This window comes from Eschrichtius robustus, chromosome 16, assembly GCF_028021215.1.
Source record: "Eschrichtius robustus isolate mEscRob2 chromosome 16, mEscRob2.pri, whole genome shotgun sequence".
Lineage (NCBI taxonomy): Eukaryota > Metazoa > Chordata > Mammalia > Artiodactyla > Eschrichtiidae > Eschrichtius > Eschrichtius robustus.
In genome coordinates this window covers 28662749-28733690 of record NC_090839.1, presented here as the reverse complement: position 1 = coordinate 28733690, position 70942 = coordinate 28662749, and the positions used below count along the sequence as shown (strand labels likewise).

The 70942-nt window shown below is 48.7% G+C and overlaps 1 protein-coding gene across 2 annotated transcripts; it reads left to right on the top strand.

The window, feature by feature from the left end:
* The first annotated feature begins 25213 nt into the window (after positions 1-25213).
* On the top strand, positions 25214-64278 carry RSPO4 (R-spondin 4). Of its 2 annotated transcripts, XM_068524830.1 has the most exons (5): positions 25214-25292; positions 56876-57064; positions 57763-57903; positions 60544-60729; positions 64111-64278. In XM_068524830.1, the coding sequence occupies exons 1-5, from the start codon at positions 25214-25216 to the stop codon at positions 64212-64214; spliced, it is 699 nt and encodes a 232-aa protein (XP_068380931.1). In that variant the 3' UTR covers positions 64215-64278. The 2 variants fall into 2 exon arrangements, with proteins under 2 accessions (XP_068380931.1, XP_068380932.1); XM_068524831.1 differs by lacking the exon at positions 60544-60729.
* Positions 64279-70942: the final 6664 nt, after the last annotated feature.

Here is a 70942-nt window from a genome sequence, read left to right as displayed (position 1 = left end):
CTATGAATAATTTATTTCATTAGCAATTGTCTAGACTTTATGGCAGTTGGCATGCACCCCTGGGAATGCTTGCAAAGTGAAAAAAAGTAGAACCTACAAAGGGTTTTCAACTCCACCTTGAGATGTTGAATGAGCTGGAGTTTTGAGTAGGATTTTATGTGAGCAGAGATCTGTGGCTAAAATGCCTTGGAAACTTTCCTCTCCTGGGGCCACTCCTGGGCTTTCTCCTGGGTGGGAAACGTGGTATGGGACAGTCTGGAGTAGTAGGGGCAGTACTGGGAGCCTGAGGCCAGCACAACATTGGTGGGGGGGGCCGCCATTCTGGAGCAAGGTTCAGCATCCAGAGGATGCAATGGGTAGAGGGACTTTCCCTGGACTGGGGATCGGGGGATGGTTAGGGGGTGATAACTGTCGGACTAGGGCTGGCTCCCAGGGCAGGCTGTAATCTTGGCCAGGGCCACCTCTGACCTACAGCCTATGACAGCTGCAGTCCCTGGGAACAGCAGGAGGCATTTCTCTGCCCCTTCCTGCAGCAAAGATTGCCTCTGGCTGTCATTAGGAAGGGCAAGGCATGCCAGGCCCATCCCTTGGCCTGAGACCCAGATGAATTTTGGAGAGCAATCCTACTTAGATGTGCTAGAGAAATAAGGATTTTTTAAAAATTATTATTTTCATCATGGATCAAGAGCTATAGGGCTAAGCTCAAACCATGCAGGTTTTTAAAAATAAAATAGAATAAATAAAGTAAAATTTGAATTAAATAAAATCTAAATTTAAGAAAAGAAAATCATTATCAAAATTTAATAAAAAGGAAACCCAATGGTTCCTAAATACAGGAGCAAATGCTCCCCATCACTCCCAATGAAGAAATTTACATTTGAAATGTACAATGGATTTGACAAGGACAGCTATTTAATAAAGATATTAAAGTACATCCCTAAAAGTTAATTACAAAAGGAAAAGTAATACATTTATGGTGGAGAAACGACACCACCTTAACCCAGTGATCAAAGTTAACACTAATAAAGGGACAAATTGACACCATGTGTCTGCTGATGTAATACACGGGAAAGGATACAGCACCACTTCTAAGGCATTCTGCCAAAAAGGCATAACCTGAGTCTAATCATGAGGAACAGTGCACAAACCCAAAGCGAGGGATGTGACATTCTATAAAACAACATATTTATATTCTTCAAAAATGTCAAAGTCATAAAACACAAAGAAAGGTCAGAAACTCTTCCAGATTAAAGGAGACTAAAGAGGCACAACAATTAATACAATGGGTAATGACTACACCTTGCACCGAAAAAAAAAATTTATAAAGGACATTATCGGAACAGTTGACAAAGTTGGAATACAGACTGCAGATTAGATGAAAAGTACTGGGTGACAGACTGGCCAGTGGGGAACAGGAATTCTGCTACACTGGTTGGAGTGTCAGGCCATTTGGGAACATTTAGCAGGTTACAAACACATATCCCCTTTGCCATACTGATTCCAGTTCTAGGAGTTTATTCTGCACATACTCATAGTTACAAAATGATGTCTGCATAAGGACAGGCATTGCAGCCTTGTGGTAATAACAAAAGACAAGAAACAACTTAAACATTCATCCTATTAAATAAGTGATGGCACATCTAAACCATGGAATTCATGCAGCTGTGAAAACTAAAAGAGGCGGATCTCTAAGTACTGCTAAAGAATGCTGGCCAGGGTGTGTCGCAGCAAGTGAAGTGCAAAACACTGCAAAGTAAGGTACCACTTGGTAAAGAAAAAAGGGGAGGAGAGAATGTATGTGCATATGCTCACAAGTGCATAAACCACTTCTGAGTGGAAACACAAGAAAGAAGCTAAAAACAGTTGCCACTTCCTAGAAGGGGAACTGGGTGGCTGGGGGACAGGTGGGGGGCAGGTGTACACTTTCCCCAGTGTACGCTTTTGTACTGTGTTTGTACAGCATGTCTATTACCTATTCAGAAAAGAAGAAGAAAGAAGGAGAAAGAGGAAGAGGAAGAGAAGAAAGAAGAGGAGGAAGAAGGGAAAGGAGAAGGAAGAGAAAGGGAAGGAAGGAGGAAGGAAGGAAGGGAGGAAGGGAGGGGAATGGTTAATAAAAATTCTTAAAAAAATTTTTTTTCGGGCTTCCCTGGTGGTGCAGTGGTTGAGAATCTGCCTGCCAATGCAGAGGACACGGGTTCGAGCCCTGGTCTGGGAAGATCCCACATGCCGCGGAGCAACTAGGCCCGTGAGCCACAACTACTGAGCCTGCGCGTCTGGAGCCTGTGCTCCGCAACAAGAGAGGCCGCGAGAGTGAGAGGCCTGCGCACCGCGATGAAGAGTGGCCCCCGCTTGCCACAGCTAGAGAAAGCCCTCACACAGAAACGAAGACCCAACACAGCCAAAAATAAATAAATTTAAAAAAAAAAAAATTTTTTTTTTCAAATATTGTCCACTTAACACCTGCTGTCCGGATGCAACGTTGGAAATGCGTATAAGGAATCACAGACGATAGATGAAAGGAGACTATTCAATCTGTTTCCCACTGACCAAAAGTGGAGGCTTTGGCCCTTTCGCCCCCAGAGAGGCCGAGAAGGTCTCAGAGGAACACCCAGCTTACAGACGCCCTCCGCCCACCCGAGCTGCCACCACCCAGCGTGCAGGCTTTTCTTTTGCGTTTTGCATCAGGGTCCCTGAACTCCCAGCACCCCATTCTGTCCCGCACCACGCCCACCCAACCTCCCGCGGTGTGGATTTCTGTGCAGCCACGTGCCTCTTTGTTAGCACGTCTTCATCGTTTTCTTGGCTGCCTATTTCGCTACCAAAGTGTAAAATATTGGTTCAGAATGTGAAGCCAGGCAGACCTGGGTTCAGCCTGCACTGCACCAAGGTCCATCTCCTTTCTGGTTTGTACGAGCCTAAGCAGACCCTGCTGATGTTCAGCGAGGTGGGATCGCCACAGGGAAGCTGCGTTATCGTGGAGCTTGAGTACCGTCTGCCAAACCTCCAACTCCCATGAAAGCCTCAGCCATAGTCAAGGAAAGCCTACAAAACAGGTTCCAGGACCCCAGCTGCCTGCTCTGGGAGGAGGGGTCTGAAACAGCAGCCTGTGACCTGCTAGTTCTCTCTTTTTACCTTGGGTAACTCCCTGTTGTACACAGTGAAGGCAAATCGTTGGTGCTGGCACCCTGTCTGTGTTGATGCATTTTAATTAATAAATTATAATTATCCAACTCACATATGTAGAATACAGGTGAACATTCTCTTTGAAAATAGTTGAAATGCACACAAATATATCTATAAAAAAGTGAAAATAATGAAACACATAAACAGAATGTTGTATGCCCAAACACAAAGTTGTATCCACCTTATGATCCCATTTATATAAAGTTCAAAAATTGGCAAAACGAATCTAAGGTGGCAAAGGTGACAGAAGGATAGTGATAATCCTTGAGAGGATAAGGAGCAGGGCCCCTGGGGTGCTGGCAATATTCTTTTTCTTTATCCAAGCTCTGGTTAGAGGGGTGTGTAGAGTTTGTGAAATCTTACCAACTTTCATACCTATCTGTGCACATTTTAAATGTATTTTATACTTAAATAAAATTTTGAAGTAAAAATAGCCCTTTGCACACCTCCTTATTTTATTCTCTTCTCCAGAAGCTACCACTGTGAACAGTTTGGTGTTTCCTTCCTAGATATTTTTCTATTTGTTTATATTGATAGATTGATAGATGATAAATGGGGGGATGGAGGAATAGATATATAGATACATAGATAGAAGATAGATGATAGATAGATGATTGATGGATGATAGAGTCTTTGTTTTTCCCATAGATATTACATACTGTTGCTCTATGACTGGCTATTTTCTTTTAGTAATATGTCTTAGAGATCAGACTACATGAGTATCATAGATCTGTTCTTGTTCTTTGTAATAAGTACACATAGTATTCCATAGTGGGGATGTACCATAACTTACTTAATCAGTGCCTTGCTCTTGGGCATTTAGGTTATTTCCAACTTTTGCCATTTAAACAATGCCATAAGGAACATTCTTCTACCCATTCCTTTGAGAATTTGTATGTTTCTCTTGAGCAGATGGCTAAGGAAGGAATTTCTGAATCAGTGAGTGAGTCTTGAAAATTCGAGCGGATATTGCCAGATCACCTACCAAAGAACATTACACCAACTTACATGCTGTCCATTCACTCATGTCACTCGCTCATGCCCTTGCTAAATATTTATTGAGCACCTACTCTGTGCTGGGATATTGTTCTAGGTGCTGGGGATTTAACAGTGAAAAGGCGATAGTCCTTATTCTCATAGAACTCAGAGTCTGGTTGGGGAAACAGCCCTAAAGAAACACATAAATACATAAAATTTCAGATGATGAGAAGCGCTAAAAGAAAATAGAGGTGTCTGAGCAGGCCCATTTCCTCATACTTTCACCAACACTGGTGTTACCCATTCTTTTGATGTTTTTTGCTGATTTGGTAGCTATTTCTTCTGTTGTGAATTCTGTTGTGAATTGTGTCTTTATTCTCCTTTGCCCATTTTATGATGGTGTGCTTTGTCTTCTTACTGACTTGTAGGAGCTCTTGATTTATTATGGATTTTAATCCTCTAATTTATATATGTTGCAACTATTTTCTCCATCCTGTTACTTGTCTTTTATCTCTGATCATGGTGTTTCACAAAGTCCTTATAATGGGGACCACAGAAAATTTAGTCTAGACTTTCATCCCAGGAAAAGTTGGGCTTCTTCTCAGGAACTGGTTTGGGGTTTTTCCCCCCATGAAACCATGTAACCATGTTTCTCCCTCTTTGCTTTGGCTGCAGGAAAGCTCAGAACAAACTTTTTTGGTCACTTCTGACATCGGTTCAGAACCTCACGGCAGGCATTTAGGAACCAGACCTCATCCTTGAGTTCACATTCTTTCCCTTTCTTCTCACAATTTCATTATCCATTTCTTTTCCTATCCTCTGGTTTTATAATATCTGTAAGCTGCCTCAAATCATTTTTGCAACAAGGTGAAGCATAAATAAATGATTTTATTTCCTGCCCACAGCAGCCCGTTTCACAGATGAAGAAACTGAGGCCCAGAGAGGGGCAGTGACTTGAGCCAGGGCTGCAGTGAGTCAGCAGAGAACCTTAGACTTTCACTCAGCTTCTCCATGTCTGCTGTGCTCCATCCCTGCTCTGGCTGTTTCTAAAGAGGAGACCTGTCTCAATTTGCCTACTATATTAATCAGAATTGTTTCAGTTGCCTATGACAGAATCCCATTAAACAAACAAAGAGAATTGATTGATTCACATAAAGGTCAAATTCAATGGGCTGCAGGTGTAGTGGGATCCAGACACATGGGCAATATTGGCAGGCCTCCGGCCACACTTAGCTTTGCTTCTCTCTATATCTCTATTGGATAGCATCATCTTTTTCTGCTTTAGACAAGCTTCACTCCATGTAGCATAAATATGACACCACAGTCCCAAGATTGCATCCTGATAGCCTGAAGAGGGAGACCCTCCCCTACAGCCCCTAAAGAAAGAAAAGATTCTAACTGGCTCCAGTTCCATTCTAACTGGAAAGCCTTACTCTTGTAGCCAGAGTGACAGGCATCTTGATTGACAGTTCCATCCAGACTCCTGGAATTGGGGAGGAGTTCCCCCAGAGACAGAGGAAAGAGGGAAAGAAAGTATGATGGGCAAACTCTGCACTGACCAATGCCTATTGTCCCAGAGAAACAGAGATCTCCCCAGCATGGAGAAGAGAGATGTTCACCCCAAGAACGAATCAGCCAATGAATGCCTTTGATTTTTCTTTAAAAGGGGAAACTCATATTTTCCCCTTCTGCTCTTGAGCTCTTTCTCTTTGACGGTAATCTACCACCATCACCATCAGCGACAACATCATTCAGCTCAGTCCTGCCTCTACACACTTGCTTTTGCTGTTTGCACCTCCCAGATGCCCCCTTCTTACCCCCTAACCAAATCTTAGCAATTCTTTTCTAGGAATCCTTCCTTGAAGACTCCAACCCAGGAGATGTCTCCCTCTTCTGAACTTCCCACCCCATCCAAAGACATTTTTATAGCAATGACTATGTGCTTGGCTCTTTGGGGAGAGTTAAAGGTGTACCAGTGTAAGAAGGTGCATCCAGTTTGACCTGAAATGCCATTTCAGAGGGTTGGCTGAATGGTCTCTGGAAGGCTGTAGTCCATGCTGAAGAAAGCAAACAACACTCCTCCCGTGGTCCCCAAGATTGTTTAGGAGACTAAGAGAGAAGAGAAATGGGAAGACAAGACAGTGAAATTTTCATGTGTATCATCTAGTTTAGAGCTCCCCAAATCTCTGCCACTTAAATCTTAATTTACAGACAAAGGAACTGGTGCTCAGAGAGGTGAAGTGGCTCACCCAAGATCACACAGCCAGTGAGCGACTCACAGAGCTCGAATCTGACTTGTCCAACGGTCCTGTCCCCTTCCTACCCATTCCCTAATGCCCCCCATTATTAAGTGATGACTCACACTACAGAAACGTCTTCTAATTAAATTTGAAAATAGGAAAAGCATTTGGAATGTACTCTGAGGAGGCTAGCCTTAGCAGAATTACTTCCATACCAAGAATTTGTTCCCCAGCTATGTAGCAGCTGGAATTTTTTTTTTTTATTCCTTGATGAATGGAATGTAAGAAGCACAGAAGATGACCAGTTTCCACCCTTGGCTTTCTTCCTAAGCTGCCTCGAACCCTTTGTACAATAAGGACATAGAAATCAATTGATCAATCAATTAAGAAACCTATTGATGAATTAATTCCCGCTTTTACCAGATGTGCTTATTTGGGAGAGTTATTGACCCAGTATGGACACAGCAAAGTCCTAGGCTCTATTCCCCAAAGCACAGTGACAATCAGTGGGGAAAGCTGGTTCGTTTTACAGCCAACAGTCTGAGAACACATCTGCTGTCAAGCTCCAAGTCAAGTTACTAAAATTGTGGAGGAAAATATGGGCTCTTTCCCTTTCCTACCATGCAGAGATGTAGTAAAATAAGCTGAATGTTACTATCCCAGCTCCCTCCTCTCTATGATGTGTGACCTGCAGGATGTACCTTCACAGAGCCTCTTGTTTCCCCATCAAGAGAATGGTGGGTTGTGCCATGTGGTTGTGGAGCTCGCCTCCAGAATTGGCCATAAGCCTACAAGTGTCTCTCACGCTGAGTCCAGCACCCAGTAAGAACTCAAACTAATTTTTTGAAAGATTTAACTGAGTAGAGTTGAAAAGGTAGAATATGGGCGAGTTTGGTGCCACCTCCTGGCCATGTGACCTCAAGCAAGCTCATGACCTCTCTGAGCCTCGACTTCCTCTTCTGTAAAATGGATTCGATGATGCCAGCTTCGGAAAGTGGTGAAGATGGAACAGGTTAAGGGATGTGAACGGTGCTTAGGAATGGTTGGCCCCTCCCCTTCATTACCCAGCGAAGGACAGACTCGTCTCCTGTGGAAGCTGATGCACGGGTCTCAGCCTCGTAGGCCCCCATCTCCGGCACCAGCTCCAATGGCAGTTGTGAAAGGCACTGGCTGGTTGGTTGAGGGAGAGATCAGGAAGCAACGATGCCCACAGGTCTGTGGCCCCTCCCCTGGCAGATGAGGAATCACTCTGCTACTGGGGAGACTCTGTTGGCTAACTCACCTCACATAAAATGTATTTACCAGCATCCCCCTCTTTTTGAAAGTTTGCTTTACGCTACTCTGCTTTTATGAAACATCTACATTAGTACCTGTTTTCACTAACCAAAAGAAATTTGAAGAGGATTTACACTTTTATTAAAAAAGGTGAAAAGCGAAGACAGAAAATAGCATTCAGCATTTGTTTTGCAGCGAGCCCTCAGAGAGGCAGCGCACCCCCTGAGCAGTGAGAATGGCCCCACCCAGCTCATCCCCCCCCCACCCCGCCCCAGCCCAGAACTACACTCAGCATCTCGGCATCAAGCTGCCCTAGCTTTGAACTGTGGCTGTGAGCATCTGTGCTTCATCTCAATTTATTTCATGCATATCCATTAGCAAGATGTGTCCTAAGGCAATCTTTTTTTCACCCTACACCATTTTGACTTACAAAAGTTTTCATAGGAACCCTCTACTTTCAGATAGCAGGGGAAACCTGTGTTCATAGTGACCAACACCGGCTGATGTCATCTAGCCCAACTGGCCTCTTCACCTTCTCTCTCTCTGTCCCTTGTTCTGCTTCATCCACACCAGCCTCACTGATCTTCAGGCCCATCAAGCTTGTTCCCACCTCAGCGGCTTTGCCCAATTGTTCCCTCCGCCTGGAATGCTCTTCTCCAAAGTTGTCACAAGGGCTCGCTTCCTCACTTCCTTCAGACTTCCTCTGCTCAAGTGTCACCTTGTCAGAGAGGACTTCCCTGACCTCCATCTTGCCTTAGTTACTCCCAACATTGCTCCCCGGCTTTACTTTTCTTTGCAGCACTTATGCCTCATGTACAGTGTGTATTGATTTGTTTGTTGTCTGCCTCTCACCACCAGAATATGAGCTCCAAGGGGGCAGAACTTTGTCTAGCTCCAAGTCAACCTAGAACAGTGATTGCGGGATGGTAGGCTCTCAGGAACTATCAAATAAATAGGGATTATCGGGTGGATTGGTGGATGGGAGGAGGGATGGATGAGAGAATGGTAGTGTAGGAAGATGGGTGATTATAGTTTGGCGGATGGGAGGATGGGTTGATTGATTGATAGGTGGCTGGGGAAATGGATGGATGAGAGGATGGGAGGGTGGGTTGATGAGCTGATGGGTCAATAAGTAGATTGGAAAGAGCACTGGGTTTGGAATAAGACAGACCTGGGTTTTTGTTCCAATCCTCTCCCCACTCCTTATGTTACCTTAGCTGAGTTACTCATGCTCGCTGACCCTCTGTTTCCGTATCTGCAAAATACACAGAATGAATCCTACCTTATGGGGTCATCCTTTGCACCTCTATCTTCTAACAGAATGGGCAGAGGAGAGCTGAGGGTGGATCGGGTGGGTAAAAGCAAGGAACATCGGCAGAAAGTATTGCCTCTTCTGACTTTGTCTCCACGTGGGAGACCAGATGACCCACGATAAGAATGAAGTTGTGGGGCTGGAAAAGAGAAGAAGTATATGGCAAAAATATTGGGAAGGAAGGATGGGTAGGACCAGCAATTCACTTAACAGAGGGTCTGATAAAGCGTGGAGCCCACAATGGAACTGGAAACTGGAGGGAGAGTGGGACCATGCTCCCAGCAAGGGGAGATCTAAATCAAACCAAAATGATCCTGGATCCCCAGCCATGGACTATTTGTTGGAACTCTGTGATGATTCAGACAGGCAGCCCAGTAGTTAGGAGTAGCGCTTGGAGCCAGAGGGACCTGAAGTTGAGTCCTAGCTCTGTCCCTGACTTGAGCAAGTTGCTTCCTCTCTCTGAACTCTGGTTTCCTCATCTGAGAAATGTAGATAATAATCATTTTTGGCCCTTAAGGATGTTGTGGGGATTAAATGAGACTGTGTGTAAAGTGCTTAGCATGGAACCCTTCACTGGGGAAATCAGTTGCCATGTAGTGAGGAGACTCAAGCAGCCCTGCAGAGGGGCCCACGTGGAGAGGAACTGAGATGCCCAGCCGACAGCCAGCACGAGCTTGCTGGCCATGTGAGTGAGCCACCTTGGAGGCAGACCCTCTGGTCCCAGCCAAATCTTCAGGTGAGTGCTGTCCCAGCTGACATCTGGACAACAACCTCCTGAGAGACCCTGAGCCAGAACCACCCAGCCAAGCCATTTGCAAGTTCCTGGCCCTTAGGAACTGTGTGAAATAATAAATAATTATTGGTGTTTTAAGTCAGGGGTCAGTGAACTTTCTCCATAAAAGTCCAGATAGTAAATATTTCAGTCTTTGTGGGCCACGTGGTCACTGCCATAACTACTCTGTCATTCGAGAGCAAAATCAGCCATAGATAAATGTGGCTGTTTTCCAATAAAACTTTATTTATAATAACAAGTGGTGGGTCGGTTTCAGTCTCTGATCCATAGTTTGCCAACCCCTGCTTTAAGCCACTAAAATAAATGATTCATGCATTTCTCACGGTGTATAAAAATGGTCCCTTTCTTCTTAGAGATGATGGTCTTACCTGGAATGCCATCTCCTGTACATCCTCTCCACTGGATTGCTCAGACCTCAAGGGAGGGTCTGTGCTGATTCACTTCCATGTCTTGGCTCTCCCAGCTCTCAGAGAAAGTGCTAACCTAACTATTTGCCGGAGAAATAAACCACGTAAAACTCAAGACACTATTTGTGCCACAAGTAGGAAGCAGACACTTAGGGCTGTGGGAACACTCCAAGGATTAATGTAGTCTGCAAGGCTTCCTGGAGGAGGTGATTTGAGCTGCATCTTGAGGGTAGGTACAACTCACTAAGCAAAGGAGAATCATTTCAGACCAGAGGGAACAGCATGAGCAAAGCGTGGAAGGGCAGACACATGTGGTGGGGTCAGTGCATTGAGGGCCTTAAAGGCCAGGCTTGGATGTCATCCTGGAGACCAGGGCTTCTCAAATAGGGGCTTCACAGATGGGCTCTGGGGAGAGATGCTGTCACTTTCATAAAATTCTGTGACCCAGAGACAATGGGTCCACTGGGGTAAGCCACTGAAGCCACTGAAGATTTGTGTTTTATTTTTAAACAGAAGAGGGTGAGTTGTTTTGGGTTCCCCGTGAAGCAGACACGGAGATGAGGAACCAAGCAAATGGTTAATTTGGGAGGTGATTCCAGGAAACACTGTAAAGAGAGGGAAGTGAAGCCTGGAAGGAAAGGCAACCAAAATAATCAAGCAGGTTGCTGATGTGGGCTATGACAGCTCAACCCCAACTGGACCTCAGCCGGGGACCTCTGGGAGACAGTGAGAGACACGACAAAGAGGCATCCCAACTGAGGGCTGGGAGCTGGGTATTCACCCATCAAATCCTATTAGTCATTGGCCAAAGGTGCTGGGGGACCCTTGATTCCCCAGCACCTCTGGCCTCGGGCAGAGAGTTGCAGATGTTTTGGGAAGGCTCCTTGGGCATGGAAAGGTGAGCACCAAGGGGACACTGACACCAAAGGGACAATGACAGCATGTGATATGGGTAGGGTGACACACGCAAAGCAGTGTGTTAGAAAGAGTAACTGAGCAGCTGTGGAAGGCAGGCGGGCACTGACAGGAGGAAGTCAGAGACTGAGACCCAGGGAAGTGGCCGCAGCAAACACTGCAGCCCAACCCTGCCGGGGCTGGGGGTGGAGGAGGGGGTACCGAGGACCAGGCCTGGCCCCACAGACCCAGTGAAGACGTGGATGGGCCCTTCCCAGGGTCAGAAGCCAGGAGGGGAGGAGGCTGAGTCAGGTTCCAGACAACCCAGGTTTGACATGCCCACAGGGCTTCAAGTGGAGAGGACCAGCCAGGCGGATGGAGCCTCATGTCAGAGCTGGGGAAGGGGTTTGGGAGCCCCCCGGAGGTGGAGATAGGAGAACAGAGCTGAAAACTGACTCAGGAATGTAGCTAGGTGAGGAAAGAGCAAGAGGAGTTAGAAAAGAAGGAGAAAAGAGTACAGAAGGGCCATGGGAAGGGCAGCATTTCTGAGCTGATGCATGGCAAGAGCTTGGTCCCTGAGTAAACAGGGAGTGGAGAGGCCAGACCTCCAGAGAGGGTGAAGAGAGAAGGGGATGAGAAAGCAGCCACCACACAGGTGGGCAGAACTTCTAAGATGTTTCATGACAAGAGGGAGAAGTGAAGTGAAGATCAGAGCAAAGGGGGGTGGAGAGGACAGAGACCAGAGACAGGCAGATGGAGGGTGGGGACGGGGAGGGCCCAGCTGGAAACGCTGAGAAAGGACCAAGGGAAGGAGGGAACTATCAGAGGGGGTGGGATCCCAGAGGTGGGATTCAGGCTCATTCAGGACCATGAGCAGCCATCCTTCCCTCCTCCTCACACAAAGAAGGACCAAGAAACAGACATGCAGAAAACAGGCAAGCAAGGGCTGGTGGCTTCCTGCTGGTGCCTGAGGCAAGGACCACCAGGCAGCCCCCATACCCAATCTCCCTTTCTCTTGGAGAAAAATATTTCCCCTGATTTTTAGCTGAGCGCATGTCTGCCCTTCATGATACCACATTTGCCAGCCTCCCTTGTGACTGGACATAGCCATGTGGTTGTGGGCTGACCAGTCCCACCCGCTGGAGGATAGATGTGTTGGGGGCTATCTCGGGCAGCCCCCGGGGAGCCGAGCACCATGCAGACCCTGCACCAGGCTGCGCTGCTCACATCCAGGCTGCTGTGGGAGGAGTTACACTTGCACCTTATTTAAGTCATTCTTATCCCAGCTCTCTGTTCTTACACAGGATCTAGGCACCCACTGCTCCCCCAGCTGTCTACTTTCTCTCTCCAAGTTCTTTTCCTCTGTGGCATTTTCCACAACTGGTGCATCATCTGCCTTCCTCCCCCAGCCCCTGTCCAACCAGATTATCAACTCCAGGAGGGCAGGGACATCACCAGACTCACAGCTAAACAAGGAAGCTGGCCAAGGGCCTGGGGCAAGAAGCCCAATGTGTGCAGACAAGGTCCCTGCTTTGGGGGGCACAGTCAGCATGACTACAGATCAACAAGATCAGTTCAGATGGTGGGAAAGGCATACAGGGAACGAAGCAGGCTAAGGGGATGGAGCATGGTGATGGGGGACCGGGTGTATTTGCTTGCGTGGTCAGGGAAGGCCTCCCTGGCGAGGTGGCATTCAAGAGGAGCCAGGGAGGACCAGGATGAGCTCATCATTGGAGATTTGGGGAGTGTTCCAGGCAGAGGGAACAGCAAGAGCAAAGGCCCTGAGATGGTAATGAACAGGTGTGCTTGAAGAGCAGGAAGGCAACCAGTGTGGCCTGGGGCAGAGAGATAGAGAAGCGGTCAGTGGGGCTGGATCCTGTGGGCCTTGTGGGCCATGATAAGGGGAGAACCAGGGGCAGCCATGGTAGGTGTTAAGCAGGAGAAGAAGATGAGCTGGTTTTCTTTATATCAGATCCCTTTGGCTTCTTGGGGCAGGGTGGGAGTGGGGGTCGGGGTAGAGGGCAGGGGTAAAACCAGAAGACCACCTGGGAGGCCTTTACATGTATGCAGTCAGGGGTGCTGGATGCCTGGACTAAGCAGGCAGTCACAGAGGTGATGGACAGAAAGGGCTGGTTTGAGAGCTATTTCACAGGCAAAACTGACGAGTCATGGTGATTGTCTTAGCAGACCTGGAAATAAGAATTCAAGTGCAAATTGGTTACTTGGGAGTGGACTCCAGAAAGCAAGGAAGTGAAGGAAGACAGGGAAGGAAAGGAAGTGAATGTAAGGAGTGAAGATCAAGTTGGGCAACCTGGCTTCAATCCCACTGGGAAGTCTGGAGACAGAGTCATCCCCCCTAAGGGGCGAGGAAGCTGTGGGCTTATCCACAACTCCCAGTATCATCTTGGGGCGGGGCGAGGAGGAGGCGTGTTAACTTACCAGCACTCCCAGCCTGTCCGGTGGGTGGCTGGAGCCCTGGGTTCTGGACAGCAAGTACCTGAATGATGAACACCAAATGGTATGGGCAGGGCACCCACTGACAGAGCCGGAGAGATGGCAGGACGGAGAGACTTGCGACTGGATGCCTTTGCCAAGAATTCTCAGGAGCTGAACTGGTCAGAAGTCATGAGGGATTGGAGGGGGACCATTCAGGTCCAGGTAAGGACTGGGATTAAGGGGCTGAGGAAGAGCAGAAGGTTGGTGCCTATCATTTCCTCCTCAGCCCAATTTTGGCTGAGCTGGCTGAGAAGCAGGTGGCTGAGGACTCTGTAGGCTGGGGGAGGCTGTGGGTCCTGAGGATCCTTAGGGCTGGGAGTCAGACGCCAGAGAAGACAATGGGGAGCTCTGGGAACCAGGGCTCGGAAGCTAGAGGCAGCCAGATCTGTGTTCTCTCCGTGTGACTCTCTGGGGCCTCCATTTCCCCACCTGTGAAATGGGTCGTTATGAGAACTAAGGACAGAGTGTGGAAGGACCCAGAACTCCAGGCTTTCTAAGGCCAGTGTCTGACCTTGTCCCTCCCCAGTCCTCCTCAAGGGCGGCAGCTCCTACTTCCTCTCTTCCCACCCACCCCCAGCCACCCACCCCCTCCCCATCTCCTTGGGAATACACTGAGACAAGGCCACGCCTGCCCCAATCCCACCACCCTTGCCACTGCTCCGCTCCCCTTCCTGCACACCCCCTCGCTCCCTCCATCCTAGCCACTCTACCTCCCTTCACTGCCTTGACCCCAAGTTCATTCCCACCTCCGAGCCTTTGCATCTGCTGTTCCCTCTACCTGGAATGCTCTCTCCAGATCTCCACACAACTCGCTCCCTCACTTCATTCAGGTCTCCGGCCAGTGTCACCTCTCAGAGAAGCTCTCCCTGACCACCCCTTGTCACTCTCTGCCTCCTCACCCCACTTGTTTTCTTCACAGCACTCGCCCTCACCCCTGCTGGGCTGTAAGCCCCAGGAGGGCGGGATCTGGACCTGTCGTGTTGTTGGTTGAGTCCTCAGCGTGTGGACCAGTGCTCAGTAAATATTTGTTGAATAAATGAATGTTTAACTTCTGGGAGCCCTTTAAGACTCAGTTCAGATATCAGCTCTTGCAGGCCTCCTTCCAGCACCTTCCCCGGGGTCTCCACCACCCCTCCGACATGGCTGTATTTTAGAATTTATCCAACTTTGTTGTAATTGCCTGATTTCCCTCTCTGCTCCCCACCAGGCCGTGAGGACCTTGTGTCTTTAACTCTCACCGCTCCCTGGCACACAGTTGGTGCTAGGTAATGAATGAATGAATCAATCAATCTATTATCCGATTCCTAAAGGTTGGAATCAAGACAGGGGATATGGGTCAAGAAAACTTGGGGGCCCAGTGTCCCTCACTGCACTTCATGTGAAGTAATTTTTCTATCCCTGAAAGCGGCACATAATAGGGCTGCATGAAATATTTTTTGAACAAATAGTAATAGCTAACACTTATTAGGCACTTACAATGTGCCAGGCACAGTTCATTAACTCATTTAATCCTCACAATAACTTGATTACCATCCCCACTTTACAGATGAGGAAACTGAGGCACAGAGGAGTTCAGCAACTTGCCCAAGGTTACATAAGTAGTAAGTAATAGAACCAGGACTTGAACCCAGGCAGTTGGATGCCAGGCTCCATATATCACCAAGCTCTACTGCCTCTCAGCTGACAAACAATGGATATAAATAATAATTATGGCACCAACTGCTATAATTTGCACCTTCCCAGGGTCAGCACTTGTCTGGGTGCTCTGCAGTTATCTTTTGATCTCCAGAGTGCTCCTTGGGCATGTATTATCTCCATTTCATAGATGAGAAAAGTGAGGCTCAGATTTAAGGGTGCACAGAAAAGTAAGAGGCTCTGGCTCTCAGCTCCTTCCAGAGTGGGAAAGTTCAGAGGCCTGAACCTTGGCTTTTTCCTCCACCTTTCTGCACTCAGTTCTCCCCCATCTTCCCAGAGCCAAGGCTGGTCCCAGCACCCCTGCCCCCAGCCCACCAGAGACCTGCCGTCCCCAACTATGCAAAACTTCTCTTCATCCTTCCCTTCTCTCCCCCAGCCAATTACTGACAGATGAACTTGATTGTGAACATGTTTTAGAAATATTTTCACTATTGTTTGAAACATTTTCCCTTTGTTTGAAAAAGTGTTACAACTTCAACAGCAGGAACAAGAAAAACCCTATCCTAGCGGACAAGGGCTGTGAGTGTAAAACCAGGAACGACTGTATTAAATAATCAGAACTGAAAACCACCCAAACAATAGAACTCCTCAGAGTTCTGGCATCAGGAGGACTTGGGTCTTTGAGGCTGCCCCCAGGCGGGGTTATGGGGTTTGCAAACACAGGAGAGGATATGGGGGTCTTGCCTCCAGTAATAGGTTGTAAATCCTGCTCTAATGCCTGCACCTTCTCCAAAGGGTGCTGAGAGCAGTTTTCTTTTCCACCCTTTTCTGGGAGACGGACTGAAGCCTGGGGAAGATGGGAAATTGGATTCATACAGCAGATCCAGGATGAGGCTAGAGCTGGAGTCCCAGGTTAGAGACCCCACTGGGGACTCCGTCTGGGGCCAAAGCAGGGGCTCAGTATGAAACCAAGATCATAAGTCAGTATGGGGCCCAGGGTATGACTCAGTCTATAAGAAGGATCAGGGCTCAGTGTGTCACAGGATCAGGGCTCAGTCAGAGGCTGGAGTCAGGGTCTACTGTGAAACAACATTCAAGGTTCTGACCGAAAGCAAGATGGTAGCTTAGTCTGGGACTCAGTCCATGATCAAGAATGGGGTCAAAGCCCCACCTGGGACCAGGATTATGATTCAGTCTAAGATCAGGGTCAAGTGTCGGTGTGTGATGAAGGACCAAGGCTCAGTCTATGATGAGAGAATCAGGGTTCAATGTTACGACCAGGATCAGGATTCATCTTGGGTCCCTGAACCACCAAATAGGAGTCTATCACTTCCTGAGACCTTGGGTGAGTCAGTCCACCTATGAGGCCTCACTTTCCTCTTCTGTAAGCTGGGCTAACCATAATCCGTTTCCTGAATCCTTCCATAGTTAAATGTCAGGCCAGATGAAATAGCAGATGTCAGTAAGCTTTGCAGACTGTAGGGCACTGGGCAGATGTTTATATAAACACCCCAGAGGAAACCCCAAACAAGGCTTATTGTGGAAAAATCTAAATGTCACTAAGCCTCCTACTCCATCTTCTATCCCACTTTCTCTTCTGTCTGTAAAACTAATAATAGCTAACAGTTACACAGCATGGCCTTGTGCCAGGCACTGTTTTAAGAGCTTCATGTATTTTTAATCTAATCCTCAAACAACTCTATGAAGTAGGTATTAATATCATCCCTATTTTCAGAGGAGGAAACTGAGGCAGAAATAAGTAATTTGCTTAAAGTCACACTTAATACATAGGAAATCTCTGGTTCAAACCCAGGCAGTTTGGCTCCCAAGTCTATGCTGTGTATAGGAACTAGGGTGGGGGATGAGTCTGGGGAATTCTTCATGGAGCAGAGAGACAGGGGTAAGAGATGCAGGTCAGCAAAAGGCCTAAGGGTGACCCATGGCCCCCAGCAGCCTGCCTGTGCCCAGGAGGCTGAGTGTCTCAGCAGACCCCACTCCTACACAGGGACATAAAAGGCTGGGGGGAGGAGCTGGCGGGTGGCATTAAGTCATCTCTTTAAACCTGTTTGTTTATGGAAAGAAATTTCGGGCCAGCTGCTGAAAACCTGTATTTTATGGGTAATTTTTCAATTTATTTCACACTGGTATTAAAAACAACAACCCAACCTACCATGGAGGCTGTGATTCCACTGGGGTTGGTGAGGGAGGGGTGGCTGACTTGAAGCAGCTCCTTTGTTTGCCTGAGCATCCCAGGGCCAAGGCTGCTTGCCTTCCCTCGGCAAAAACCAGACAAAGTGAAGAATGAAGACAGGGGTTGCAGAGGTTGTGATTTAAGAGGAAAACAAGATGAAGTCCGGTGGAGGAAGGTGGGGGGGTTCAATGCCTCTCTTTTACAGATGATGAAACTGAGGTATAGACAATGGAAATTATTAGTGAAGATTTACCCTGGATTAGGCATTGGTTTTACCTGCACTACCTCAGAAGCAGTCAGGATAGAATTAGTAAAATACTGTCTTGGTTTGGGGTTGCTGAGAAGCAGACCCTGAGACACAGATTGGAGTTCAGGAAGTTCATCTGGGAATTGATCTTGAGAAACACAGGGCAGAGAATAAGGAGTGAAACAGGACCGAAAGGCAGCCCACGAAGGATGGGTCATCAAGATAGTTACCGCTGGGCACAATTGGAGCTCAACCGTGCTGGGGAGTTCTGGGAGACAGCATAGACCATGCCTCAGGCTCTCTCACTTACTGAAGGAGGGAGTGGGGGTATTTGTCCATCACTGGGTATCTCCACTCTGCTACTGAGTCTATTAGCAAAGTTTTTGTTTCAATTATTGTATTTTTCGGTTTTATAATTTCTTTTGGGTTCTTTTTTGTAACTTCTATTTCTTTGTTGAGATTTTCTGCTTCCATTTTTTTCAAAAGACTGTATAATTTCTTCTCAAAAGATTTTTTTTTTTGATGGCTGCTTTAAAATCCTTGTCAGATAATTCCAATATCAGAATCATCATGGTGTTAGCATTGGCTGATTGTCTTTTCTCATTCAAACTATGGTTTTCTGGTTCTTGGTATGACAGGTAATTTTCTATATATCCTGGACATTTGGGCTATTATATTAGAAAACTCCAGGTCCTATTTAAATGTTTCATTTTAGCATGCAGTCTCACTGTTTAGGTATAGCATATAGGTTCTCACCTACTTTGGGGGCTGTAGTTGCAATGACCATTTGGTTTCCAGAGCCCCTGCAATTCTCTTCTGGCCTGCTTTGTTCTTCTGGTGTTACTGGGGTAATATTATCCTAATACCAAAACCAGACAAAGACAGTACACAAAAATATATAGAGATCAATATCCTTCATGAATATAGCTGCAATAATCCTTAATAAAATATTGGTCAGTAGAATTCAGTAATATATAAAAAGAATCATAAACCATGGCCAAGTTGGGTTTATTCCAGGGTGGAAAAAGGCTGATTCAACATTCAAAAATCAATGAATGTACCGTATCAACAGGCTAAAGAAAAATCACATGATTATATCAATAGATGCAAAGAAAGCATTTGACAAAATCCAACACCAATTCATGATAAAAACTCCCAGAAAAAATAGCAATAGCAATAGCAGTAATAGAGAGGAACTGCCTCAACTTGATAAAGAGCATCTACAGAAAATCTACAGCTAACATCATACTTAATGGTGAAAGACTGAATACTTTCCCACTAAGATTGGGAACAAGGCAAGGATCACTCTTGTTCAGCCAGTGCTGGAAGTTCTAGCCAATGCAATAAGGCAGGAAAAGGAAATAAAAGGAACATAAATCAGAAAGAAAGAAATAATAACTTTTATCTTATTTGCAAGTGACATGATTGTCTATTTTGAAAAGCCCTAAAAATCTTTTTAAAAGTACCCTAGAATTAATAAGTGAGTTCAACAATGTGGCAGGATAAAAGAGCAACACATAAAAATCAGTTGTATTAACCCAATCAAAAATGGGCAGAAGACCTAAACAGACATTTCTCCAAAGAAGACATACAGATGGCCAATAGGCACATGAAAAGATGCTTAACATCGCTAATTATCAGAGACATGCAAATCAAAACTACAATGAGGTATCACCCCACACCAGTCAGAATGGCCATCATTAAAAAGTCTACAAACAATAAATGCTGGAGAGAGTGTGGAGAAAAGAGAACCTTCCTACACTGTTGATGGGAATGTAAGTTGGTGCAGCCACTATGGAAAACAGTATGGAGGTTCCTTAAAAAAGTGAAAATAGAGTTACCATATGACCCAGCAGTTCCACTCCTGGGCATATGTCCAGAGAAAACTCTAATTCGAAAAGATACATGCACCCCAATGTTCATAGCAGCACTATTTACAATATCCAAGACATGGAAACAACCTACATGTCCATCAACAGATGAATGGATAAAGAATATGTCATATATATATCTGAATTTGCCGTAAAAAAGAATGAAATAATGCCATTTGCAGCAACATGGATGGACCTAGATTTTATCATACTAAGTGAAGTAAGTCAGACAGAGAAAGAGAAACATCATATGATATCACTTATATGTGAAATCTAAAATATGGTACAAATGAACTTATTTACAAAACAGAAACAGACTCACAGACATAGAAAACAAAACTTATGGGTACCAAAGGGGAAATGGGGGTGGGAGGGATAAATTAGGAGTTTGGGATTAGCAGATAAAAACTACTATATATAAAACAGATAAACAACAAGGTCCTACTGTATAGCACAGGAAACTAAATTCAATATCTTGTAATAACCTATAATAAAAAAGAATATGAAAAAGAATACATATATATAACTGAATCACTTTGCTGTACATCAGAAACTAACACAACATTGTAAGTCAACTATACTTCAGTTTTTAAAAAATCAGTTGCATTTCTATATGCTAGGAATGAACACATGGGGCAGCAAAACTAAAAATACAGTACCAATCACAATTGCTTTTAAAAAAAGGAAAAGAAATACTTAGATGTAAATCTAATAAAACATATGCATATGCTGAAAATGACCAAACATTGATTTTTTAAAAAATCAAAGATCTTAATAAATGGAGAGACATATCATGTTCATGGATTGGAAGACGCAGCATAGTCAAGATGTCAATTCTCCCCAAATAGATATACATACTTAAGGCAATTCTGATCAAATTCCCAACAAGATTTTTTGAAGATATAGACAAAATTACTATAGAATTTATATTGAAAGGCAAAGGAACTAGAATAGCTAAAACAGTTTTGAAAAAGAATAAAATGGGTAGGATCAGTCTACCCAATTTCAAGATTTCTTATGAAACTACCAAAATCAAGACAATGTGGTATGGCAGCCAGAACAACACATAGTTCATGGAATAAAATGGATAACCTAGAAACAGATCCATACAAATATACCCAGTTAATTTTTAACAGAAGAGCAAAAGCAATTCAATAGAGGTAATACAGCCTTTTCAACAAATAATACTGGAGTAACTGGACATCCACAGGCAAAAAAGGAACCTTGACTTACACCTCACCCTTTATACAAAAATTAATTTGAAATAGATCATGGACTTAAATGTAAAACAATATAACTTCTAGAAAAAAATAGGAGAAAATATTTGAGACTTGGGACCAGGCAAATGTTCTTAGATGTAACACCAAAATCATGATCCATAAAAGGAAAAATTGATAAAGTAGGCCTCATCAAAAGTAAAACCTCTGCTCTATGAAAGACATTGGTAAGAGAATGAAAAGACAAATTATGGACTAGGAGAAAATATTAGCAAATAACATATAGAATAAAGAAGTCTTAAAATGCAACAATAAAAAAATCTAATTAAAAATGTGCAGAGGGCTTCCCTGGTGGCGCAGTCGTTGAGAATCTGCCTGCTAATGCAGGGGACGTGGGTTCGAGCCCTGGTCTGGGAGGATCCCACATGCCGCGGAGCAGCTAGGCCCGCGAGCCACAATTGCTGAGCCTGCGCGTCTGGAGCCTGTGCTCCGCAACAGGAGAGGCCACGATGGTGAGAGGCCCGCGCACCGCGATGAAGAGTGGCCCCCGCTTGCCGCAACTACAGAAAGCCCTCGCGCAGAAATGAAGACCCAACACAGCCAAAAATAAATAAATTAAAAAAAAAAAAATGTGCAGAAAGACATGCACAGACATTTTTGCCAAAGAGGATACACAGAAACTTGTATACAAATGTCCACAGTAGCTTTAGATTTAATAACCAAAAACTTGAAATTATTCAAATGTCTTTTGGTGGATGAATGGTTAAACAAACTATAATACATCCATATCATGGAATACTACTCAGCAATAAAAAGCAACTATTAATACATGCAATAACTTGGACAAATCTCAAGGAAATTATGCTAAGTGAAGAAAGACAGTCTCAAAAGGACACATACTGCATGATTCTATTATATAACATAAGTGTAACAACATAATTATAGAAATGGAGAACAGATTAGTGGTTGTTAGGGGTTAGGGTGGAAGGGAGGGAGTGGGTGGGATCCTAAAGGAAAGCATGAGAGAGCGAGTCTTGTGATGGTCCAGTTAGGCATCTTGATGTGGTAGTGGCTACGTGAAACTATACATGAGATAAAATTGTATCCCAGGAAACTCTTCAATCCCTGGCAAACCAGGAAAGTTGGTCACTCTAGCAGGGGTCATCCAGCAGCCCTTGTAGCTCTGAGGAGGAGTTTGGGCTTCACCTGGAAGAAAAGCCAGGTCCTCTGGCTGCTTAGGAAGAAGAGCTTGTAGGGGCCAGAACTGACACAGCCAGAAGCTACTACATCAATGCGGCCAGAGTGGCAGACTGGCCAGATGTTCACCAAATGTTTGTTTTCCCCCTGAGCACATGGCTAGACTACATTTCCCAGCCACCTTTGCAGACAGATGTGGCACGTGACTGAGTTCTGGCCAATGAGATGTGGGGGGACATGATCTTCGCCTCCAATATGTGGTCCTCCATGCCCTGCCCCTTCCTCAGTGAGCTTTAAGCCATGCACCAGAGAGCAGAGCACAAGCTGGAAGGAACCTCGGTCCTGGCTATCCCACAGAGAAGGATTTGCTGATCAGGAACACGCACTGCGAGCATAATGCATTGCAGCCATTATACCCATCTTCATTTATTTGTGACGGTGTCCAGTAGTTCCTTAACTGATGGCCCCTGGTGTGTACACCTCCTATTCTGCCATCAGCACCACTGGTCTTGATGTCCTCCCTGTGCACCTATGTTGGGGGAAGGCAACTGGATGGCAGGCTGGGATTCCCAGACAGCCCTCTACAGCTACAGAGAACCCAAGACCCTCTGAGCAGCTCAAGGTTGGGTGGGGGCCTGAGTTCTGGCTCTTAGAACCCTGGAAATACCAAATTCTGAAAGGATTGGAAGGGCTCTCGGAGGACACAAAATCCCATCTGTACCACCGAATGAATGGGGAAACTGAGGCCCTGAGAGAGAATAGGAGGTAGTTGACATCCCACAATGAATGAAGGGATGAGTGAACATTCATTCATTCTTTTATTCATTCCACAGATATTTATTTAGCACTTTATGTGTCAGGCACAAGGATAAAACAGAAGATTCCTGCCCTCATGGAATTCACAAACAAGCAAATTACAAACATGAACAGGCCTGGTGGTGCTCGGTACTACGGACAATAAAGCAGGACCAGGGGATAAAGGGCACAGGCATCTATTTTGTCTGGAGTGATCGGAGAGGGCCCCTCAGAGGAGGTAACCTTGAGTGGAGACAGGCCCTGAGGATATCTGAGGAAGAATTTTCCAAGCAGAGGTAACAGCAAAAAGCCCTGCTGGGGACACATGGCAGAGTTTGAGAAGCAGAAGAAGGCGGGGGGCGGGGGCACGGTGTAGGTGGAGCAGAGGGGGTTGGGGGAGAAGAGGCGAGAGGCTACAGGCTGCAGAGCTCTGTGGCTACTAAGTGGCCCCAGCCTCTGCCTGACTCCCATGCACCCTGCCCTTCCCCAGCCCTGCTCACCTGGGGGATGGCCTGCTCTGGACTCTGGAAACTTCAGGACCGGTGGTGGCTGGGTAGGGGCTGACTTTCAAACTTCTTAAAGTTTGAACTTCTAGGGTCACCTCATTTCTCCAAGTACCCAAATTCCATGTATAAGCTGGGAGACTCCTGCATCTGGAGAACTCATTCATTCATTCATTCTACAAACATGTTGCATACCTGCTCTGTGTCCAGCATGAGCTAGGTTCCAGGCATCCCAATATGACCTCATCTCTGTCCTTAAAGAGTTGACAGTTCAGAGGAAGGGACAGACACATCCATAGTTACCACCTGGTGTGATGCAAGCTGTAATAAAGAGATTGTGGGAGCCCAGAGGAGGCACTGGACCTGGCCTGAGAATCAGGGAAGGCTTCCTGGATGAGGGGCATATTCAGGACTGGGTCCTGAATGAGTCAGTGGGGATGGGGGATGGGATGTAGACCAACATTCCATGGAGAGGCCACTCATGAAAGGCTCAGAGGTGTGAGAGGCTTGGAGGTGTCTGTGAAATACTGCAAGGAGTTGAGATCTGGGATTAAAGGGGTGAAAGGTGGGGTAGAGGGGAAGACGGAGATCAAAGAAGTCAGAACAAGAGGGCTTTGTAGGGTCTGGTGGATGGGGACCAATCTGGGACACCTGGGTGCCCATCCCACCTCTGCCTTAGACTTGCTGGGCTTCCTGAGCTAGGCACCTCCAATCCCGAGGCCTCAGTGGCCCCATCTGTGGAATGGAGCCATTTTGGGGGGGTGGCTCTGACATCCCACCAAGACCCCTAGGATGTTGTTTGTCAGTGTTCGTGGAGCCCTACAGAAGAAGAACAGCCAGGGCAGAGTTGCCTCACTCTCTGTGTTTCCCTCCCCCGACATGCCCTCAAATGTCCTCATTATACTGGGGGCCTCACTAAGGATGAGGACAAGGGGCTGGAGAAGGAGATGCCGGCATTTACCTTCCTTTTTTTTTAATCAAACTACACACACAGGATAAAGGAAGGATAATTGGTCATCAAGAGACTGTCAAGGGTAAGTTCCTCTGTGCCCCAAGCAGTGGCTAAAAGGGTGGACACTGGACCCAGACAAACCACTGACCTGCTCTGTGGCCTTAGGCAAGTCACTTGGCCTCTCTGAGCTTTCCTTTCCTCCCCTGTAAAGTGGAGCTAATCAGAATAGAACCTCGCTGGGTTGTTTTGAAGATTATATTATGTGTAAAAGTGCTTAGAACAACGCCAAGCACATAGGCCTCAAAGTGATAGGCAGTATTATTCTTACTCTTACTGTTTTTAGTGGGCAAGGTGGCCGGAGGCAGGAGTGTACCGTTTGTTGGGGAGAAGGAGGGATTTGGCTCTGAAAGGGTTAAAATTGTACCAGCTGCTCCCATCCTGTAGACAAGGCTGGAGGAAACACAGTCCAGGTCGTGGGCCCCTTCACTGGCTAATTTATTAGGTGCTGGTCACTTTGGGGCTTAGGAGAAAGAGGAAACAGAGAAAGCGGAAAAAGAAAATCCGAGGCGGAGAGTGGGGTGGAGGGAGATGCTGAGAGGACGGGGTCACCTGCGTCCGCGCGTCTGTACCTCTGTGTGTGGCGTGGAGGACCGTACCTGTGTATGCCGCGGGACAGTGCCGGGCGCGGGAACGACGCCAGAGCGCGCACGGCGTGACAGACCGACCTGGCCGGGCGACCCCCTCCACCCCCACCGCGCGCCTTCCCCAAGCGGGTTAATGCACCGCCCCCGCCTCGCTGGCTCCTCCCTGCCCGCCCCTCCCAGCCCCGCCGACGCCCTCACTAGACCTGGAGGCCGGCCCCTGGGCGGACTGCGGGTCCCTGGCTGCGGGATCTACCCCGCACTCGCTGATGCGCCCGGCGCGCCCTGAGCTGCCCCCGCGCCCGCTGTGCCGCCGCCGCCGGTAGCCGCTGGGCCGTCGGGCCTCCCAGGGAGCCCCGCGCGCCCGCCCAGACCAGGCTGCCCAGATGCAGGCGCCACTCTGCCTGTTGCTGCTCGTCGCCCACGCCGTGGACATGCTCCCCCTGAACCGAAGGAAGAAGCAAGGTACGAGGGGCAGCCGGCAGGGTGGCCGGGAAGGCGCAGCAGGATAGTCAGGGGGGTCGCCCTTGGGGCATCTGCCTGCTGCCTGACGCCCTGGGCTGTTAACTCTTCCAGACTGCTGTCAATCCCACTTTACAGATGGGGAAACTGAGGCCCCAGGGCACCCGTGGGGCAAGCTGGACCAAGAGGCTCTCCAGGGAGGGAAGGAGCTGGCAGGGCTCTCTCATTGCCCCTGCTCCCTATAATCACAGAATTGCTGGGGGGAGGGAAGTGACTTTTGAAGAGACAGGAAGCCTCAGGTGGCAGGCTAGAGGTCGCAGGGCCTAGGGGACAGAGTTAGTGGCTCAGAAATCATCCCAAGCATCCATACTGAGCCAGGAGGTGACATAAAGAGCCCTGAGCTGGGAGTCCAGATGCCCCAGTCTCAGCCCCATTATAGACCCTGATCCCCCGCATCACTTTCAAGAAGCCAGTAATTTTTGGTGGGTTTCCCTCTGGTGAGGGCATGAGCTGCATGAGCTCAGAGAGACCTGAGTTTGAAGACATTTATTCTGGGATGACCTGGAAGATGTCCAGCCCCTCTAAGAGCCTCAGTTTTGCCATCCTGACCTCCTAGGGCCACTAAGAGGATGAACCAAGGTTCAGACCATAAATGTACCTGGGGCACAAAGCCAGGGGCCCCTTGCACTCTCACTTCGGGGTCCTGTGCCACAGCCCTTCCCTGAAGGAGTCAAAACATCCTCAGGAGGTGGGTTTGAGGCTGTCCCTGCAGAGCCAGGCTTGGCAGACCCTGGGGGGCTGAGGAAGGTGAGCGAGTCCCATACCCGAGCTGGCAGCCCTTTGGCCTCCGGATGGCAGTCTGAGAATCAACAACCAGCCACTGTGCCCAGGGTTTTCTAGTCAAGGAGGGAATCCCCACTACATCCTCGTGGCATAGGGCTTATCCCATTCTAAAAGCCAGGTGCCAAGGCTCAGACAGGCTAAGTAACTTTGCTCGGTTGACCAGCAGGTGAATGAAGACCCTGTGTCTTCTTTCTTTGCAGCTCTGGTGTGAGGTCTGAGCTTGGCTACATGGGAAAGAGAACGAGAGTCTGCCCTCTGGGGGTTTCTAGTCCACCTGAGTGAAAAAGCCCTAAATAGACACAGTCACTCCTCGAGTGAAACAGGAGGCAGAGAGAGGCTGTGGGAGAATTGGGGGTGGGATTGGGTGGGACAGAGAGACTGTGGCCTGAAGGACTCCAGCTCCAGGTGTGACTGGACAGAGGGATCCAGGGAGGGGAGAGGTGGGTGGGCTTCACATGAGCTGGGGGGCATCTGGGACCTCATGGGGACAACTGCTCTGTGAATGGCCCTTGTATAGTAGTTACGGTCATGGGCTCTGGAGTCAGCCTGCCTTGTTCAAATCCCTGCTTCCCCAGTTACCAGCTGAGTGACCTTGGGGAAGTCACTTTGCCTCTCTGAGCCTCAGTTTACCCATCTGACCGTCTTTTAGAAGCTCTCTAAGATCTTTCTCAGTTCTTAAAAAGACCAAAAAAATAGATAAATAAAAACTGTCTCCTCAGCGACTCCTCTTTAAAATAGGAATAATAATCCTCTGTATCCAACTCACAGGGCAGATGTGGGGAAGACTGAATGAGTTAGTGTGTACGTTACATGAGTAGCCAAGTACAATAGTCATTCTCCTTTCCTGTCCATTGCGTCCTTTGCCTCTCATAACAGCCTAGTGGGGCTGGGGGGATGCTTATTTTCTAGACGAGGAAACTGAGATTCAGAGAGGAAAACTGATTTGTCCAACGTTGCACAGAGGGTTAGTAGCAAAGCAGGCTTGAATCTCAATCCGTCTGACATGACGCTGAGAAGATATCTCCTGAGCTGTGTTGGTCTTCTCTTCTCAGAGCCTCACTTTCCCCATCTGAAGAGGAGCTGGTTTAGAAGATCTTTAAGATGCTTCTCAGTCAGTTCTAAAAGACACACACACACAAAGAATAAAGAAAAAGAAAACTTCCAGTCCCTCCCCCCATCCCCAGTTGCTCAGTGAGGAGGTCAGGCATGGCTGCGTCTTACATAGCCACCATCTGGTGAAGGGGCTATTGGCACCCCTCCCCACGGTAGGTGATCTCTTGCGTCTGGGACACGTGCATGTCCAGCGCAGCATCTTCAGAAAGAGGCTTGTGGCTCCATTCATCAGTCAGGTGCAATGGAGATAGCCTTGGATTTCAGTCCAACCGCCAACCCCTTTGGGTAAGTGGATTTCCCCACCACCACCACCTGCCTGCTGCCCACAGCCTTGGTTTCCCCATTGGCACTGGGGTGGAGGTGGGGGGGGGGTAGCAGAAGGCTTCCTGTAGCATCTTCTGCAAGGTGATCATAGGAGTCCTGGCCAAATAGGTATGTGAGATGCTGGCTTTAGCAAATTTCTTAACTGTGGGACTTATCAGAGCATTCATAGAGAAGAGGCTGAGGATAGAGAGCAGGACCTTTCCCAAACCAGTTACATATTAGAGACCATTTTTCGTAAGACAGCTGCTTGGAAAATTGCACATGAGATCCCTGAGGGTCTTACCAGCTTTGACATTCTGGTCTAACTTTGGCAGGAGAATGTGTCCTGAAGGCACCTAGGTATTGGCAGTGTCTTTTCTTTCCTTTCCTTTCCTTTTCTTTTTTCTCCCTCCCTTCCCCCTTCCTTCCTTCCTTCCTTCCTCCCTTCCTCCCTTCCTTTCTCTCTCTCTCTTCCCCTTGTTCATTCAACAAGCATTACAGGGCAGACCGTGCGCCGGGCTCTGTGCTGGGAACTTTGGGAGTGCCGAGGTGAACAGACCTGGGGCCCGCCCTTGAGGAGCTGCCGGTGTCGAGGGATGCCCTTCCCTGGCCCTCTCCTACCTCCCCTCCATGCCCGAGTGCTTGGCCCAGCCTTTGGCCTACTCTGCAAGGTCAAGAGGAACACTCGGTGGGCCCAGCAGCCGCCCAGGCTGAGCTGTCACCCTTGGGGCCTGGTTCCCACAGACCCATGCTTCCTCAAGCTCCAGCATCACTGTTTTTTGATGAAACCTAATTTTTCTGTTTCCAAGACAAAGACTAAAAGAAAAGGCTTGAGAACGGTTCTTGGATCTCAAGTGACTCTTACAAAACATGTTGATTAATTAAATATAAATGAATCAGAACCAGATGGGGATGTTTCTCTTGAAACATGCTGGGGTGTCCCGGCAATAGGACAGTCGGGCAGGGTGAGGGGGTCCTGGTCTGTACCCCTACCTCAATACGGAGCTTCATTTAGGCAATGAGGAGAGGACAGGCCATGACTGACTTTCCCCAGCGTCCAAGGCCTGCTGGGGAGGGGGCTTGGTGGAGGCAATTGTCACCCACATTCACATGGTGCCTTTAGATCCTTCTAGACCTGAGGCAGCAAAGGGCAGAGGGAGGAGCTCGGAAATTCAGGGCCCTCTCCTTCCCTGGATGTGTGATTTGGGGCAGGCCATGTACCTTCTGCATTGGTTCCACATCTGTGAAATGGGAACAGTTGTACCTACCTGTTTGGTGTTTGGGACGATTCACCACAGTCCCAGAGGGAAGGTGTCCAAAGGCATAGAGTAGGTGCTTCATGAGGACTCAACCACTTCCCCCTCCCATTTTACAGCAGAGCTGGATGCTCCCTGGGCTGGGGGAGGGGAGTTTCATGCAGGTTGAATCTCACCTCTGCCCTTCTCCCCTCTCTGAGCCTCTTTTTCTTTATCTGTAAAAGGACTGTGGCAGCGCCCACTCCAGAGGCCTGTTAGGTGGACTGAATATAATAATTCTCTGTAAACTGAAAAGCCCTATGTGGATGGCCAGGCTGGCAGCACTGTCCCCTGTACACAGACAGAGAAGCTGAGACACAGCAAGCAAGTACCCGAGGCAGGGGTGGCGATCGGGGAGGACCCAGGTTTCTAGTCTCCAGGTCAGGGCCATGGCTGGGCACAGAACAAGGTGTATCCCACCTCCCTCTCCCATGGATGGAGACCACCCCACCCCTGCCCAGCCACCAAAGGAGACCCTTGAGGCCATTTGGGGCCAGCCACGTGCCGGGAGCTCTGCACGTGGGTTTCGACATCTGACTGACTATGGCGCTGCCTGTGTTACACCTATTTCCTAGACAAGGGGTCTGAGGCTCCGAAAGGGGCAGGGACCTGCCCAGGAACTCCCAGCAGCTGAGCTGGTACGTGGACCCAGAGTTTTGGAGGCTCCAAAACCTGTGCATAGAAAAAGAAATGAATTCTGCTGGAGACGTGCCAAGGGCTGCAAGGAGGAGGCATCTGAGAAGAGCCCCATCAGAGGGCTGCAGAGGTGGCAGCAGCATAGGAGCTGGGGACTCTGGCAGGAGGAGGGGAGGGTCTGGCCGGATGGGAAGGGCCAAAGGGGCTGTGTGGCAGAGGGGGTGGAGGTCCGATGGCAGACAGGGCCAGAGCCCAGCATCTCCTAGGGATGTCAGGAATGGATCCATCAGAAAAAATGACATAGACAGGATCCCGCTGCTCCTCAGTGCAGCCTAGCGAGGCTGGTCGGCGGCAGTCCTAGTCTCAGCTGAGGAATCTGAGACTCAGAGGTGGGACGTTACTTGGCTGAGGTGTCACAGGACAAGGGGACCTTCTTCCCTTTGTTCCCCTGCCTCCTCTAGTCCATCTGTCAGTCCACTGTCTCTTCATCCATCTTTCCATCCTTTCATCCAGTGAAAAAACTGAAGCTCACGTTGATGCAGAGTTTCTCCGTCAGCAGATGAGGGAGATAAATTTAGTAAATGCAGCTAGCATTTAGAATGCCGAAATGGAGTAGAAAGGATAAAACAGAACAGAATAGTATAGAGTAGAATAAAATAGAGTGGGGTCGGCAAACTGTTTTTGCAAAAGGCCAGATAGTTACTATTCTAGACTTCATGGGACATATTCTTCCTGTTTTGTTTTGTTTTTTTACAAGCCTTTAAAAACATTAAACCATTCTTAACCTACAGGCCATACAAAAAGAGGCCATAGCCCAAAGTTAGCCCATGGGCCATAGTTTGCCAGCCCCCTTTTTAGAAAATATCAGAGTGCATTGCAAGTGTTAAGGTTAACTATCATTTTGAGAAATGGGTTTCGGCTTACATATGTATGTGAATGTGTGAGTGGGTGCATGTGTGTGCACATGGATGTGGGTGTGTGTGGGAGTGTGTGAATGAGTGTGTGTGTACTCTGTGTACTGTGTGTGTACTGATGTAAAAATGTAATTTTTACCATTCCCCAAAAAGTGTGGAGCTTTTGGCTGAGCCCAATGCAGTGCTCCTGACAGCTCTGAGAGGCGGGTTCTAGGGGATCCCAGTATTGCAGATGGGGAGACGAAGGCCCCATGGGTCACACAGCCGTAGGCGTGTGAGCCCAGAGAGTCTGGCTCTGGAGCCCCTAACAGGACACTGAACTGCCTTTATAAGTAGCAACTGCCCTCGACACATTTTGCAAACCTCTATTTCTTATGCTTGTTTCTAACGGCCCAGAATCTGGTGGCCACGTCCTTCCCAAGGGGTTTTCTTTTCCCAAGGTGGATTTTAGCCCTAGGACCCATTGGGGGCCTAAATATCCCTCCTGCATTAGACACCCTCAAGCAGCCAGTGAGCACCGGACATTGCATGTTCCTTTCTCATCGACCCTCCCCCAACCCTGCCAGGTGGATATGGTTGCCCCTCTTCCTTTACAGAAGAAGCAGGCTGGTTCAGAGAGAGAAACTGGCTTGTCCAAGGTCACATAGCCAATGTTCCTGATTCCAGAACCACAGGAGCAAATCCCGCCTACTATAGACCACTCCAGAAAGTCCATCTAATGCTGCCATTAACCACCCTGTCATTTATACAGCACTTTATTGTTTGCAGAGCAGTTCAACTTTCATTTTCTCTCTGGAGTTCTGGAGAAGGTAGAATAATGGAATGTTAGGACTGAAAAGGCCAGTTGAGACCTTTGAGACCCACGCTTGTAAAAATGGAGCCTCAAGTGAGGAAGTACCTCACCCAGGATCATCCAGCCAGGAGTGGAGGTGAGGATGCAGGAAAGCGAACGGGGGTGGTGAGGGTGGCCTTGGATAGGCAGAGGAAGGCAGCTTGCTCCAGGGCCTGAAATCTGGTTTAGAGCTTCTCAGAAACTGAGTCTCTCAGTTTCCCCTGTGTGACTTGGCAATGCTCAGTCTGCTTTGCCTTTCTCCCAGGCCTAGAAGAAATGTTTGTTAGATGAGAGGATGGAACCAAGAGGGCTTTCAGAGCTTGAAGGCTGTCTGCAGAGGTTTCTTAATAACCAGAGGCCAGCCTGGGGTCCAGGAGCCTTATAAGGGCCTCCGGAGTTACCTGAGTGCCACATGGGGTCTGTGGCCTGGCTGTGTGGTTCCATAAGAGGGACCTGGTGGAGGCCTGGGCCCCACACAGAACTACCATGGCCTGGAGGGCAGTCCTTCCATCAGAGCCCCAGGCTGTGGACACTGTCAGGACGTAGAACAGCCCCAGACTCTGTGGACACCCAGGAGCACACGCCTCACGTATATATCCACACACATATATGTTCCTAAAAACATTTATTTGTTTTTTTTAAAGTACTTAATTTTCACTGGCACCAAAGGTTTAGAAAAGTCTCTTTTTGATTTGGTTTTATGGTTGAGCATTTACTCTATGCCAGATGTTACCTGTGTTGTTTTATTTTATTTGTCAATGTCAGGTACTATGCATATAAACTGACTAAATTCTCCTAATAAACCTGTGATGTGGGTACTATTATTATCCCTATTTTACATATGAGAAAACCGAGGCACAGAGGGGTTAAGTGACTTTCCCCAGGACACACAGCCAAGTTCAAATCCTTCCTAGTCCCAGAGCCAAGCTCCAACTACTGAGCTCAGTTGCCTCCCACCCTTATTTAGTCCTCACATCAACTTGCGAAGGGACTGTTACTATCCACATTTTACAGAAGAGGAAACTGAATTAAGAAGAGAGGAGCATTAGTTGAAGTATGTGAAACTGCCATTTTTGTAGGTTGAAAACAGCCAAATATTAACGATTTCATATGTTCCAGTCCAATAGCTTGGCAAGTAAGTTTGGCAAAGCCAGGATCTAAACCCAGACAATTGATTCCAAAGGTTGGGTGCATAGCCATCCTGCCTGGCCTTCTCCCAATTCATCCAGATAATAGCCCACGAGGTGATTTGATCCTATTATTCTCCAGAGGCCCTCCAAGCACAGAGAGGGTGATCGACTTGCCAGGGTCACACAGCCAGGATGGGGAGAGGTAGGAATGTAACCCCCAGGTCTCCATAGCCAGAACCTCCTTTTCTCAGCCCTGTGCAGCAGTCAGCGCCACTCGGGACACATGAGCCCTCGGCCCCACCCCTGGGGATTCCTCCAGGGTCCTGAAGGGGATGGTCTGGTTCCCATTGCCTGGGTGAAGCTCACTTGTCTTGAGCACTGCTGCCTCAGGCTAGGCCATTACTGCCTGCCCCTGGGATGATTTCTTGTAATGCCGCGTGACTCATAGGGCCCCTGCTCTGTGGCCCGTGGTGGGGACTCCTCTGTGCTGCTGTGAGTGAGGGGTTCTGTTTCAGCAGCTGAGAAGAAAGGCATTCTCAAGCCTGGGGGACCCAGACTACATAGGGAAACCACTCCCTTTCCCTGCAGCCTGACTGCTGTACCCACATCCGCAGGGGTGGAGACACCCAGAAAGGAATGTCACAACTGCCCTTCTGTAGCCTGCTCTGGTGTTGGCAGGCAGGCACAGCTGTCTCTAGCAAGTGCCAGATGAGCAGTGGGAGACTGGCTGTCTGTCACGAAGGCCACGGGCTCTACTGCTCACCAGCTGAGTGACCTTGAGCAGGTCACCTCTCCCCTCTGGGCCTCAGTTGGCTAATTTGCAAAATGGGGCATGAAACGCATCCCTAGCACATAGTGAGTGCTCAGTTAGTGACTATGAAGAGTGTCCAGTGCCAGGCAGTGGGTGTGGGATTTGGGCTGTGACAGGCCTGGGCTCAGCTCCCAGCTCTGCTACTGCCGTGCTTGGGTGAAAATATTTCACTCCTGAATCTCATTGTTGTCTATCAATACAATGGGGACGATAATAGCATCTACATCATAGGATTGCCTTGAAGGTCAAAATTGTGCATGTAACCCACCTGGGAGACAGTAGGTGCTAATAAATGGTGGTCACAGTCATGCGTCATGGGAAGGTTGGCTCCTTCTAGCATCCAGGACATTCCAGCCTGATGTCAGACATGCCCCTGCCTGTGTTTGAAAGTCCTCTGTAGACCTAACTCTCCAAAAGAAAGTTATTTTGGGGAGCCCAGATTCAGAGGATAGGGAGGTCCTAGGTGCTCTGTGTCTATGGCACAGTGACTCACCCTCTCTGAGCCTCTGTTCACTCCTCTGTGAAAGGGAACCTCAGAGAACAGCAGTGAGGATGGAAGGATGTGTGTGTGTGTGCTGCTGGCACATTATAAATGTATAAATGATGTGATGGCTATTTGTGGATGAGGCCATGATGGGGCCTGACATCCTGCCCTCTGCCCATGGCAGGCTGGAAAAACCCAGTCAAATGCTGCCTTTCAGACCTGATTTTCCTTCCTCCTCCCCTCTTGCCCCACTTCTGACAGGCATTTGAGTCAATCAGACTTAATTCATAGCACATTATCGGCATCAGTCGACCTGATAGTACTCTTGTTTTGTATTATTTTATTTCTCTTTCCTTATTTTTTAAATGGTTACAAATTGCCAATTTTTAATTTTACTCAAAATTTATTTCACTTATTTAAAATTTTTTCATTTTTATTTTATTTAAACATTTTAATTTTATTTTTAAAGTTTTAATTTTTATTAATTTTAATTTATTTAAATTTACTTTAATAATGTATTTTAATTTTATTCTTACATTTTATTTTTCTAAGTTTTTTATTTTATCATTTAGTTTTAAAATGCCATTTTATTTTAAATTTTTTATTAATTTTAGTTATTTTTTATTTTAAATCTTTTAATTTTACTTTTTGGTTTTTTTCATTTTAAAATTTTTATTGTATTTTTATGTGCCCACTTTTTTATTAGGTTTCCTGAATTTTTCTTGTCAGTTTATAGTACTTCTTTGTATTACCTACATATTAATCCCCTGTTGGTTTTGACATGGAAGATATGTTTCTTCAATCTGATACCCAGCTACTAACTTTGTATGTCCTTTGGAGGAGAGAAATCGTTACTTATAATACTGTTCATGTGATCAATCCCTTGAAGGTTTTTTAGGTAGGAGGGCGTTGTTTCTGCCATATGTTCTGGGCTTTTTGATTTTACAAAAAGTCCTCATAAGGTGGTCTCATGAGAAGGGTGTGAGCCCCCGATTCTCTGTCCCTTGAGCGGATCACCCTTCCCGCAAGTGATTCTTCCCTGACAAGTGTTGACAGTCCTGATGCAGCAGCCCTCAGCCCTTCCTGAGTACATTCCTGGAACTCAAATTCAGGTGACGCTTCTCTGTCCACCCTCATTCCTGGATGTCCCCTGAGTCATCGCATTTCAGCCGGCACATGTCTGTTGAACACTTGCTGTCAGCTGGCGCCTGTCCTTGGGGGCCCCAGACTGATGAAGGTAGCAGGCCCAACAGAGTGAATAGGAGAGGTGTCAGCTGGAGACCCCCGCCCCTGGGACAGGGGACGTTGGCTTGACGTCCTCCCTGCGAGTGGAGCATCCCCACAATGGCTGACGTTCTCCCAGGGCTGCTTTGGCTGAATAGCTTCAGTTCGTAGACCATCTTATTCCCTTGCATCAATAACCCTCCCTCCAACCACCTCCCCCATTAAAAGAAAAAGAAAAAAACCAAGCACTCAGGACATTCCTGGATAACACAGACTTTATTGAAGGTCCGGGGATGCTGCTAAGGGCTCCATGGTTTCCGACTTAAGACCACTGGGTTGTTCCTGCAGCCTCCCCTCTTCTCCTCCTGTCTGACCCTGCACGCAGCTCAGGGCCCCTCTTTGGCCCTGAGAGACGTATGACTTTCAGTGGCACTTCTCTACCTTTGGAGAGCCACTGGGCATTAGTCAGCAGGGAGGGGCTGACAGGCCATCAGGGAGGCATGGCTCCCAGCAGTCAGGAGCTAGGATTCTGCTTTGCATCCCACCTGACTCTTCACTGTGGGTTCTTGGGTCAACCACTAACCCTAACCCTAACCCTAACATCTCTGAGCCTTAGTTTTCTCATCCATGAAAATGTGTAAATGTAGCCCAGCTTTGCAGGGCTGTGATGGGTTTGCAGTGATTTAACACAGGATCCTGCATGCTGCAGACGGCATCAGCCTGATTCTCTCCATCTGCAGACCTGGTCCCTCAGAGGATCTACAGGAGCTCACAGAGACCAGCACCTCTGGCTGTGGCTGCTCATCTTGGTTCCAGCCCTTAATCCTGGTTTTACCTGGGCAAGAAGGATTATGGTTCCCATTTTGCACATGAGGAAACTGGGACCCACTGACAGTGGTTGTAGAATTTCCAGGCCCTGCAAGCCTAGGTCCCTCCAACTGGCTGGGTTTCGGTGTGTTGGAGACAGTGCCCCAGGACCACGAGAGGTTTCCAAGGTAGAGCCCCACCATATACTGTGCCTGTGTCCCCTTCTTCCATTCAGCTCCTCCCTACTGGCATCACACCATTTCTTGAGCGCCTACTATGTGCCGGGTGATTTTTGTGTGCATTAGTTACCCACAACCCTAGAAGATAGGACCCATTTTACAGAAGAGGAAAGTAGAATCCAGATAGGTGAAGCCACTTGCCCAGGTTTCCACAGCCCCCATACAGTCTGGGTTGGAAGCCAGGGTGGGGCTCCGAAACCAGAGCTCTTTTTCACTGTGCCAGGAATTGGTGAGCAGAACCCAGGGCAGCTCATAAGGACAAAGTTGGCTCCCATGTGATGAGTCCTTGGCATATGAGCTGGGCACAGAGCCAGGGGCTCTGCAGGTTATTACCTCCCTTTATCCTCCGGGCACCCCTTCGATAGCATCATTCTCAATTTGCAGCTAAAGTGTGAGGCTCAGAGAGGTGAAAGGGACTTCCCAGAGTCAAGGTGGCAGAGCTGGGATTCATACCCAAATGTGTGTGACCTGGACTCCTGCCTGCCCAGCACTGCCTCCCTCCCATCTCCCATTTCCTGGGCAGTTGGTCTGGGGGCCTGGCCCGGGCAGATGTCACTGTGACTCACTACCTATTCTCACCTTCGAGAATGACTTAGGGAACCATCCAGACAGGGCCTCGGGTTTCAGTTCAGCTTGGGGGCGGCGATATACAGCTGGTTTAGGGAGCAACTGAACATCAGAACGGCTTAAAACAACCAGAGGGAAGCTTGAATGAGACCTTGTCCTGGTGGCCTGCGAAAGTCGAGAGGCCACAGCAGGTCAAAGAGGCACAACCCGAGCCAGTGACAAGGAGGAGCAGAAGCGATTCTGGCATCTCTGGAGGAGGCTGCGGGGCAGACAGTCATGGAATTCTTGGATTAGGTCCCTTTAGAGCTGAGGACGGGCAGCTGAGATCTGCTCACACCAGCTACCTGCTGCCCCATGGACTAGGCCACTTACCTTTTCATTCTCATAATAGCCCACAAGCAAGACTTGTCCATCTGCTGCTCACAGCCAGCAGCCTGGTCCAGACCCCCTAGATGACCACAGGCCTCCGGCCTGGGCTCCCAGCTCCCACTCCTGCGCCCTACTGTTCATTCTGCTCAGCCCCAGAGGGAGCTTTCAAGTTGGCAGACACTCCTTGGCCTGCACCACGCAGGGTCTTCCCATCTTGCTTCCAGGAAAACCCAGCGCCATCCACACTCCTGCTGAGCCTACCACCCAGGTCTGGGCTGATCCGCCATTCTGACCAGTCCCTGTGCTCTGGCCTCACTGCACTCTTGCATGCTAAACCCCTGGACCTTTGTACCTGCTGGTCCCTCTGCCAAGAATGCTTTCCTTATATGTCTCAGGGGGTCCTGTCTTGTGGCCGGGACCCTCCTCTCCTCTCCTCACTCTGTTTACTGTCATTCACTCACTGTCACTATCTCAAATGACCTCTCTCTCCTTTAGGATGCAAACTCCCTGAGGGGAAGGGCTGTCTTGTCCACTTCTGTATCCCCCGTGCCTACAACAGTTCTTGGCACATAGTAGGCCCTCGAGCACATTTGTGAAAGGAACAAGCTTTCCAGTGAGTGGGTGATTGCCTCTATCTTACATATGAGCAAACCGAGGTTCAATAACGGGCCCAGGGAGTGAAGTGTGGAGCTGGGATTTGAAGGGGGGGTTGTCTGATCCCAAGCCTTGGGTTCCCACCTCCACTCTTTATGCCTCACTGCTGAGCAAGACTGATTGGGAGCCTCATCTATTGTGGGGAAGGGGTGACAATAGATGTGTCACCTGGAACAGCAAGGGCCCAGCCTCCTCAGTCCCAAAGCAGGTGCAGCAGTGGGTATAGCAGGCCTGGCCTCCCCAGTTAGAGGCCAGGGGCCAGGCTGTTCACAAGGCCAGACAGGGAGAGCCAGCTGGCTGGAGATAAAAAGCCAAAGGCACCCATCCAGAGACCAGGGTTCCAGCCCTGCCTTCCAGTGACCCACTGTGTGGCTCTGAACAAGTGCCTGCCCCTCTCTGAGCCTCAGGGCACCATTTGTAAAATAATACTACAGAGTTCAAACTCTAATAGACACTGCCCAAATCCTTTTTTAAAGTGAGCACTGGATGTTGTCAGTCTTTTAGTTTGCCTTTCTGGTAGGTCACAAGTAATATTTTGTTCTTATTCTAAACATCATTTTGAAAATTATTAGTGCAATGTAATAGCTCTTCCTGAGGTTACTGGCCCATTTGTCTTTCTTTTTTGAATTACTTGTAATATTTTTGCCCATTTCACACCTTGGGTTGTTGCTGTTTTTCTTCTTCTTGATTTCTAAGAGCTCTTTTTATATTAAGGATGGTAATCCTTGGCCTTCTTTTGTGAGGCATAATGATCAGAGTGGACATGTAACAGAGGATCACAAACATGACATTTGCTTTTTTTCTCTCTCTCTCTAATTCTGTTATATCTCTAAAACCCAATCCTTAATAACTTTGGGTAGATCTCAGAGTTTCTGGTATTAAAAAGCTCAGTTTGGTGCTAAATTTTTGAAAACACAGGTCTAATTCAAAGCTGTCTCCTTCCCCATCACTGACTTGCCTCCTGACGCCATTGATCTGCCCTGTCGGGAGATGTGTCATCCTCCCTCCCTTCCTCCCCTGTGTGCTGGGGAGCAGAAGAGGGATGGGGACAGGGACAGCTGTGTCTTACTCCTCTGGTGCTGCTGTGGCCTCACAAGTCCCAGCAGTGAGAAAACTCGGGGCCGCATCACCAGTGAGCACAGGGAAGCGGTTGGGTCTAAACGTTCCTATACCTCCCTCCACACCCTCTGTGTGTGGCAGGTGCCCTACCTGTGGCATGGCTGTGACTTATTAGGGGAGGAGCATGGCCTCGACCTCTTCATATATTCCCAGCTCCCTCACTACCCCATGGTACCCCTACAGCCCCTTTGGGTTGGAAATTTTGGATCAAGTTCAACAGCCTCCTTCAGTGTCCACGTGATCTGGACAGAGAATTGGCCAAATGGTGGCAGTGCAGGCTTCTGAGAGACTGACCCCTCCCCTTCTGCATCTCTCATTCATTCTCCCCCCTCCCCCAATAGACATGGGAAGGATCAGCAAGTGTGTGTTCAGTCAGGGGATGAAATGCCCATTTCCATGTCTTATCGGGTTCCCTCCAAACTGTGAGTGATTCTCTTGCCACCCCACCTGGGTTTAGGGAATTGGGGAAGTGCCCTGCCCCACCGCAGCCCCTGCTAGACAATCCTTCCTGGATCCTCTTCAGACATCGGTTTACACCAGCTGGTAGGCAGTGGAGGGGGAGAGGATGGAGGGTGCAAAGATATCTGGCCTCCCCCTTGCTAAGTTCTGAAGGGGGTGTCTGGCTCCAATTCCATACTCATGAGGCAGATTTCTTTAGAACACAGTGGTAAGGGGAGGGGAGGACTCAGACTTTGTTTCCACCCTTAGTCACAAGTTTTGGAGCAGCAAGATCATCTTGTTCCTTCGTTCACCCAATGGACATTTACAGAGCACCCAGTGTACCCCGGCACTGTGCATGGCACTGGGAAGCGTGGGTGAACAAGACAAGGTGCCTGGGAAATTTCCCTTCCTGATCTAGTATCATTTTGCGCATCTCTCTAAAATGTTTCCACAGGTCTGTGATTTGTCTTTTAACTTTGTCCAATAAATCAAATAAAAGAAAAAAGTTTTTGTTTCTTGTTTTCACTGGAGTCTAGACAAGGGCCTGGTATATTGTAGGCATTCAAGAAACACCTACTGAATAGATGGACGGATGGGTGGATGGATGGCTATTGGGCCCTTAGAAACACTGAGTTTAACCATCCATTTGACAGATGGAGAAACTGAGGCCCAAAGACAGGGAGGAACTTGCCTGAGGACGCACAGAACCGGGATAAGAGTCCATATCTGGTGCTCTCTCCCTTCTACAAGGTTTTGAGAGGGGGAGGGAGCCTGTGGGGAGAGACCAGACCCAGAATAGGGTCCCTAAAGATGCTCACCCCATGTCTGGAGGTCCAAACTGGATTCCCAACTCTTTGTCACCGCTCGGAACCTCCAGTTACCCCGGGAGCTGGATGAGAGGGGCTGGGGCTGTCCCTGGAACACCAAGAGGGTCCAGTGCTGAGGCCCAGCCCCATTCCCTGATGCTCACTGGCGGCAGAGCCCCAGGTTTTCTCTGCACTGGGAGCTGATGCTATATCCAAAGCTTCCTTAGGGCAAGGAGGGTGTTTACATGGGATATATTCTAGGGGCTAGGTTCTCCGCAGTACTTAATAATAGCTACCAGTTACTAAGACTCCCTGGCGTTAAATCCCAGCTTGCCACTAGGTGATCCTCAGCAAATTACTTACCTTCTCTGTGCCTTAACTTCCTTGTCTGTAAGAGGAGATAATAATACCTCGTAGGGTTGTTGCAACAGAGTCTGGCCTTGTAAGAGCTCCACACTGCTCACAGCTACCCCATTGCCGTGCACCTACCATCTGCCAAACCCTGTTCTGGGCATGTCAGACACACCGACATACTGAACCTTCTCAGCAATGCATGAGGACAATGATTATGCCCATTTTACAGATGGGGAAACTGAGGCTTAGTTTGCGATTTAGACCCAGGCTGTCTGCCAGCAGAGACCAACTTAACTGCTACACCATGCTGCACTGCCTCTCCTGCCATTAGTGCTGAGGGACTTCGGGGCTTGAAAGTCTTTAGAGATTATCCATGCCCTTAGGGGATGCCCCCGGAAGTGATCAGAGGAAACCAAGAGGACTGGCTCGAGATCCTCCCCCTCACCCTATGCAGGCCTCAGCCAAAGCAGCTCAACTCTTCGCTGCCCTATTAATCGAGCTCCCAGATCACATCCTATCTTGGGAAAAAGAAAGCTTCCTTGGCTGAAAAAAGTTTGAAAGTCCTCTGTCAAGACCAATCCCTTGTTTTTCTGCTGGGGAAACTGAGGCTGCCAAGGTCACGCAGTGAGCCTGAGTCCCAGCTGAGACGGGAAGCACGGTCCTGGCTCCTAGCCCCGAGCTCTGTTCACTGCGGGTCTTCAGCATGATGGGGTGAAGGGGTCATTTGTGGAGCAAACTGCGAGACCTGGTACCTCTCAGTCGAGTACATATTAGGAATCATGTGCCCTCAGTTCCTCTTAAGAAGTTCCCCCACCTTTCCTGGAATCCTGGCACTCATCCTCCCCATGGCTCATGGGGGGCTCCTGGACTGGATTAGTGGGCACCATCCCCCCTACCCCCGGCCTGTGGCATCAGGTCTCCAGATTGGCTGGACGTGTCCCACCAGGTCCTGACTGCTGCAGCATCCTCCCACTCAGCCAAAGCTGAAGCTTTCACAGCCTCCCAAAGAGCCACAGGAGGCCTCCACAGCCCTAAAGAGCCCAGGAACCGTGAACTCCCCACAGAGGGAAAGGGAATTAGCAGCTAGTGTTTCCTGCCCCCAGTGTTGCCAGGTGCTTTATACACAGCTCTTGGGGCGCTTTATAGCACCCAAGGCAGGCTCAGAGAGAATCAGAGAAGCAAGAGACCTGTCCGACGCCACACGGCAAGGCAGCCCCACCATAGGCAAAGCCAGAACCTGTCTGAGTCCACTCCCCAGCCCACAAGTTCTCACTGAGCACCCACTGTGTACCAGGTACCGGTGCTACAGACGTGAACAAGTCAGAAACACCTGCCTCAGAGAGATTCCATTTGTGTGTGTGTGTGTGTGTGTGTGTGTGTGGTGTGGTGTAGCAGGGCCTCTTGAGCACCTACTATGTGCCAGGCACTGTTTTGAGCATAATGCATTTTATCTGCAAAATAGCCCTGTAAAAGTCAGTAGAAGAAGAAACTGAGGCACAGAGTATTTCAGCAACTTGTTCAAGGTCACGCACACAGCAAACCTAGTCTTCTAACACAAAAAGAAAAGGAACTGTCCTCTCCGTATTTTTTTCAGAAGAATAGCAACTGCGCGTACCCAACACTTCATGACAGTTTTACATGTAGGACAATAGCAAGACAATTCCTTACATAATTTCACATACTTGACACTATCACACGCAAGAGAGTTTTGTGACAGTTCCACAGACAGATGGATTTTGCAACAGGTTCGCACTCCGGGCAGATTCGTGACAATTCTGTTCATGGATAACGGCGTGCCGAGCTCTGGGGACATGGATGCCGGGGAAGCCAGCTGGGGGTTGTGACTGCCTCCCCTGGTCCTGGTCTCAGCCGCTGCTCCTACCCGCCCCCTCACCCCCCGTGCAGCTTGCCGAATGATGAGGAATCCAGTAACAGTTCTTTTTTTTTTTTGAATTTTATTTTATTTATTTTTTTATACAGCAGGTTCTTATTAGTCATCAATTTTATACACATCAGTGTATACATGTCAATCCCATTCGCCCAATTCATCACACCACCACCCCCACACCCCCGCGGCTTTCCCCCCTTGGTGTCCATACATTTGTTCTCTACATCTGTGTCTCAATTTCTGCTCTGCAAACCGGTTCATCTGTACCATTTTTCTAGGTTCCACATATATGCATTAATATATGATATTTGTTTTTCTCATTCTGACTTACTTCACTCTGTATGACAGTCTCTAGGTCCATCCACATCTCAACAAATGACCCAATTTCGTTCCTTTTTATTGCTGAGTAATATTCCATTGTATATATGTACCACAACTTCTTTATCCATTCATCTGTCGGTGGGCATCTAGGTTGCTTCCATGACCTGGCTATTGTAAATGGTGCTGCAATGAACATTGGGGTGCATGTGTCTTTTCGAATCGTGGTTTTCTCTGGGTATATGCCCAGTAGTGGGATTGCTGGATCATATGGTAATTCTATTTTTACTTTTTTAAGGAACCACCATACTGTTCTCCATAGTGGCTGTATCAGTTTACATTCCCACCAACAGTGCGAGAGGGTTCCCTTTTCTCCACACCCTCTGCAGCATTTGTTGTTCATGGATTTTCTGATGAAGCCCATTCTAACTGGTGTGATGTGATACCTCATTGTAGTTTTTTTTTTAGAATGCAGTTTTTAATTTTATTTATTTATTTATTTATTTATTTATCTATGGCTGTGTTGGGTCCTCATTTCTGTGCGAGGGCTTTCTCTAGCTGCGGCAAGCGGGGGCCACTCTTCATCATGGTGTGCGGGCATCTCACCATCGCGGCCTCTCTTGTTGCAGAGCACAGGCTCCAGACCGCAGGCTCAGTAATTGTGGCTCACGGGCCCAGCTGCTCCGCAGCATGTGGGATCCTCCCAGACCAGGGCCCGAACCCGTGTCCCCAGCATTGGCAGGCAGATTCTCAACCACTGTGCCACCGGGGAAGCCCCCCTCATTGTAGTTTTGATTTGCATTTCTCTAATAATTAGTGATGTTGAGCAGCTTTTCATGTGCTTCTTGGCCATCTGTATGTCTTCTTTGGAGAAATGGCTATTTAGGTCATCTGCCCATTTTTGGATGGGGTTGTTTGTTTTTTTAATATTGAGCTGCATGAGCTGTTTATATATTTTGGAGATTAATCCTTTGTCCGTTGATTCGTTTGCAAATATTTTCTCGCATTCTGAGGGTTGTCTTTTCGTCTTGTTTATGGTTTCCTTTGTTGTGCAAAAGCTTTGAAGTTTCATTAGGTCCCTTTTGTTTATTTTTCTTTTTATTTCCATTACTCTAGAAGGTGGATCAAAAAAGATCTTGCTGTGATTTATGTCAAAGAGTGTTCTTCCTATGTTTTCCTCTAAGAGTTTTATAGTGTCCAGTCTAACATTTAGGTCTCGAATCCATTTTGAGTTTATTTTTGTGTATGGTGTTAGGGAGTGTTCTAATTTCATTCTTTTACATGTAGCTGTCCAGTTTTCCCAGCACCACTTGTTGAAGGGACTGTCTTTTCTCCATTGTATATCCTTGCCTCCTTTGTCATAGATTAGTTGACCATAGGTGCATGGGTTTACCTCTGGGCTTTCTATCTTGTTCCATTGATCTATGTTTCTGTTTTTGTGCCAGTACCATATTGTCTTGATTACTGTAGCTTTGTAGTATAGTCTGAAGTCAGGGAGTCTGATTCCTCCAGCTCCGTTTTCTTCCCTCAAGACTGCTTTGGCTCTTCAGGGTCTTTTGTGTCTCCATACAAATTTTAAGATGATTTGTTCTAGCTCCGTAAAAACTGCCATTGGTAATTTGATAGGGATTGCATTGAATCTGTAGATTGCTTTGGGTACTATAGTCATTTTCACAATATTGAGTCTTCCAATCCAAGAACATGGTATATCTCTCCATCTGTTGGTATCATCTTTAATTTCTTTCATCAGTGTCTTATAGTTTTCTGCATACAGGTCTTTCATCTCCCTAGGTAGGTTTATTCCTAGGTATTTTATTCTTTTTGTTGCCATGGTAAATGGGAGTGTTTCCTTAATTTCTCTTTCAGATTTTTCATCATTAGTGTATAGGAATGCAAGAGATTTCTGTGCATTAATATTGTATCCTGCAACTTTACCAAATTCATTGATTAGCTCTAGTAGTTTTCTGGTGGTATCTTTAGGATTCTCTATCTATAGTATCATGTCGTCTGCAAACAGTGACAGTTTTACTTCTTCTTTTCCAATTTGTATTCCTTTTATTTCTTTTTCTTCTCTGATTGCCGTGGCTAGGACTTCCAAAACTATGTTGAATAATAGTAGTGAGAGTGGACATCCTTGTCTTGTTCCTGATCTTAGAGGAAATGCTTTCAGTTTTTCACCATTGAGAATGATGTTTGCTGTGGGTTTGTCATATATGGCCTTTATTATGTTGAGGTAGGTTCCCTCTGTGCCCACTTTCTGGAGAGTTTTTATCATAAATGGGTGTTGAATTTTGTCAAAAGCTTTTTCTGCATCTATTGAGATGATCATATGGTTTTAATTCTTCAATTTCTTAATATGGTGTATCACATTGATTGATTTGCATATATTGAAGAATCCTTGCATCCCTGGGATAAATCCCACTTGGTCATGTATGATCCTTTTAATGTGTTGTTGGATTCTGTTTGCTAGTATTTTGTTGAGGATTTTTGCATCTATATTCATCAGTGATATTGGTCTGTAATTTTCTTTTTTTGTAGTACCTTTGTCTGGTTTTGGTATCAGGGTGATGGTGTCCTCATAGAATGAGTTTGGGAGTGTTCCTTCCTCCACAATTTTTTGGAAGGTTTGAGAAGGATGGGTGTTAGCTCTTCTCTAAATGTTTGATAGAATTCGCCTGTGAAGCCATCTGGTCCTGGACTTTTGTTTGTTGGAAGATTTTTAATCACAGTTTCAATTTCATTACTTGTGATTGGTCTGTTCATATCTTCTATTTCTTCCTGGTTCAGTCTTGGAAGGTTATACCTTTCTAAGAATTTGTCCATTTCCTCCAGGTTGTCCATTTTATTGGCATAGAGTTGCTGGTAGTAGTCTCTTAGGATGCTTTGTATTTCTGCAGTGTCTGTTGTAGCTTCTCCTTTTCCATTTCTAATTTTATTGATTTGAGTCCTCTCCCTCTTTTTCTTGATGAGTCTTGCTAATGGTTTATCAATTTTGTTTATCTTCTCAAAGAACCAGCTTTTAGTTTTATTGATCTTTTTTATTGTTTTCTTTGTTTCTATTTCATTTATTTCCGCTCTGATCTTTATGATTTCTTTCCTTCTGCTAACTTTGGGTTTTGTTTATTCTTCTTTCTCTAGTTCCTTTAGGTGTAAGGTTATATTTTTTATTTGAGATTTTTCTTGTTTCTTGAGGTAGGCTTGTATAGCTATAAACTTCCCTCTTAGAACTGCTTTTGCTGCATCCAATAGGTTTTGGATTGTTGTGTTTTCATTGTCATTTGTCTCTAGGTATTTTTTGATTTCCTCTTTGATTTCTTCAGTGATCTCTTGGTTATTTAGTAACATAGTGTTTAGCCTCCATGTGTTTCTGTTTTTTACGTTTTTTCCCCTGTAATTCATTTCTAATCTCATAGCGTTGTGGTCAGAAAAGATGCTAGATATGATTTCAATTTTCTTAAATTTATTGAGGCTTGATTTGTGACCCAAGATGTGATCTATCCTGGAGAATGTTCCCTGCGCACTTGAGAAGAAAGTGTAATCTGCTGTTTTTGGATGGAATGTCCTATAAATATCAATTAAATCTATCTGGTCTATTGTGTCATTTAAAGCTTCTGTTTCCTTATTTATTTTCATTCTGGATGATCTGTCCATTGGTGTAAGTGAGGTGTTAAAGTCCCCCACTATTATTGTGTTACTGTCGATTTCCTCTTTTACAGCTGTTAGCAGTTGCCTTATGTATTGAGGTGCTCCTATGTTGGGTGCATATATATTTATAATTGTTATATCTTCTTCTTGGATTGATCCCTTGATCATTATATAGTGTCCTTCCTTGTTTCTTATAACATTCTTTAATTTAAAGTCTATTTTATCTGATATGAGTATTGCTACTCCAGCTTTCTTTTGATTTCCATTTGCATGGAATATCATCTTTTTCCAACCCCTCACTTTCAGTCTGTATGTGTCCCTAGGTCTGAAGTGGGTCTCTTGTAGACAGCATATATATGGGTCTTGTTTTTGTATCCATTCAGCAAGCCTGTGTCTTTTGGTTGGAGCATTTAATCTATTCACGTTTAGCGTAATTATCAATATGCGTGTTCCTATGACCATTTTCTTAATTGTTTTGGGTTTGTTTTTGTAGGTCCTTTTCTTCTCTTGTGTTTCCCACTTAGAGAAGTTCCTTTAGCATTTGTTGTAGAGCTGGTTTGGTGGTGCTGAATTCTCTTAGCTTTTGATTTCTCCATCAAATCTGAATGAGATCCCTGCCAGGTAGAGTAATCTTGGTTGTAGGTCCTTCCCTTTCATCACTTTAAGTATATCATGCCACTCCCTTCTGGCTTGTAGAGTTTCTGCTGAGAAATCAGCTGTTAACCTTATGGGAGTTCCCTTGTATGTTATTTGTCGTTTTTCCCTTGCTGCTTTCAATAATTTTTCTTTGTCTTTAATTTTTGCCAATTTGATTACTATGTGTCTCGGTGCGTTTTTCCTTGGGTTTATCCGGTGTGTGCTTCCTGGACTTGGGTGGCTATTTCCTTTCCCATGTTAGGGAAGTTTTCGACTATAATCTCTTCAAATATTTTCTCTGGTCCTTTCTCTCTCTCTTCTCCTTCTGGGACCCCTATAATGTGAATGTTGTTGCGTTTAATGTTGTCCCAGAGGTCTGTTAGGCTGTCTTCATTTCTTTTCATTCTTTTTTCTTTATTCTGTTCTGCAGCAGTGAATTCCACCATTCTGTCTTCCAGGTCACTTATCCGTTCTTCTGCCTCAGTTATTCTGCTATTGATTCCTTCCAGTGTAGTTTTCATTTCAGTTATTGTATTGTTCATCTCTGTTTGTTTGTTCTTTAATTCTTCTAGATCTTTGTTAAACATTTCTTGCATCTTCTCGATCTTTGCCTCCATTCTTTTTCCGAGGTCCTGGATCGTCTTCACTATCACTATTCTGAATTCTTTTTCTGGAAGGTTGCCTATCTCCACTTCATTTATTTGTTTTTCTGGGGTTTTATCTTGTTCCTTCATCTGGTATCTTGTTCCTTCATCTGTTCCTCCCTCTGCCTTTTCATCTTGTCTATCTTTCTGTGAATGTGGTTTTTGTTCCACAGGCTGCAGGATTTTAGTTCTTCTTGCTTCTGCTGTCTGCCAACAATTCTTTTTTTAAAGCAGCGATGATTTTCTGAAGGTCTCTGGCAGATGCTCTGGGCTGCTGAGGGCCCCCAGTGCTCCCATCAGGAACACAAAGGTGACCGCCCTTAATGAATGGCTAATGAAGGCAGACCATATCTTGTGGGTCCAGGGTGGGTTGTTAAGGGATAAGGAAGCAGAGATTTGGGTTGATGTGGGGAGGGATTCCAGGCACAAGCAGCCCGCTCTGGACTGTCCACCCTCCCCCGCCTAGCAGGAGGGCTGGGCAGGGGCAGCACAGCCAAGGCCTTCTCCGTGCTTCAACCTCCAGGCACTAGAATCCTTTTGGTATGGGTCTCATCTGTCTGCACACACCTGCCACTGTCTCAGAGGCACACACATGCTCAGGACACACAAACCCAGCCCCTCTTCTTCTTGCCATGCTGGGCTTGGCAGGGACTGTCCTCCACTTGCGCCACTTGGGAAAATACCCCTCCTATGAGTGGTAAGAGGGGTCAAGTTGCCCCTTCCAAATATCAGCACAACCTCTCATCCATCGTCAGGCCAGCAGGGCCAGGCACTGTGACACAGTAGAGTTTGGGGGCTCTGTCTAACTCTGTGACTTACAGTTGTTGGCCTTTGAGCCTTAGTTTGCTCCTCAGTAAAATAAGAAATAATAACAGCACCTGCCTTCTTGCTTCTTAAAATGAGGTCTGGGGGCCAGCACCATCAGCATCCCCCAGAAGCGTTGTACAAAAGCAGAATCTCAGGCCCCAGCCCAGAACTTTAGCATCAAAATCTACACTTGAACCCAAGGTCCCTGGGCACTTTGTGTGCTCCTTAGAGTTTGGGAAGCCCTGGCTGACCTCACAGAGTGCTTTCTGAAAATCACGCAAGTTCATACACATATGACACCAGGCACAGCACTGTACACGTTAAACCAACAGCATATATCGAGGGATGGAGGTGCCTCTGCTTTTAATAAGCAGCCCCAAGTGATTCTGATGTGGATTTAAATCTCAGGATCACCACTGGCTGGGAAGCAGCAGATGTGGGTATGAACCCTGGCTCCACTACCAGCCTCCATCTCCCCACCTCCCCAGCCCATGGAAGCCGATGTCTGAAAAGGATTCTGTGTGGATTTCAAGCAGGGGCTGGGGCAGGGCACTTCCCCATCTCCCCAGGCCCAGGTGGGTGGCAAGAGAATCACTTGTAGAGAGCTTAGAGGGGACCTGAAGGACAGGGAAATAGGCATGTCACCCCTGATTGAACACGCAGGTACTGATCTGCCCCACATCATGGAAATGAGGGGAGGTGAGCACGGGATGAGGGGAAAATGAATGAGAGATGCAGAAGAGGCAGGGTCTGTCCTGGGAACACATGTACTCCCACTGTTTGGCTAATTTCCTGTCTCAGTCAAGGTCGAATGGACATTGAAGGAGGCAGTAGCCTTAGCACAGCACTGGGAACCTAGCAAGGCCTTAGCAAGGGGACCTGTTATTCTGTGTGGAGGATTAAAGGAGGTGCTGTGATACACTGGCAGCTGGGAGGCCGTGTGGCCTCGAGATGAAGCCTTCAGGTTCTGCAGTCACACCGCCTGGGTCCTCTTACTAAGTGACCTCAGGCAAACAGCAGCACTGCCCTGGACCTCAGTTTCCTCCTCTCTGAAATAGATATGATAATTATACCTAAATTAATTTTGCAGCATCTCTATATGGAATGGTAAGCAGCTCTAAAAAAGGATGAAGCAGTGATGTGCAACATTCGCCAGGATAATTTTAAGTGAGCAAAGCATGGTGCTGAAGAGTCTGTGGAGCGTGCTGTGGTTTATCCCTGCCCTCCTGGAGCTCACCTGTCAGTGGTGGGAAAGAGACACCAAAAATTCAAACAAACACCTCACATATCAGGTGGGGATAAATGCCAAAGCAAAACAAAGCAGGGTGAGACAAGGATGCAGGGATGGGTGCTACTTCAGGCAAGGTGGTCAGGGAGGTCTCACAGAGAAGGGGACGTTCCAGCAGAGACCTGAAGTGGGGTAAGCCCTGAGGATGCATGTGGGGAGGGCATTCCAGGCAGAGGGAGGGGCAAGTGCAAAGGCCCTGAGGAGGGAGTGGTCTTGGCATGTTTGAGGAACAGCAAGGGTGAGGCCAGCATGGCTGGAGCAGAGCAAGCGATGATTGGGAGGGAGGGGGAAAAACGTGTTGGTGCAGACCAATTTCTGATAGATTCCATGTGGGACAGGAAGGCAAGAAAAGAGGCAGGGTGACTCCAAGATTTCTGACCATGAGTGGAGTAGCCATTCACCCAGATGGACAGGAGAGGCAGGTTTGCGGGGAAGGAGGGGAAAGGATTACAGGTTTCCATTTTGGATGTGTGCCTATTGTTACTATATTCTGAGGATCCTACCCATTAACCGCTTGGTGTCATGTACAGACACCTTAGCAGGGATTCACTGTCTGCTCCTTGCCCAGGCTCCCTCCCTGCCACCAACTTATATACTGTCATTACTCACCTCTCTTAAAAACCTTTCTTTCTCCCACACAGACTAGTCCTGCTCCCGTCCCCACATCTGCCTCTCCAGAAAACCATCCCTGATGACTGCCGTCTGTGCCCAGCCCCTGGCTCTGAGCTCTGCTGGGCAGACATCATCAGCTTTCTTTGCAATGCATGGGCCTAATTCTCCCAACTAGACTGCAGCCTCCCTGAGAACAGTTTTTGAGAACTTTTATTAAGCCATCATTAATTCATGCATTATTCTTTCTTTTAAGAAATAGTGGGCACCTACAATGTGCAAGACTGTGGAAATTTGAAGGAGAATGAGCCAAGCTGGGCCCCAGCCCTCAAGTGAGCACCTCGGGGTGCCTCTCATGTATCTCCCATGAATCAAGTAATAAAATAATGCTCATTCATCAGCCATGAGCTGTGCTAAGTACTTTGCATGGATGAGCTCACAAGTGCCTGGGAGGTGATTGCTACTACCATTGTCCCCATTTTGCAGAAGAGGAGACTGAGGTTTAGAATAGTGAAGCCACTTGCCTAAGATCACGCAGCCAGAAAATGGTGTTTTGTCATGCTGCAAAGCTGAGATCATCTCAATGTCCCCACACCTGCAGGAGTCTCCAAACCTGGAGTCATCTCTAGGGCCCGTGCCTTGCTGGGGATGGTGCAATCTGCCCCCGAGGCAGGAATGTGCCTGGGGTCCTCTGAGCCAGCCTCCAGTGGCAGTGACTGCCTCCCATATGTGGCGGTCTGAGCAGGCAGACGGGAGCCCAGATGTTGTTTATTTCCTCTGGTTATCGGTGACATGCATCCCACACTGCCAGGCAGGGGTCGGAGAAGGCACTGCCCATCACTCTCTGCATGGGGTCCCCCTACATGGTTCTGGATCCTTCTCAAGGACATAGCAGGGCCCAGGGCAGGGCCTGGCCCTCCTCAGGTTGCACTGCCTTGGGGCAGGGAGCAGCGGTCTCTTTTTCTTCTTCCCCATCCTCCTCACCCACAGGGAGTCCTTCGGGACAGCTGTGTTAAATCCTTTAGTCCACCATGACACACAATGTTCTCATGCAAAACACACTTCCCTGGGCACATCCCAATTATGAAGAAACTCTACCCCAAAAATGTTGACATCAAATTAAAAGTTCTGCACTGATTGCCAAAGCAAGTCCAAGATCACAAACACCAATGGAGGCGTGGCAGGTGGCGATAGTAACATTACTGAGACCCTTGTTAAGTGTCAAGCCTGCTCAGGTCCTCAAGGTTCTGTAAGGTTGGCCAGTATGATTTCTATTTTACAGATGGGAAAACTGAAGCACAGAGAGATTAAGGCACTAGTTCAAGGTCACATGGGCAAGGATAAAGGATAGAGCTGGGGTTTGAACTCAAGCAGTCTGGCTCTTAACCCTACTCCACTTTAAAGTGGGAACCTGTTAGCAGTGCAAATTCTCAGCCCCCACCCCCAACCCCAGACTTACTGGATCAGCAACTCTGGGGGAAGGCCCAGCAATCTGTGTTTTTAACAAGCCCTCTAGGTGAATTTGATGCGTGCCCAAGTTTGGGAACCCCTGCTCTACATTGCCTTCTAATGTGAATGAATGAAGCAGGTACAAGATAAACAGCAGCTCGAGGGGAATAATACATGGCAGCTGACCTTTGCCCTCAGTGTCAGGGGCAGCAATAGGGAGTGGTGGGGACTGGCAAACTGGAGAGCACATGCCCCATCTATGGAACTCCAACCAAATGTTGCCCTGCAGGAATGCAGGCCCAGTGTTAGCAGGTATTCATACCTTTTCCAGAGAAGTCCAAATTCCAGCTTCTTATGTGAAATCTGATTTTTTTAAATGGTGGCAAATCTTTTTTTTTTTTTTTAGTTTTTTTTAAGTGTGTAGCTGGAGTTCTTGGCTTGGGTATTGAGGATTTTTCATTGGCAGACTCACTGTGGACTGCTGAGGAGGTGAGCCTGTCTGGGGAAAAGAGGTAATTTTCAGGGTCCAAGATGTCTCCCTGTGCCTTTTGACCCCCTCAGGAAAAGCTCTGCAGAGTGAAGGTGGGTGGGAGGCATGATAATGCAGAAATGACCCTGAATCCACTCAAATCCCTAAATGAAAAAATATAGAGATCACTTGCAAACACTGAACCACTGACTCCTATCTAAACAAGGGGCTTGGGGTCATTCTCAGGCTGTGGATGACTCTGAGGTTGGGAACCCTCGTTTCAAAGAGCACAGGTCATTCCCTGATCCCAACAGAAAGAAAAACCTGCCCTTCACCCAAGACCAAATCTGCCTCCTCTGTCTCTGCCCTGAGCCCTTCACCATCCTGAGGATGAAAGACCATCTCCCTGGAGACGGTGGTTGGTGGCTGTCCTCCACCAATGCCTCTGGCCTCTGTCTGCTCACCAGTGAAATGGGAGGAGGGTCCGAATGTGGGCTGACAATCCCACCATGTATCGTGACAGTGAGGGAACAGGAAAGGAACTTATATTTATGGAGAAGGACCTACTACATGCCAGGCACTTGCTGCTTGCACACGCCTCATAACAAAACGTGTGGGAGTAGGGGTTGTTGCCACAGTTTTTCAGATGGGGAAACTGAGGCCCACATTGATGAAGGTACTTCTTACCAAGGTCAGTCAGTGGGTGGTGGAGCCAGGATTTGAACCTGGGCACCTGGACCATAATACATGTCCTTAGGTATTTGAGGGCAGAAAACAATATAATAACAAGATACCCAATTTATCAGAAGTCTGCTGCCAGGCTTTAAGCTAAGAGTTTTCCATGTACCATCTCCTTTCATCACAACAACACTGCAAGTTAAGCATTATCCCTCCTTTTACAGCTAGAATAACTGAAGCCCAGAGAGTTAAAGTACTTTGCCCGTAATCACACAGCTGCTGCCACATTTCATAACCATCAGCCCCCAGCACGGGACCTCACAGAAAGTAGGGGCTCAGTAACTGTTGAATGAATGGATGGATGGATCACTTAACCTTGGGCTAATGCACGTACTCAGAGTTGTTATAAGCCTGCATCCCTTTGTAAACTGCCAACCCCATTGTCATTCTCCATAAAATGGACATCCAAGTCTCAGCTTATCCCCTGGGTGCTTGGGGAAAGACAATATCACTCAGATGTCATTCCAAGCCCCTCCAGCTGCTGGAGCAACACAAGGCCATCCTTTTTGGTACAGCTGGCACTTTTACCAGGGGAGGATGGTCTTAATTATGGGAGATACTTATTAAGGGAAATCACAGGGGGTGCCATCCCCTCTGATGCCCCAGGAAAGCTCGGGGAACTTGCAATCAGAGCTCAAATACTTCATTTAGAAATGTGCATCAGAGCCGCTAGAGGGCAGCAAAGAAGGCCAGCATGCAGTTGAGGTGTAGAAGGAGCCAGGGGTTTTCAAACTGTGCTCCCTACAACCCCAGGGTCCCTTGGCGTGCCATGGTCAGGCCGGGTGGGCAGTGCTTCAGGTCCCTCGGCCTTGCTGAAGCAGAGCTGCTCTACCATGATCTGTTGGGCTCCACCTATCTGGTGAGATACATCATTTTGATTGTAATTTGACAGGAGGAGAGCTAGCTCAAGTGAACTAGTGACTTTCTTTGGAGCTATGGGGTGAGCCAAGCCTTGGGGGACTGGAACCTGGGCTTGGAAGACGGTCAGAAACTCTGTCTGACCATCTAGGGCCCGTGAAGTTTCTGGTTGCTTTTTTTCTCTCCCTGCGTCTGATTTATTTTTTCTCTCTCTCTCTGCTTCTGTGTAGTCAGGAGTCTTTCGCTGCACGTGACAGAAAACCCTACTCAAAATGGCTTTAGAAAAGAAGAGACTTTATGGACCCTCCCAGGGGTGGATCCAGGTGCACAGACAATCTCTTGTGTGGCCTCCATTCTCGGGACACTCACCCCGCATGCGTTGCCCACCAGCTCTGGTCTACATCTTCTCAAATCCAAACAGAGTGTAAACACACACACACACACACACACACACACACACACACACACATACATGCAATCCTAAGACTAGCTCTAGTTGAAACATGTGCCTATGTCTGAACCAATCACTGCAGTCAAGGGGACCTGATTCTCTGACTGCCTAATCCCAGGTTAAATGCATCTGGACAGAGATGGTTCCACATGAACCTCAAAGTCAAAGATGGGGCCTCTGTTAGCAAAGAAAGGTGCCACAGATGCTAGTGCTCACCAAAGCTTCTCACACTGGCCACCCTGCCCTCCTACAAATGTCCTTAGGTCAAGAGGCCATCCTAGACCATTGTCTGTCGGCCCACCATCAAAATTCTCAAGAGAGATGGTCTAATTGTCCCAGCCTGGATGAACTGTCAGGCCCTGGTACAGCCTGTCCACCACTGGCCAGGGGACAGGGCCATGCAGTACAAGAATATTTGCCACGTCTGGTTCTCAGGGAAAGGAGATTGTTCTCAGGGAAAGGAGATTGTGAGCAGGGAAGACACTCCCACAATGCCAATTACATCTATTTCGGTCTTGTTTAAATGCACATCCCTGGGCCTATATACTTTACAAGCCTCCCTAGGGATTCTTATGCACAGACAAGTTTAAGAACCATCAAGTTTGGATCTTTCTAAAGCAGCATTGTACAAACTCTAGTTGTCATCACTTATTATTCATAAAATTAGCATTCAAGTCTCTATGCCCGTGACCTTGGGGAAGTGGGAGGAACATTACTGCTCTTTCTAGTGAGTTAGAGATATGATGAAAAGCCTGAGTGAGGCCATCAGAATCAAAAAGTCAGAGGTGCCATTACAACATGGAGGCACTAGAGGGCACCCTACCAACTTCCGGGACCAAGGATGCAGCAGGAGGCAGAGACAACTCTCTACAAAAACCCAGTGATGAATGATGCTAGTTGAGACCCATCACCTGTGCGCACGTGCACACACACACACCACACCCTCCGAGGTCAGGGGAGGGTCCTTGTTGGGTTCTTTTTTCTGCAGCATGTTGAAATATCACTCTACAAATAGTGCTGTAGCTCTAATTGGAATTTCTTTGCTGTTTGGCTACCTGACCTTGGGGAAGGCTGCACCTCCTCTGGCTTCAGCGTCCCCAGTGAAGCGGCAGGGGTTGGGCTGAGTGACCTCTAAGCTCTTCCAAGAGACAGTGGTTAGTAAGAGTTTTGCTTTGTCACCATCTGCGTTGCTATTACAGTCGCCTCAGCCCTACTACCAGGCGTATCTGATTGGCCAGGTTTTGGTCAATGCCCACTCACTGTCGACTTGAAGAAGGGCCAGGCCTCCATGGATTCTGTTCCTGGGGGCAGGCACCAGGCTTTGCCCTTCTCCAGGGCCTCTCACAACAGGGAATTCCTCTGAAAGGAAGATGGGGCACCAATAGGAAGGGGGTGGGGGTGAGGCTGGAGAGTCAAGAATGTCCCCTGCTAGGTGGCCATGGGCTCAGGTGAGCCAAAGTGTATAAGTAGTTTATTAAACAGGCTGACCTTGATGGAGTATTAACATACATGAAACAGCTTCATGTTTCCCTAATCGCTGTGTCTAAGAAGCTACCTGGTCCTCTTCTGTCCCTTAATGACACCTGGTCAATTTCTGACGCTCCCCAACTACCATCTACCCCCGATGGTCTGCCCTGCTGCCTCTTGCTGGGGCACCTGCCAGCAACCAGTCTTCTTGGGGAGGCAGCAGCAACAGCACTTAAGCCTGGCTACTCCTAGGGGGCCCTTGCTGCTGAGAACCCCCTTGCTTGCCATGAAGGATGTGCAGGTTCTTCTGCTGCCTCCCCCTCCCAACTTGGCCCTTCTCTCTCCTGGTCTCTTTTCTCTGCTCAAAGAGACGTTGGACGGGGCAGACCTGCAGAGCTGCCACACAGGTTCATGTCCAACCAAGGCATGAGGTGCTGGTCACCCCTTTTTGCAGGCATCCGTCTCTGTGAGGGGTACCCTTGCATCTCCTCTCTCTTGGTTTGGGGGTTGGGAACAGAGGGAAAGCCACAGCACTCCCCCTTCCCCGGGCTGACAGCTCCTAAGTCCCCTGAGTTCCCCTCTCTAGGTGGTCAGCTTGATCAGGTGGTGGTCAGACAGCAGAGACTCCCTATAAGCCTTGGAGAAGCTCTCTTTCCAGGGTATTTTCCACCTCTTTCTTCCCAGTTTTGGGCCCTGGTTGCCAATTCTGGAACAAGAAAAAGTTCCTTTCCTCCACTTGCTATACTTGATGATTTTGGGAGCCTTTGATAATGGTGGCAGTGAGGAATGGGGTATTGCTCAGAAAGGCAGCAGGAGGGTGAGGGGCTCCCCCACAGACATGTGCACCCCACACACAGTCAAAAATACACACTGTGTTAGTGAAGATCAAGTTTGTCTGTGAGTGACAGAGGACTCCAAATAACGGTGGTATGAACAAAATAAGATACTGATTTTTCTCTCATGTAACAGTCTGCACAGGCAGAAGAGGGCTGATGCAGCACTTCTACCTTCCTCGAGGACCCAGGATCTTTTTATCTTATTTCTCCAGTATCCTTAACACATGGTCTCTATCTCATGATCCAAAATAGATGCTCATGCTCCAGCCATCATGTTCACATTCCACCCAACAGGAAGGATGAGGGGATGACAAAGGGTATGCCCCTACCCTTTAAGCTCTCTAGAAGTTGCACACACTGCTTTACCTTATAACACGTTAGATTTTGGTCACATGACCACATCTAGTTGCATGGGAAATGTAGTCATTTGGGTGGCCATGTGCTCAATTGCTATACCAATGAGACAGTCTGAGCTGCTCACGCATATGGTTTGACTATCTCTCTCTTCCTTTCCCCACCCTCCACCCTGGTCTGGCTGGCAGTGGGCACTGGTCTGGGGGGCAACTGCACAGGCTGTGTCATCTGCTCAGAGGAGAATGGCTGCTCCACCTGCCAGCAGAGGCTCTTCCTGTTCATCCACCGGGAAGGTATCCGCCAGTACGGCAAGTGTGTGCATGACTGTCCCCCCGGCTACTTCGGCGTTCGCGGCCAGGAGGTCAACAGGTGCAAAAGTATGTGGCCCCTCCCTTGTCCTGTGCTAGCACTGTGCTCCTGAGCATCTCTGGCCCACGTCCTACCTCTAGCCCAACGCAGCCCTAGGGGAAGTAGTACATGCCTGAGCCCAGACTCTGAGATGCTTGCTTTCAGGTTGGCTGTGAAGCCCCAAGCAAGTCAGTGCCCTCTCTGGGCTCAACACTAAGGGGAGAGGGGACCTTCACTTCTACCCTAGTTTGGCTGTGTGGCCTTTGGCATGCTACTCACTCTCTCTGGGCCTAGCTCAATGGGAAAAGGAGCCCTAACTCCTAACTCTAATTTTCACTGTGACCTGGACAAATCATGACCATCTCTGAGCTTTGATGGAAATGGAGTAGGGAGTCCTCGCTCCCAGTCCAGATTTACTGTGTGACTTTAGGCAAGTTACTTGCCCTCTCTGAGCCTCGGCTAAAATGAGAAAGGGAATCAAAATAACCGTGTTACCTTGGACATGTCACCTGCCCCCACTGAGCCTCAGTTCAAATGAGAACAAGAGTTCTTGAATGCAGCCCAGTTTGACCCTGGACAAGTCTGGACTTAAAAGGACACACTGAATCCAGACCCCAGTACTACAGAGCTTGGGCTATTCAGAGGCCCTCCCCAGTCCCAGGCAGTCCCAGAGGATCCCCTCCCTGGGCAGCCACCCTCACCAAGGGTGGCCCTGGCTGTATTACAGAATGTGGGGCCACATGTGAGAGCTGCTTCAGCCAGGACTTCTGCATCCAGTGCAAGAGGCGGTTTTACCTGTACAAGGGAAAGTGTCTGCCCACCTGCCCGCCGGGCACCGCCGCCCAGCAGAGCACACGGGAGTGCCAGGGTGAGTGGGGGCATCCCCACCCTGCCCTGTCCCCTCCCTCCCTGGAGCAGGGGCTGGTGAGGGGTGTCAGGAGACCTGGAAGAAATCATAGGAGAATGTCACGTGGTGATGGGAAGCCCAACACCATATCAGGTACACATATGAACCCTTCAATACACTAGACCCATCATAAGCACCACTATTATGATTACTATTACTACCAACATCTACATCAGTAATTATTGCCAAGAGAGGCCACAGAGCACAGAAGAGGAGCATTGATTTTGGAATAAGGCCTGGGTTCAAATGCTAGCTCTAAAATTCACCCATTAGTGACCTTGAGCAAGTCAGTTAAGCTCTCTGTCCCTCAGTTTCTCCAAATGTTAAAAAAATTACAGTAGAACATAGAACCTACTTCATGGGGGAGGGTTGTTGTAAGGGGTAAATTAATACAATTTAGAGTACTTAATACAGTAACTAACACAGCAAATGCTCAATACATGTCATTATTATTACACATCATATTAGCTGTCATTACTGTTCTGTTTTCCCACCACTCCTTTTTAGACTCCTGTGTGAGCCCCTCTTCTGTGATCTGTCCTTACACAAGGCTATTCTCCAGTGTTCTCACCTAAATCACATATCTCTGCCTATACATTCTCTCTGGGCACATGTTCACGGTCATTCCAAAAGCTGATGGCTCCTAACTCACTGTCCTCAGCTGCATTTCTCCATGGGCAGCAGACTCACATCCTCACCTGCTCTATGGATGCCTCCTTCCCTCCCTCCCCATCCCCAGCCTGGTGCTTCCTCTGGGCTTCCTCCATCAATAACCAGCTCCGGCCATCACTGTGGGCTCTTCTCTCTCATCCTCCATCCAATCCAATCTCGTTCTTTCACTCAGGAAATATTTACTAGAGCATCTTCTACGCTCCAGGCACTTTCAGAGTTGCTGGGGACATATCAGTGAACAAAACACACAAACTTCTGCCCTTATAGACGTGACATTTTAGTGGGGAGACAGAAGACACACAAAAATAAATACAGATGTTAGGTGGTAAAAAGAACTCTGGGGAAAATGAAACAGAATAAAGCTCCCAAACCTGCTCCACCCCTCCTTCCCCCTTTTCCCCACCCCATCCCCACACATCCCTTTCTCCCCACCCTCTGCCCATTGCTGGGATCTTGGCCACAGCCTCTTGCCTACCTGCCTGCCTCTGGTCTCACTGCCTCTAGCCCAGCTGGCTCATTCCAGAAGCAAGAGTGATTATTTCAAAATGACAATCTGATCAGGCTTCTCTTCTGCTCAAGGCCCTTCAATGGCTCCCATTGTCCTCAGGTAGAGCCCCCAGGCTATGGGCAGTCTGGTCCCCATCTGCCACCTCTCCACCCCTATCATTTTTTTCCTTCTCCGTTTGAGTCCGTGCTCCAACTTCCCCATGGAGGGCAGTGTCACACTGGGGATTTTGTTAGGGTTATTCCTTTCACCTGGAGCTCTTCTCCCTTCTGCCCCTCCCTGAGCCTGGCTGACCTCCCTACCCCTACTTCAAGACTCAGATCAGGAGTCTCCTCCTCCAGGAAGCCTTCCAGGTCACCCAGGCTGGGACCCTCTGGTCTCCCACAGCTGCCTGTTTTTCCCCATCACTGTAAGAGCACCCTGCCTTCCAGCCTGACCGCTCTAGACAGTGAACTCTGGGAGGCAGACCCAAGACCAGCAGACAGACCGGCAAGGTCTGTCTTGTCCCTGCTGCACCTCAGCACCCAGCACAGCATGTGGCACACAGTAGGTGCTCAGTCTTTTTTTCCCAAATGAATGCATCTGTGAAGGACCATCATTCTAAGGTCTGGAGAGCTGGTTTCTGGGCCCAACTAGATCTTAAACACTTGCAGTTCTGTTTTGTGAGCTCCTTCTCTGTTCCCTTAGCAAGCCCCTCACCTGCTCTAGACCCCAGTGTCCTAATCTGCAAAATGGGGTATTAATAGCTGCCCTATTCTCTGCCTACCTTTCAGGGACTCTTAAAAGAATCAAATGTGAAAGAATACTATATATGTTCATATATTTTGAAAATTTCTCCCTACTAAGACCTTCTATGTCCATGACTTCATTTTTCCTCACAACAGCACAGTGTAGCTCCCACCTCGTACAGCTGATCAAAGGCACACGATCAAGTTCAAAATCCAGGTCCTGGCCCCAGGGCCTCCCAGCTGACCTTGTAGCCTCATCTCCTGCCCCTCCCCTCCTGAACCTTCACTCCACCCCCAGTGTAGCTTCCTTGTCCGTCACACAGGGTGGCCAGGCCCCCCGGGCTGTGCACAGCTGCCCCGCATGCACTTCCTTCCATCACCACCTGATGAAGAAGTCCTCTCTCCCTTTAGCTCCTTTGTCACCTCCTCAGGGAAGCCTTCCCCTTTAAAGCCACACAACCGGTCCCTCAGGCTTCTGGCCCGCAGCAGCCTGTGCTTGCTCTAGTACAGCTCTCATCCCAGGCTCTTACAAATAGCTGCTTAAACGTCCCCCTCTGCTCCTTGTAATAGCCTGTGACTCCTTTGCATGAGGAGATGGTGTCTTCAGGGAACTGAACCACTCAGACCCTGCCCTTGATCTGAGGAACACTCACTGCCGGCTGACCCCATCTGTCTGTCTGTCTCTCCACCTCACAGAGGAGTGTGAGCTGGGCCCCTGGGGCAGCTGGAGCCCCTGCACACACAACGGGAAGACCTGCGGCTCAGCCTGGGGCCTGGAGACCCGCGCGCGGGAGGCTGGCCGGGCCGGGCGGGAGGAGGCAGCCATCTGCCAGGTGCTGTCTGAGTCAAGACAATGTCCCATTCGGAGGCCCTGCCCAGGAGGTGAGCACCAGGCCGGGCACGGGGGGCAGCAGCAGGCAGGGCCCAGGGTGGCTCTGAGTGGCCTTGGGCCACAGCCCCCACAAAGAGTCCCTGTAAGGCTGCCTGAAAGCCCCCCACTAGCCACACCTTTCTGTGCCTTGAGCATTGCCCCCTCTGGTGTCCTCCTACTGGGGTCAGTCCCAGACCCCTTGGGAAGATCAAGCTTGCCCTTTCCAGCGGGAGTTTGCGACACTTGCAGACTGACACCGCCTGTCAAAGGACTTGGGACACCCTCTTTACACTCTGAAACAAAGTCATGGATGATGTGACCCACTTGCACTGGTCTTTTTTTAAAAAATCAGTATGGTGCCTAACTATAAAAGAGAAATAAAAGAAATTTCATTATGGCAGAGCTTGGGCCCAACACACCAGAGAGTACTGACCGAAGTCAAATCACGGTGAAAGTGGTAGCCATCCACAGTCAGGGCCTCATGCACGGCTGTGTTGCCATAAGAGACGCAAATTCCCAAATGGCGACCAGCTCTTAGTAAAGTCCAACAAAACTGTCTGACTTCTCGATTGACACCACGCTGGCAGCCCTAGAATATTCAGTAATGGGACAAGTGTTCGCAAACACTTGGCATTCACACACGAGACAGAGTTCAACTCTGAGCTCCCTGCGTGAGGCTGGAGCAGCCATTAGAGAACTGGCTGGGATGGGGCCTTCTTCCTGGGGGACTGTCCCACGCAGCACCCCCCAATCCCCTTCCACTGAATGCCCCTGGGACCCCCTTCGTTGTAACAACTGAGATCACCGCAGAGTTCCAGAATACCCCAGGGGCTATGAAGAACCACTGATTTAAATAGAAGAGAGGCCGCAGAGTGTGTGGGTAAGATGTAAACAGTGAGTAGTAATAATGTGGCATTAGCTAATGTTAACTGTGCACCTACTATGCACAGGGCACTGTGATAATTCTCTACATACATTAAGTCATTTAATCTGCACAATGACACTATGAGGTGGGTATTGTTATTATTCTAGTTTTACCAATGAGGAGATTAAGGCCCAGAGAGGTTGAGCCACTTGCTCAAGGGTCACACAGCTAGGGAAGGGTGGACCTGAAATTCAAACATAGGTCTGTGTGCAAAGAAGAATCTACAGCCACGGTAAGGGTGAGGACCCTGGAGCCAGGTCACCTGGGGCTCACTGGGTCGGGGTGGAGTCAGGACTCAAACCCAGGGGCACCCCTGGTTTCAGAAGGGCTTGTGGTGTCTGGGTTGGGAGTGCAGATAACAGAGATGGAGGCCCCTCAGGGCCATAGTGGGCGGCTGGGGACAGAGGATGAGTATGAGATGGGACCAGAGAAACTAAGAGACCCCAGACCTGAGGAAGCACCCACACAGACGGACAGGTCTCTGTAGCACTATGGCCACATCTCTCATGGCATCTGAGAGCTAGTGGCTGATTGGCTGTGGAGGGATTGAGAGAGGAAAGCTGTTCCCCCAGATAATAACAATAAGAATAATAACAACAATAGCAACAGCAGCAAACATTCATAAAGCGCTGATCACATGCTGGGCACTGTGCTAAGTGCTTTGGAAATATGATGCCTTTAATCCTCACAACAGCCCTGCTGTGGGCTCCCTGCTGGCATCTGCTCAAATGTCCCTCCTCAGAGAGCCTTCCATGAGCTTCCCCCAACCAAGAGTCACTTTCCATCATATCACGTCACAGCTCTTAAATCTTCCTGAAAAGATCATGCACATTCTTCACTTGTTTAATGTCTGTCTTCCTCGATAGAGTGGGACCTCCAGTGAAAGCAAGTTCTTTGCTTTATTTCCAGCTCCCTCTTTAGCACCTAGAACAGGGCCCGGCACATAGTAGGTGCTCAGTCAACACTTGTGGATGGCAGGGTGGGTGGGTAGGCAGGCCTAGGGAAGGGGTGGGGACCCAAAGCCTCTCACCCCATTTCCCACCTTCACAGCTGGCAAGGGCCCCTCAGGCAGCCCCCCACCCCATCCCCCAGATGCTTTCCTCCCCTGAGGGCTGACACAGTCAGCGAGAGCCTAGGGGGGCGCCTGGCTTCAGCGCCCCCGAAGGGCCCAGGAGTGGGTGTAGGGGGCCCCAGAGCAGGCAGCCAGGTCTCAGGGGATGACCCTGAGTCTACCCTGAGAAGGGAGGAGCCCTGACTCCAGAGGAGGCAGGCACACAGCTGATACTCAGGTAATAAAATTGCCCTCCCCTTGCCACTCCCAGCTCTCTAACTGCCTCACCCTGTGACCTTGGGAAGTGGTTCCCTGAGCCTCGGTTTCTTCATGTTCAAGGGGGCACACGGCTCCTGTGGGAGAAGAGTATGGGGCCAACGATGGGTGAAAATGGCCTGGATGTGGAGACACTTTTAAAACAGAAATTTAGGGCTGGCCCTGCTCCCAACCATGCCTCAGCCTTCTCACCTGTTGATAATAATAATGACAAAAAACAACGGGAAGAGCATTCCAGGCGGAGGGCAAAGCCAGTGCAAAGTTGTGGAGGTGGCATGAACCTGCCAGTGGCCAGGACGGTGTGAGCAAGGGGGCTGGGGCGGGTGGGGGGAGGCCGCAGAGACAACGTGGTCTTTTCCTCCAAGTGAGTGAGGAGTCACTTGAAAGTGATGCCCAGAACTCCAGCCCAGGCTGTGCCACTGAGTTAAGCGAGGCCCCTCCTGGGCCTCAGTCACCTCACCTGAGAAATGGGACTTGATAAGATGTTTGTGTTAGAAACTCACCCCAGCTCCACGGGGCATGGGGAGTGGGGCGCAATGGGGTCAGGATCCCGAGGCAGGTCTGGGGTTTGCATCCACTCCCCACGGTGGGAACTGGGTGAGGTACAGACCCCGGTGACGGCGTCAGATGGGGCAGTGGGCCTGCGCCTGCTTGCCAGCTGTTGTGAGGGTGACGTACTCAGCGGGAGCGTCAGCTAAGCGCTGACGTTACTGTGGCCGTTCGGAGGGCAGAGCTGGGCCCAAGCTGAGTGGGAAGGTTGCTGCCGGGACCCAGGTGAGAGGTGTTGAGTCTCCAGCGAAGAGCCCTGTAAACCGCGCAGTGAGTGCACGTGGGAGTGTCATGGGCGCCCCCTCGAGGCCACCCTAAGTCCCAACTGGGGTCCCAACAGTGGACCTCCAGGCCTGTTGGGGCAGATGCCCAGCATGGGTGGTGCTCAGCAGGGCAGCGCCCTCCCCGCCCCCCGCCGAGGAACTGAGGGGAGTGTCCGGTTTGGGGTAAGTGATGCTGCCGTCCCAACTCCGAAAAGGAGGGACTGTCGGGTCAGCACCCCCATGTCATTCCGAGCCTGCTGCGGGGAGTGGGGGGCACCGTCGTCTGTCAGGATGGCCTCAGAAACAACGCCCCGCGCTCTCGTTGCAGAGAGTAACGCCAGCCAGAAGAAGAGCGGGAAAGATCGGCGCCCGCGCAAGGACCGGAAGCTGGACGGCAGGGGGGGAGGGAGGCCCCGCCCAGCGCCCGCCTAGGCACGCCGCCCGCGGCCAGACCGCCAGCAGCCGCGAGCTTTCTCTCGCGCCCCTCGCTCTCTTGCTGCTGCTTCTTCTCTTCTTTCTCTCTTCTCTTTCTTTCTCACCTACCTCTCCTCTCTTTTTTTCTTTTATTTCCTGCATTTCTTCCACTTCTGTTTTCCCCTTCTCCCTCCCCTCCTTTCTCTTCTTTCTCTCTTTCCTTTTATCTTTTTCTTTCCTCCTGTTTTTCTTCTGTTCTTCACTGCGTCCCTCCCCCCGACACACATGCACTAAGACAGAGACCGGCTCCTGTGCACTTCACCCCTCACCCCCCTCGCTCTCTGTCTCCTCCTTAAAGAAAGCAAACATCTTTTTCTAGGCCTTTCCTGGACCCTCCCTGACCCCTTTGCAGAGAAGGTGTTTCTAAGAGCAGGGCCCAGGCCACAGCCCAGGCAGGCTTACTGAGTCCTGAGAGACCCGCTTCTGCTCCAGAGGAGACCCCAGAACGCGGAGCTGTGGGTGCCTCCAGCTCTGGCCAATCCCTGGAGGCATTTCCACAGCCCTCAGCCACCAGCTCCCCTGGGAACTGCCTGGAAGAGTCTCAGGGCTTCCTGATGCCCCAGCTGGGACTTGATAAGATGTCTCCTCACGGAGGAGCCACGACGGGGCCTCTGGCTGGTCAACCAGCCCCGTGCCCACCTGTGGCACAGAGTCACCCTCCTGGGAACTGCCTGCTGCACTCATCAGTGCTCCCTCAGCACCCTCCCTCTCACAGTTCCCTGGCCCCTGCTTCCTGAGCCCACGGTACACCCATGTCCTGCATCAGGTGGGGCTGTCATCCCTGGAGGAACCACCAGCCCATCCTAGAAGAGGCCATGGAGGCTGAAAGGAACGTTGAGATCATCCAGGCCACTCTGTTCCCCCTGGCTCCTCCTGCCTGTTGTACCGCTGGGGAAACTGAGGCCTGAGAAGGGACTTGTCCAACGTCACACAGGGAACCCAGGGGCTGTGCCTTCCACCTGTTGGTTGCCCTGCTCAGCACACCCAGAGCTGAGAGGAAACTTTGGGAGCCCTTGGAGAGGTGGGGAAGGAAGTTGTCAGATCAGGAGCAGGGGAAGATTCCCCCACTCACCCACAGCACCCCGAGACCCCAGCCTGCGACCCCCGGACACCAGCCGGAAGAACAGGAGGAGACGTCTCCTCACTGCCTGTCGTCCCGCCATCAAGTGCCTCCTTCTTCCTTTGCTCCCCTGACTCCCAGGAAGCGGTGCTCCCAATTCACATTGGCATTTCCAGCAGCCAGGAGCAGGGAGAGCGTGAGACCCCAGGGGCCCGGGAATTGGGGCTGTCAGCTGGCTGGAGGAGAGGCTAAAGGTGATGCAGTAGCACATCCCCACCCAAGACAGCGCCCACCCTCAGGCCTCCCTCCGCCTGGTGCATGGGGATCCCCTAGCACTGCCTCCAACAGATTCTGAGGAACCTGCCCCTTCCCAGGCCTCAATCCCCCTCTCACCTCCCTGAGGTCAGCAAGAGCCCCTTGCCTGGCCAGGCCACCAGCTTCTGTTCTGCAAAAGTTTGTGCCTCTGAAATGCTCTGTTGTTGTTGTTTCAATACCCCACTATTTTTTTTTTTTTTAATAAAGTGAAAAGAAAGAAACTCGCAAATGCTTCTTGGGCATCAAGCAGGTGTTACGAAATCATGATGCTGATGAGTTTGGAGTAGCCGAATCTAAATGATGTGGGGTGGTTTTCTCTGGAATGCCCAGGGCCAAGAGGGCCAGGGTGTGCCAGGGACTGGGTGGGGGGCGTGGGGGGAGAGGAGAATTGGGCCCTCAGCCCCTCCAGGCCTCCTGTAAGAAGGGGGCTCGGGGGGCTTCCCTGGTGGCGCAGTGGTTGAGAATCTGCCTGCTAATGCAGGGGACACGGGTTCGAGCCCTGGTTTGGGAAGATCCCACATGCCGCGCAGCGGCTAGGCCCGTGAGCCACAACTACTGAGACTGCGCGTCTGGACTCTGTGCTCCGCAACAAGAGAGGCCGCGATAGTGAGAGGCCCGTGCACCGCGATGAAGAGTGGCCCCCGCTTGCCACAACTAGAGAAAGCCCTCGCACAGAAACGAAGACCCAACACAGCCAAAAATAAATAAATAAATAAATTTAAAAAAAGAAGGGGGCTCGGCCAGAGGCAGAAGAGAGCAACCCTGTGCTCCCCCCACTCCTGTGCCTTTCAGCCCCAAGATTACAGGAGAGACCCCAGGAACCTATCTGTGTGCTATATGACATGTCTGAGGGGTCAGGGACACCTAGGAGGTGTGACAATTCCACGGAGCCGTCTAAACCTCCTGGGCTGCTGGTGAGAGGGGCCTCGGCACTGGGAGGCACAGGTCCAAGTCCCAGCCTGTCATTGGCAACCTGCGGGGTCAAGGCCAAATCATTTCCTCTTTCTGGGCCTCGGTGCCCCCGTTTGATGGATGAAGAGAAGGCATAACTGGATTAAATCCATTGCCCAGCCTGGGTGGCCCAACAGCATCCTCTGGGTGCTTCCTAAAAATTCAGATTTCAGGGCTCCGCCCAGACTTACTAATTGTGAACAAATTAGGAACAGACAGTGAGAGCAAATGTTCATTCCAAGACAAGATCAGGGGAGAGGGCAGCTCTCAGATGACTTCCAGTCCCAGATCACTGGGTCTAAATTTGAGGGGGCTGCACTTTTGATTCTGACCTCAAGGCTCAATAATCTGATTCTACAAGGTTTATATTCTAAATGGAGTTTTCTGATAAGATTCAAATTCTAGGATGCTGAATGTTCTAAATTCCACAATTCTAAGACACAAAGATAGGAATGGAAAGTTCCAGTCCTGCAATCCCCTGGCCATGTTCTTTCTCTCAGGGGGCCTGGTCCTCTGCCCCAGTTGGGGGCTGTGGACAAGATTTTTTCTAAATGTTTTCAAATTAGGAGATAAAGTTTCTTCAGAGCCTAAGCCCCTCCTATAACCTTTGGATCTCAGATGTTTCCCTGACCCCCAGCTCCTAATCCTTACCAATCCCAGCCTCTCCCACATTCTCCTGGGGATTTAGGCCCCTTACTGGGAAGGAGACCCTCCCAGGTAACCACCTCTTAGAGGCCAAACTCAGAGAGAAGCTCAGAAACTGATGGGGCCACCCAGCAAGAGAGGACTGTCAGGTAGAGTACGGGGGAGGTTCCGGCTTCTGGCCCCTCCGGATGCTACCCCAGTGGGAGAGAATTAACAGCTTAGCCCAGGTTTAGGAGCTCCCGCCTGACCCCTCCAGCGGACCACTCCAGCTAGGCCCGCTAAGGCCCTCTCGCCCCGGCTCTGCACCCGCCTGGGCTCACTCCGCACCTGCCTGACGGGGCACCACGGTGCCTGTCCTACCCACGTCCTGTCACTAGAGGGCGTCACCCAACCAGGAACAGGCTCATAACCGAACAACACCGCTTGCGATGGTGGCTTCGGATGACTGGCGTTCGCAGCAGCGCGGAGAGGGTCAGACCTCAGAGGTCCAGGGCCCAGGGCGTTTCTTGCACAGAGGGGAAACCGACTCAGCGGAGAACCCCCGCCCAACATCCCATAGCCAGTCTCCATGATGGCGGCAATTATGGTCCTCCTGCCAAGGCACACAGCGCCCCCGCCCCCCACTCGTGGAGCTTCATATATCTCCGTTTCCACGTATATGAAAACCATCCTATGTGGTCCCTCTGGCTCAGGAAATGTGCATTCTTATAATAACAAAAATAATAGTAATAATGATAATGATGACTAATAATGCCAGACACTGCTAAGTGCTTTAGGGGCAGTATCTCATTTTCCTCGCTTTTCTCTCCTCAGTATACTAACTCCCATTTTTCTGACTGCTTCCTATGCACATGCATTTTCACATCCTTTATTTCTACCACCTTCACAGCATCCCTGAAAGCCAACTTACAGAAGAGGAAATTGAGGCTCAAGTTAAAGTCATTCAAAAGTCATTGATCTCATCTCTTCATCCACTCAATAAATATATAAAGTGCCTGGGACTGTGCTGGGTGCTGGTGATAAGGACCCAGACCTTGGCCCTGGAGCTGTCACTCTGAGGACAAGTCCATACAATGGTGTGATAAGGCCCCGCACAGGGGACGGGATCTAGGAGGAGGGAGAGCAAATCTGCCTACAGCCTATGGGGATCAGGGAGCTCCACCCCCAGCACCAGAGAGCCAAGCTGGGAACTGAAGAATGAGGGAGTGTGAATGAGATGGGTGGGGAGGGTCCCAGCTTGAGGAAACAGTAGGTGCAGAGGGGCCTAGACTTTCTAAGCCTCTTAGGCTGTCAGACCCTGGAACAGGGGGACACAGCCTTGGGGTCTGCTGGCTCCCTACCCTGCCATCCATGACTCCCAGCCTCACCTGTAGAAGTGCTTTTCCATTCAACCTGCCACACACAAGGCAGAATAGATCATCCAGCCAGACCTGCCGGTAAAGAAGCCATCTCCGGGGTGGGTCTGCCAGCCCCGGCCTTTCCAGCCCCAGCTGTAGAATCCTCCTAGCCAAGGCCCCAGCAGAGATAAGCCGGGCCCGCTCTGCCCTGTCTGGACTCTGATCCTCAGAACTCATGAGCACAATAAAATGGTTGTTGCTTTCCGCCTCTAAAGTTGGGAGGTTTTGTAGCAATAGACAACAGGAGCAGGGGTTGACAGTGGCTCCTTTCTCCTAGGGTGGAGGGGCAGATGGCAAGACCACAAATCCCATCTCCATCTCTGACCTTCAGGCAAGTTATGAGCCTTCAGGCAAGACCCTGTACTCTCTGTGCCTCAGTTTCCTCATCTGTAAAAGGGGAAAATAAGAGTATCCCTCCTGTTGTCACTGTGAGGTTTAAATAAGTTAATATATGAGCAAGGGTTTATATACACAGTAAGTACTCAATAAATTTTTTATTATGACATATATTTTATTTATTCAATCAACTAACATTTCTTATGCACTAAGTCTGAGCCAGGAACTGTGCCAGGCACTTAACATTAAAAACTTAAATTCATCCTAGGTTCCTAGAGGCCTCTGAAGTAGATTTTGTTATTATTCCTATTTTTTACAGACAAGGAATCTGAGGCTCAGAAAGTAAGTAGTGGAATGGGAACTCAAACTTTTGCCCTCCACCAGGCGGCCACTTCATTCATGCACAGACACCCATGGAGGCATGTCCCACTCCTTATTGCTCCCTTACGGCAAAAACATTCATCCAGAACAGGAATTCCAAATGGCTCTTACCTACACACTGGAAAAGATGGTCCACCTCACTCAAATTAAATGACAATAAAATTACACAGAGCTACTATTTTTCACCTATCTGATTGGTCAAGAGCCAGAATTTCAAACCACAGGGCCTCAGGCAGGCTGCGGGCGAGCCTCTGGAGATGTCTCCTACCTTCCTCAGGGGAGGACATGGCCCAGCCTCTACAGAAGAGAGTTGACGACCTCTATCAAAATTACAATGCGCGTGTCCCCCACCCAGCAATCCACTTCTAGTGATTTATCCTCTAATTAGCCTCGTTCACATGCAAAGTGACAAGTGTACATGGTACACGGCTGTTCCCTGCAGCCTGTGTGTGATCACAAAAATGTGAAAACATCCTGAACATCTCTAGGAGATCTGTTTACCATATAATCGCAGAGCTTGTGATGGAATGCCACGCAGCCGAGAAGCCTGAGGAAGCGGGTGGTGTGCTGGCCTGGAGCAATCTCAAGATACATTGTTACCCAGGAAAGGCCAGTTGCACAACAGTGTGCAGTGTGCACCAGGGCTGGGGGTTGAAGGGCATGGAAAGGAGACTTGCTTTTCTCTTTTGTTCCTTTTGACTTTTAAGATATGGGAATATATTACCAAGTCCAAAAAATAAAAATGAAATACTTTGGAGACATTTTGCAAACTGGTCTTTAAATACTCCTAATAAAAATTCAAATGGCTTTGACATACGTTCTGAAATGAAGCATTTTTCAGACAGTGTCTTGGAGACACGTCCTTGAGTTCAGAGGGTGAGGCCCCACCTTTCACCCACAAGTGTGGGCTCTCCAGCTGCCTGCCAAAGAGCGAGAGCCAGCTTCCGAGGCGAACCCCTGCACACCAGCCCACAACGAGCTTCCCCCTGTCTCTGAGGGTTCCATTTCCATTACTTGTGCAAACCTGGTGTGAAATTCTGCTAAGGAGTTTTTCAGATACCAAGATTCAGGACTGAATTATGCCTGGGCTCACTGAGTTCTTTGATCCACCCTGAAGTGGGGATGATTGAACATACCAGCAAGTTACACAGACCTGGGTGCGGATCCCAGCTCTGTGCCCAGCAGGCTGCAGGACCCTGGACGTGTCACTTTGCCCCCTGAGTCTCCCTTTCCACAGCTGCAAATGAAGCCAAAAGCAGTAACACCCATTGCCAGGGTGGTAGAGGATAAAATGATATCAGGTATGTAAAGTCCTGACACACAGAAGGGCTTAGTGATGGTAGCTTTTGATAATATAACTCCATACAATCTTTCATTTGCTCATCAATATCCCAGACTCCAAATTGTATCTCTCCTTCAGCATACATGCTCCTCCTCCAGGAAGCCTCACTGGATCCATCCTTCCCCAACTGGAAGTCCCCTGCCTCTTGTGACGCCCTCCTCCTTCCCTCTTTCCACACCCTTTGTCTGATACCCTGGGAGTGGCCTGAGTCCTATAACTGTTTTGGCCACGAGAGGGCAGCACTGCCCAGGAAGACAGA

What these genes read in the sequence shown, in the direction of transcription:
- RSPO4 (XM_068524830.1), top strand. Translation starts at nt 25,214, where the DNA reads ATGCAGGCGCCACTCTGCCTGTTGCTGCTCGTCGCCCACGCCGTGGAC. An exon ending in GGAGGTCAACAGGTGCAAAA is followed by an intron (nt 57,065 to 57,762) that starts GTATGTGGCCCC and finishes GCTGTATTACAG; the next exon opens with AATGTGGGGCCACATGTGAG. An exon ending in GAGCACACGGGAGTGCCAGG is followed by an intron (nt 57,904 to 60,543) that starts GTGAGTGGGGGC and finishes TCCACCTCACAG; the next exon opens with AGGAGTGTGAGCTGGGCCCC.